Source organism: Gossypium hirsutum, chromosome A07 (genome assembly GCF_007990345.1).
Source record: "Gossypium hirsutum isolate 1008001.06 chromosome A07, Gossypium_hirsutum_v2.1, whole genome shotgun sequence".
NCBI classification, from domain to species: domain Eukaryota; kingdom Viridiplantae; phylum Streptophyta; class Magnoliopsida; order Malvales; family Malvaceae; genus Gossypium; species Gossypium hirsutum.
In genome coordinates this window covers 16362924-16435012 of record NC_053430.1, presented here as the reverse complement: position 1 = coordinate 16435012, position 72089 = coordinate 16362924, and the positions used below count along the sequence as shown (strand labels likewise).

The 72089-nt window shown below is 33.0% G+C and overlaps 3 protein-coding genes and 3 long non-coding RNA genes across 11 annotated transcripts; 3 read left to right on the top strand and 3 right to left on the bottom strand.

The window, feature by feature from the left end:
- The first annotated feature begins 5643 nt into the window (after window positions 1–5643).
- LOC107942938 (exocyst complex component EXO70H1) lies at window positions 5644–8237 on the top strand. The gene has a single exon (XM_016876675.2). The coding sequence runs from the start codon at window positions 6186–6188 to the stop codon at window positions 8016–8018; it is 1833 nt and encodes a 610-aa protein (XP_016732164.2). The 5' UTR covers window positions 5644–6185; the 3' UTR covers window positions 8019–8237.
- A 3453-nt stretch (window positions 8238–11690) lies between these two features.
- On the bottom strand, window positions 11691–12397 carry LOC107942936 (uncharacterized). Its single transcript, XR_005930402.1, has 2 exons — window positions 12210–12397; window positions 11691–11932 (listed from the first exon to the last, which is right to left on the bottom strand). It is a non-coding gene; the product is annotated as an uncharacterized lncRNA (long non-coding RNA).
- A 19702-nt stretch (window positions 12398–32099) lies between these two features.
- LOC107942937 (uncharacterized) lies at window positions 32100–32670 on the bottom strand. Its single transcript, XR_001695942.2, has 2 exons — window positions 32519–32670; window positions 32100–32389 (listed from the first exon to the last, which is right to left on the bottom strand). It is a non-coding gene; the product is annotated as an uncharacterized lncRNA (long non-coding RNA).
- A 5826-nt stretch (window positions 32671–38496) lies between these two features.
- Window positions 38497–40498, top strand: LOC107932934 (3-ketoacyl-CoA synthase 12). The gene has a single exon (XM_041117662.1). It carries the CDS (start codon window positions 38772–38774, stop codon window positions 40170–40172), a length of 1401 nt encoding a protein of 466 aa, XP_040973596.1. The 5' UTR covers window positions 38497–38771; the 3' UTR covers window positions 40173–40498.
- Window positions 40499–42386: 1888 nt separating this feature from the next.
- LOC107932919 (ribosome biogenesis protein WDR12 homolog) lies at window positions 42387–50936 on the bottom strand. Of its 5 annotated transcripts, none has more exons than XM_041117658.1 (6): window positions 50724–50936; window positions 44471–44577; window positions 43442–43585; window positions 43143–43239; window positions 42861–43007; window positions 42387–42779 (listed from the first exon to the last, which is right to left on the bottom strand). In XM_041117658.1, exons 2-6 carry the CDS (start codon window positions 44471–44473, stop codon window positions 42574–42576), a joined length of 597 nt encoding a protein of 198 aa, XP_040973592.1. In that variant the 5' UTR covers window positions 44474–44577; window positions 50724–50936; the 3' UTR covers window positions 42387–42573. The 5 variants fall into 5 exon arrangements, with proteins under 5 accessions (XP_040973592.1, XP_040973591.1, XP_040973594.1 ...); XM_041117657.1 differs by lacking the exon at window positions 50724–50936 and adding an exon at window positions 45198–45286; XM_041117660.1 differs by lacking the exon at window positions 50724–50936 and adding an exon at window positions 44718–44820.
- On the top strand, window positions 45397–48213 carry LOC121232170 (uncharacterized). Of its 2 annotated transcripts, XR_005930401.1 has the most exons (3): window positions 45397–45511; window positions 46223–46296; window positions 47880–48213. It is a non-coding gene; the product is annotated as an uncharacterized lncRNA (long non-coding RNA). The 2 variants fall into 2 exon arrangements; XR_005930400.1 differs by having other exon boundaries at window positions 46223–48213.
- Window positions 50937–72089: the final 21153 nt, after the last annotated feature.

The window sequence follows — 72089 nt, the reverse complement described above, 5'->3', positions numbered from 1 at the left end:
TTTCCTAACTTCACATTTAACTTATACTCACTAAATTAATAATATTTCCTACTCATTTGTCGGATTTAATGATCTCGAATCACTGTTCCGACACCACTGAAAATTAGGTTGTTACAGTTACTGTTATTGTTCCGGCTTCGGCCGATGAGGCACTATGTGCCGTACTGGTGTGTTGGTTGGATTCGTGTATCCGTCTGAGTCCGAGTCATGTTAATAGGGGTAAATAAAGGTATAAAATAACTGATTATTACTGAATAATTGACTGTTACCGGATAATTGACTGTTACTGGATATTAGACTGTTACTGAATAACTGAATATTACTGAATAATTGATCATTACTGAATAACTGATTGTCACTGAATGAATGACTGCTACTGAATAACTTAATTGTTACTGAATATCTGATTTTACTGAATAATTGACTGTTACTGGATAACCGATCAATTGATCGATACTAAATAACTGGTTATTATTAAATAATTGATTGTTACCGAATAACTGACTATTACTGAATAAATAATTGTTGTGAGAGTTAATGAACATTACTAATTGATTAATTACTATTGAAAAATAATAAATGATTTTGAATTTAAAGTAGACCAAAACATTGGTTGGAAAGTGAATGTTTGAATTCTCATTGAGTTTGAATAGTTCAATATATATAAATTAATATGTTTTATAATTGTTTAAGTGTTTAGATTATAGAAATACCACTGAGTGTATACTCAGCGTACGGTTTGTTTTCGTGCGCAGGTTAAGTTAAGGCTAGACTATTGAATCAGCATCCCAGGCCGATCCCGAATTCAATGAGGTAAAGTATGTTGAGTATTGGTAATGGCATGTACCTAGGATGTTTTATGAGAGTCATTTAGGTTGTAGAAGTATTGATGAAATGAGTAAATTATGGTTGTCAACGGTATGTAGTATGAATTTTGAAATTTACTAAAAACTCGTAGTGATTCTAAATTAGTCCCGAATTGAATTCACTGTTCATATTGGACCGCGAGGGCCCATTAAAGGGACGACATCTTAAAATTACGATGTGTGTGAATATTTATTTTAATTAATGACCGGAATTGGACTGTACTGACTGGTAATGTCTCATAACCCTATTTCGGAGATGATATAGGGTTAGGGGACGTTACATATTTGCCTCAATAATTCCCAAATTCTGACCACAAAGAACAAAATAACTTTTGATAAACAATTCATAGAAGTTTCATGCAAGTTATCTAAGGACTAGTTTAGCATTGTTTTTGAGAAATACTTTTGAAAAGTTTGGTTTAAAGTTTAAGTGTTTAGTATTCCTATCAAAAAGTGCTTTTGAGAAATAAAATGTTTATTTTAGACATAGTGTTATAAAGTAACAAATAAGCATTTAAATAATATTTAAATTAGTTAATATTGTGATATTTTAATAAGAATATAGAAAACTATTTACTATAATTTTTTGTTAATATTTTAATATATGAAAAATAAATTTTAAATATTTTTTAAACAATTAACTAGAGAAGAGAAAATATCATGTTTTGGAGGAGTGAAAATATAATTAAGCTGTCAAAAATTAAAAATTTCCTTCAAAAGTTACTTTGCTTCAAAACTGCTTTTCATGTCACCACTAAACAAAACCTACATCAAATTTTCAAGCTCGGGTAGGCCCAAAAAAGGGGCTTACTTTTTTGACTAAGTCCAACCTAATTTAAAGAAGGTAAAACCGGTCTCAGCCCAACTTGCCCATATTTGACTTTTTTTAGATTAGTTTTTTATTTAAAAATAAACTTTTTTTTAAAATATAATACACTAAATGTACTAAAAAGCATTAATATAAAATTTTTCTAACACATTAAAAAATATTTACATTAAAAAACACTACCATAAATATAATAAATATTTTATTATATTAAAGCGCACGAATAAATATGATAAATGTTTCATTGTATTAAATATAATTTTTAAAATTTTATATTTTAGGTTGGATTATTTAGTTGGGTAAATTTTTTTTTAGGTTTTGGGTAATATATTTAATTGTTGTTAGGTTAGTGATTTAATATAAATATATATAATTATTATTTAACAAATATAATTAATATAACTAATTTTATAATATAACATATTTGGGAGAGCTTGAATCAAAGAATTTTATCCAAGACTAGACCTAGGTAAAAAATAAATCTTATATTTTACCTAAATCTATTTTTCGAACCTAATATCTTTATTCAAACTGTCTTATTCTTTGTATAAATCTAAATAAATAGCCTACTCATGGGTAAATCTATTTCGGTCTAAGAATTATTTAAACAATTCTCCCTAATGGTATTGGGAATTAGAAAAAGCTCGAGGTAATTGGGTCAAATGTCAAATTCGTACACTTTGAGATCAGTTTGGTGTGTGTTAGAAGAAGAACGCATTGGATTTGCTGGTTGGCGCCCACCATTCATGAATTTTTAAAATCTTTAGTCTCATAATTTATGTGGTTTCCCCACTAAGAATGTGGTCTGTTTGGTGGCTTAGAACGTAATTTTTAAAAAATTTAATTTATTTATTATATTTTTGATTTAGCTATATCAATTCAATTATTAATATTTAAAATATTTTTTATTAAATTTAAGTTTATTATTTTGTTATTTTTTATTACATAGTCATCAAATAAGTATCATTTTTATCCGTAAACATTATAATTCCTTTTAGTTTGTTTAAATTTATACTAATCACGTTGATTTAGTAATAGTTCGATTGATATAAATATTATTATTAATGTAAAAAAAATATAAATTCGAATGTATTGAAGCGTATTTCATTTTATTTATATATTAGAGGGAAACTATAATTAAATTTAGATATTATACTATAATAAAATTAAAAAAAAAAAAAGGAATTGTACTAAATAGAAAATTGGGGGAAAGAAAGCAGAGGCCTGAAAAGGCGTAAAATATATTACAATGGTTGAAAGTAAAAAAACAGAAGGTGATGAGTTATATGGGAAGAAATGTTAGTGGAAACATGACATGTAAAGGTAAAGCATTTGTTAATAATTTATGTTTTGACCATCTTCTCCTGCTTTCTTTTCATGCACGTACTACTTCATTTGTTTTTCAACTCTAGCATATATGCTTTAATCATTTCTAGGAAAAGGTCTATATGTATATATATATATATATATTAATTGCTATAACAAGCTATACTATATCATTTCAGTGATAGTTTGTTATAATAACATCGTTAGATATAAAATAAAAAATAATTAATATAACTTTAAATTTAAAATTAAAAAAATGAGTAAAAATTCTTATAAAAATAAGTAAAAATATTTCGTTCTTCTTGTTAAAAATAAATTATAAGAGTTTCAAGTTGTCTACTTTAGAAAATAAAATGGTTAATGTATAGTTTGTTCCTTGAATTTGTCCAAAAGTACTTAGTTGGTACTTAAACTTATATTTCGTCACCTAAGTTACTACCTCCACACTAACATCGTTAGTTTATGTTAATGTGGCACTGATGACTAATTTTTTGGTGACACGTGATAGCCTCTCAATATACCATGTGATAAAAATAAATTAAAAAATTAAAAAAAAAACTTAAAAATATAAAAATATATATATATTCCGTTCACATTAAAAATGAACCTAGACAAAAATTTAACTCTTCATTTATTTAATTTTAAAGATTTTTAAAATTTTATTAATTTATGTTCATTATATGAAATAATGAAAAATTGTTATGTGTCACTATTAAATTGACTATAAGTGCTAGATCAATAAAAATTAATAGTATTAATTTAGAAGTACCTGACAAAGGGCTTCAACTAAACATAAAAAAAAAATTAAATAGCAACTATAATATTTTTGAAAGATAGATATTAAGAAAGCAATGAGGTGGGAAGTGGGAATTGGGAATGACATATTTTGTGATGTAATAGAAAAGGTAAAAATATTATAGACTGCTTTTACGCCCACTTGGCCGACCATTCCTTTTCTTCTAGTAATAACTTTTATTTGGAATGTAGAACATCAATACATATGAAGCAACCTTCCTTCCCTCCGTTTTTATTTACTTCAGACTTCGTCTTGTTGAATTCGTTGTAAGTAAATAAAATATTAATAAGTCTGCTCAAAAAATATACATAATATGTTATAAGTTAATATAAATTATAAATATGTTAAAATTTAAATACGAAAAAGAAAATGTAAATACATTTGAAACTCCATTACTTAAAAACGATTCATGCTTCCAGAATAATGAGGAATCAGAGAGTTCCTGAATTCCGACAATTAAAGGACAAGCGAAGTTTCCAAAGGTAAAAAATTTCATGAATGCCAATATATTCTCCTAATCCAAATCTTAGAAAACCAGGGACAAGCATGAGCTGCTTCATATTCAAACATTCCTCAATCCCCTTTGATTTTATTATTATATTCAAGCACCTGACAAGTTGGTTTTTTTTTTTTTTGCACCAAAATGGCTGCAAAACCAGACGCAGAAAAGCTTTATCGCAGCCATCACCATTCATTTTGTTGTTGAATGCATTAGAAACAAGGGAAGATCTGGCTGCTGGAGGAATTCCATGACTTGTTCCCACATTGCACACTAACTACAATCATTATTTTTATTAATAATATTGTTTTTAAATATTACAAATATATTGTTTACTAAAATAAAACAGTTTTTTTTTTTAAATATTCTAAGTTTTATGATCTAATCTTTAAACAATGTCTTATAAAGGTTCAAATATTCATTCTTTAAAGAGTGCAATATACTTTATTATTGCATCCAACACATAGTACTAAATATAACACTTTAGGATGAACATTAAACAAATTTAATTTCCTAATCATATTATTAATGTAACATACCAAATTTAAAAATAAATTATATTATATTCTAATTGATACATACAAACAGTTTATGCATTGTTAATGAATTAAATGATGACACATTAAATAATTTTTTTTAAAAAAAGACATAAAAATTTATTTGACCTTCAAAAAAAAAACAAGTTATTTTAGTTCTTTATTTTATTTTCACATCTTTTAGTCCTTAAACTTACGTTGTTTGTTAAATCACCCAAGAATAGATAAAAAAAGTTAATGCTTATTAACTTTGTTGAGTGTATGCCATATTAGCAATTAATTAAAAATTTAAAAAAATAATTAATTTCTAACGTGGCATCCACATGTATGCCACATTAGCAATGTTAACACAACGTAAGTTTTTCTATTTATTTGGAGTGATTTGACAAATAACATAAATTTAAGAAGTAAAAAAGACAAAAAATTAAATGAATGACTAAAATAGCTTCTTTTATAAAAAATCCACTTATATTAATTTCAAATCTCCTATGTTATAATTTGATTTTTTGACAAAGAATAATATTTGACATTAGTGGAATTTTTAGACTCCACAATAAAGGTTAAAGAGTTACAATTATCCTATAAAAATATAATAAAATATTTAAAAAATAAATAATTTAAAAAAAAGACACATGATAAATTTTTAAAGCTGTATATGGAATAATATAACATGTGTGGATAATGCATATAATTGTACAGTAAACTTAGAAGACATTATCAAAACCAACAACTACAAAACTTAAACATCAACCATAAAAGTAAAATAAAAAAGTATGATAGATATTTTTCCTGCAAGAATTAAAGTTGGGTTATGTTAATTGAAAAAATTCCGAAATTGGTGTGGCTTGAAATTGACAAAACAAAAAAGAGGGGCTGTCCTACATTGCGAAACGATAATGCCAAATACTTTTCACAGTTTCGAGATGTAGAACTCAATATGATCCGATTGAACTCATGGTAATTTCTTGTATTGAAAGAAAAGAAGATACGCTGTTTGGCTCATCTCCTTTCTTTGATTACCGGTCACTATCAGCTCCTCAACCAAATACTCATTAAAATACAAAAAGAAACAGTTTGATTCGTATACCGCGTGGACTCCATTACGCATAACAACAGTGTTCTTATTTTAAGTTACCTTCCGACCACTCGCTCTGAACCGCTTTTTAACTCGTATCCTCACACTTTCCTGCGTCCCTATTTCTATAAATATACGCACCTCTCTTTCATTCCTTTAACATATTTCTTGTTTCTTTGTCTTAATTTTTGCCAATCTCCCTGCTTTCAACAATTACTTGTTTGTATTGTCTAAAAAAAAAAAAAGAAAAGAACCAAGGGAATGAGGACCATCTTCTCCAAATCTCCATCTCCTCCTACCCATCACCATACTTTCACCGAGTCATTAATTGAAGAAAATATTGAAGCTGCTGAACTTAGCATCACTAAATGGGATTCCTTACATGGCGACGACCATGTCTCCTACTGTAACATTGCTTCTGTTTTCTCCGAAAACAATCGTGATGAAGCCAAACAGTATCTGAGTTCCATTAAGGGTTTGCAGAAAGCTATGCGATACTTGGCTTCGCTTGAATCCACTTCCGATAAACTTGTGCGAGCCCAAACGCTGATGCAAACCGCCATGAAACGCCTCGAGAGGGAGTTTTACCAGATTTTGAAGTCCAACCGGAATTACCTTGACCCAGAGTCTGTTTCCAATCACTCATCTTCTAGACCATCGGTTTCCAGGTCGAGCTTTTCAGATTCAGAAGAAGATGAGTCTGAGAACGATTCCATCCCGGAAGTGGAGAGAGGCTCGTCGGCTGTTATTGCGGATTTAAGAGCCATTGCGGAAGCCATGATATCAGCTGGGTACGCTAAGGAGTGTTTCAAAATTTACAGAACTATTCGGAAATCGATCGTCGATGAAGCTCTATATAATCTCGGAGTTGAAAGGAACTTGGGTTTTCAGCAGATTCAGAAGATGGAGTGGGAAACTTTGGAGGTTAAAATTAAGTATTGGCTGAACGCTGTTAAAGGGGCGGTTAAAACTGTGTTTTATGGAGAGAGATTACTCTGTGATCAAGTGTTTGCAATTTCGTCTTCCATCAGGGAATCTTGTTTCACTGATGTTTCAAAGGAAGGAGCTTTGGCTCTGTTTGGATTCCCAGAAAATGTAGCCAAGTGCAAGAAAACTCCCGAGAAAATGTTCCGTATCTTGGATTTATATGAGGCGGTTTCCGACCTTTGGCCCGAGATTGAATCAATCTTCAGCTTCGAATCCACCTCGACCGTCCGCTCGACCGCCGTTAACTCCTTAATCAGGCTCAGCGATGCCGTTAGAACGATGTTAACGGACTTTGAAATGGCAATTCAAAAGCATTCATCCAAAACTACGGTTCCCGGCGGTGGAATCCACCCTCTTACACGCTATGTCATGAACTACATCTCTTTTCTCGCCGATTACAGCGGCGTTCTCTCCGACATCGTCGCCGATTGGCCGTTGCAGATTTCATCACCGTTACCAGAGTCTTACTTCGGAAGCCCCGACAAGGAGGAGAGCATTTCCTCGCCGATCTCAGTCCGGTTAGCTTGGCTTATTCTCGTCATGCTATGCAAACTAGACGGTAAAGCCGAGATGTACAAAGACGTGGCGCTTTCTTATTTGTTCTTAGCAAACAATCTCCAATACGTCGTCAACAAAGTCCGACAATCGAACCTGAAGCTCCTCCTCGGCGACAACTGGGTGACGAAGCACGAACAGAAAGTAAGGAAGTACGCGGCGAATTATGAGAGGATGGGATGGAGTAAAGTGTTTGCCTCTCTGCCGGAAAATCCAACGGCGGAGATTCCGGTTGATCAAGTGATAGAGCATTTCAGAAAATTCAACTCCGCTTTCGAAGAAGCTTACAAGAAGCAAACTTCTTGGGTCGTAACCGACCCGAAACTCCGAGATGAGATAAAGCTCTCGTTGGCCAGACGGATCGGCCCCATCTACAAGGAGTTTTTCGATAAGTACGGCGGAGTGCAGCTGATGAAAGAAATGTGGGCCGAATCACTTGTCAGATATACCCCTGATGATTTGGGAAATTACTGCTCCGATTTGCTCTTTGGGAGCGGAAGTTCAGGGAGTATTTCGTCAAGTTCAAGCCAAGGTGGTGGTTACAGTCGTTGAACCGATATTTTTTCTCCTTTTTTGTGGGAGCCTGGAAAAAATCGCCGACAACGTGAGGAAATTTAGGGTTTTGTTTTTCTAAATAAAAATTTTATTTGTGGATAAATATTAGTAAAGAAGCGTGCAGTTATCTGACAGACACGTGTATAGAATTTAGCCGTTTTTATGATATATGGCACCTAAGTAAATCACTTGTACAATATAAAATTCTTTGATTTATTCTTTGATTTGTCTATTATTATTATTATTATTATTATTATTTGGATTTGTTAATTCATATTTTAAGATATGCCATTGTGAAATGCGATTTTTTTACAAAAATAATATAAAAAATAATTAATTTTGAAAATGGTTGAATGAAATAATAATTTACAAAAATAGGCTGTATGATATATCTACCGCACCACCCTTTCCCCCAACCATTAGTCAATTTTATATTTTAAAAAATAAAGAATTTTTTTGAAATTGTTACCGTGTCAGGTGACACCGATATGTATTTTTTTTAAAAAAATATCTAAGAAAATACAGATATATAAGAGAACAAAAAAATATCAATAGTGTTGTTGATCTGTCAGGCGGCATCAGTGAAAGTAAAAGAAAAAACTAATTGTGTTAGTAAAAAAAAGAATGAAAAAGAAAAAAAAAAGCTGGAAAAACAGAAAAGAAAGAAAGACTGTGATCATCTGGTCACGTCGACGGCTAGTCATCCGACCGATGCAAATCACATGCTCCCCTTCTTTTCTACTTTTCCAGCTCCCCCTCCCTCATTTTTAGACTTTTCTTTTTGTTTCCTATCAATTTTGTATATAAATAAGGGTTTGGTCCCTTTATCCCTTAAGGGGAAAGAAGTATAAACATAAAGACTATTAATATAGTGAAATTTCCTTTCTGCTATAGTAAAAATATACAACTTAATTCTTGTCTTCCTTAAAAAAAAATTTCTATCTTTGCTTTTGATTGAATTTGACTCTATTGAGGGAGATCAACTTCTATGGGAGAAGTCTCCGAAGTGTTGTCCGTTGGGTAGTCTATACAGCCCCCAACAATCGTAGGAATTAACTTGGGACCTGAGTTTTGTCTCCCAACTCCGCGAAGAGCCCCGAGGGTTCACAGAGTGGGAGCGCCTCAATTGGTGGAGAGAATACGTACTTGAAAAGGCTAGTTATGCCTTAGTTGGTGGTTCGATTCACATTGCGCTCGACTTCATTGATTAATTATCTACGTGTCTTTCAAGTACATATTTTCTCTACCAACCAAGATCCTTCTACTCTGTGAATTCTTAAGGATCTTCAGAGAGTTGAGAAACAAAACTATGACGATCTCGAGTCTGAGATAATAACTTTATTTGTTGAGAGTCTAACCACTACCTAAAAACGATACTTTAAAGACTTTTATCAAACGAGTCGACCCTCAACAAGCTGCATATAAAAGATAGAGTTGAAGATTAAGGTAGAGAGGTGGAACTATAGGTTGAATTATCCGTGGAAGGCGTAATCTACCAGGACACGACACCGTACGTTTGAAGATGATAATGTATGTATAGACGGACAAGACACATAGCAGTTTGCAGTCAAAGATGAAAGGCTTAAGAGACATACAAAACTGAATCACCTCATGTACATTTTAAAATTATTAATTAAGTTGAATATTATAAGAATAAAAATAGTTAGGATAAAATGGTTTAAAAATATTAAAATCTTGGTAGAAGCCCATAAACACCGATATAAGTTGATGAATAGTTAAAATTTTTAATAACAACAAAACCGAAACTACTGAATATTAGTTTAAAATTGAAAGCCAAGAATGATGATTCAAATTTCAAGAAAGTTCCAAAGTAGAAAGCATAACTGATGGGCCATGTATGAAAGGAACCCTAAACTGCTTCACTTTACTGAATTCAAAATGAGCAATGAGTGGATATATTATAGACTTGCTCATTGAACACCATCTACTTTTGACCTAACTTTTTAACCATAAACAATTCAATATGTGCAAATAAATTTCTTAAATAGAGCAAGCCTCCATTGCTTTGCTTTAATTTTATAGTTTTATTTTTTTTTAAAAAAAATCTTTGTTTGAAATTTAAGATTTTGAATTAATTCAAATTTAGATTAAATAGATATAAAATCAAAAAAATCTATGAAGACAAGGTTTTAGGAAGAAACGTTGAGATGGTTGCACACGTAGATATCAGGACTTTGAAATCTACGGCGACTTTAAAGCTAAGCTTCTTCATGACTCATGCTACATCCTCCTTCATCGAGAATTTTAAACTTATGCCCGAATTTCCAAAATGCACATCAGAACTCATTATGTGGATCCATACTATATAAGGATATTTTGGAAATTTTAAGGCATGTATCTCATCTACGACACGGAGGTTTATGCAACGAAAGAACCAAACTATGTCCGCTAGAATAAGCCAAGTTTGCAACAGTATTAGGTGGGATGCCTTGGTTGGAATCAAAATCATCATCTTCTTGAACATTGGCATCATCCAATACATCGTTGACGTAAGGATTACTAAATTCAGAATTATTGACATTACTGTATGCAGCATCAACTGACATATTTTCCACGTCCAGCTCAACAACATTTTCATTAAGGTCGAATGCGGGATTTTTGAACATCATCAAATATCATCGTGCAAAGTTGTATACGTACGGATCATCTAATAGGTCATTAAGATCAAAATCCAACCAACAAAGTAAAGATCGTTTCCTTTGAGACACTGATGGCACTTGCTTGAAGATCGTTTCCTTTGAGACACTGATGGCACTTGCTTGTTGGGCTCCTACAATTCATATTTTTAACCCATTGGTGGGGATATATTTTAAGGTAGTTTGGATGGACTAGGAATCTTCGGTTACTACGTTCCTCTGCCCAACATCGTCCTACTCCACATATAATTCTACTACATGATTTTTGGTGCTGCAATGAACTGCTATCATTGTCTCGACATCTTCATCATGAATAAGCTCAAACTGGCTAAATATGACTAGATTTAATGATGTTGAAAATTTAAAGGAGATTTTAGACACTGTCCTCCCTTAATGTGCTACAATTTTACTGCTAGTCTTCAATTTTAACTTATCAAGATTAATGCTTTGTTTAAATCCCCGACTAATTTTGTAACAACCTGATTTTAACTGGTATCGAAAAATATAATTTTTAAATCAGAATTTCATAAATTTAATAAGTGAAATTATTAATAGAATAATTGATGTGTCCAGTACAAATATATGTTATTGGATGGTCAAATAATTAAATCGAAAAAATTGTTAATTATAGTACAATGACTAAATTATAAAAATACAGTCGCTATTAAATTTTAGTTTAGAAAATACAAGAGGACTTATATAACAATTTAATCAAGGATCAAATGGCTACTTGGCCTTTATTGGTTCATGAAGTGGTAAAATATGATCTTATACATTCATTATACTTAGTTGAATAACATTAATTGCTAATCTTTTGAAGGTTAATTAAGTTTAATTACCATAATTCAATGTTTAATTGCTTATATATATATTCTAGTGGATGGAAAGAGCAGAAATATTTCATCATCTTCTCCAAGTGTGTGAGTGTGTCGTACCAAATTAAGAAAAAAAATATGAAAAACTTAGTGTAAACGGGCCAATTTGCTCGGGTCTACATTAAAGCCCAAATAAATAAACAAAAAATCTAAATTGTAACAGTCTATTAAATGCCCAGTTTACAGGTCCAATACACCAAGCCTAATGATAAAACCAGCCCAAATACAAATAGGCCCAATGCCCAAAAGCCAAAACCAAGGCAGAAACCCTAGCCTATGCTTGCGCCGCAGCTAGCCTCCAGCGCTCCAGCAGCCTTAGCCACGCCCGCGCCTTCGTACGCCTCACTCCAAGGGCCAGCGCATGCCTCGTACTCCGTACCTGCAAACGAACGAGACAAACACAACAACAGCAAAAAAAAAGAAAGAGAAAAATTTTATTTATTTTATTCTTTTTTCTGTTTCGGCTATAAAAGCCAAGAACACAGCGATTGTAAGGTCTTTTTTTTTTTACACACAAGCAATAGAAAGCAACCAAATAGAAAAAGGTGATTTTTACTCAACTTTCTTGAAGCTTTTGCATTTCCGGGGTTCATTTTTCCTTCGATCCATTCATCATTATAATAGAAAGCAAAGAAAGAGAGAAAAAGAGGCTATACCGTGCGATTTGGCCGTCGACCCACTCTTGCTTCGTCGAAATCGAAGCTAAAGGGGGGTTTTGAGGCCAAAGAGCAGTAAGTCGAAGCCAGAAGGGCGAGACGCCATTCTTGATGGCGGTTTGGTGCTTGAGAAGGGAGGACCTAGGGTTCAGCTGAAGGAAAAGGGGGGGAGGGGCTAGGGTTAATGTAACTGAAAAGCCAAATTGAAGCCCTTTTAAAGGACTGAATACGGCGTCGTTTAGAGCTTGATTCAGTGGCTCCAAAAACGGCGTCGTTTCATGGCATGACTCGCGTGCGTGACCCGACCCGGGAAGGATCCGCGTGTTTCCCATCAATGGGAAATTTGTCCATTTGGTCCTTCCCCCTTTGCACGATCGTTCAATCGCATACCATTTGTTTTATTTATTCTTTTAATGTAGCCCTGTAATTTACGCTTGTTTACAAATGGATCCGCGCCTGAGCACTGCGTTTTGAGAGCTGGGTTATTTCCAGCTTGAGTCCCCACACATTTGCGCGCATCGCATATTAGTCCTTTTTATTGTTATTGTTTTATTTTCAAATTATCCCTCTCATTTAAATTCAATTTTAATTCAGTCTTTTACTAGTATAGCCTATTATTTTGCAATATATTTAACGTTTGTACATGTGTTGATTCATTTTAATATTTGTACAATTATTTTGGATATTTTTGATCTTATTATTCTCACATTGTGCATCCTATTTTTTAAATATTTTATGCATCTTTGCATACACACTATTCTCATTAAAATTTTAATTTATAATAACCATTATTTTGAAGTTAACAATATTCTTATTTATTTTTTGACAAGAACATCGTTTTAAAATTCTTTTTACATTAAACTATTTTAATACCTTATTATTAAAGTTTTGTTTAAATATTTTTATATATTGATACATAAATTATTTTAATAGAGTTTTCTATTTAAAATATTTCTTGATTCGTGATTCACTTAACATTTTTATGTATATATGACAATATTTTGAGAATTTCATTTTTAAGTTTATAAAATTATTATTTTTAAACGTTTCTCGATATTACATTATCTTAGTACCTTATTTAGTATTTCTTTTAAGTGTTCTTTTTGTATAATGGTACATATATAATTCATAAGCTAACTTAATTTTGTATGCATCATTCATTTCATGCCTTTTTTACAAATAATTATTCCTAAATATATTTATATATATGTTTGGTACGTATATCTTATCATGTATTCCACCATTTTTTTCATATTTTTAAGTAAACATGTACCTTGTCAATTTTTAAATGAATTTGTGTTTAAAATATTTTGCATATGATTTAATTTAAACTTTATTTCTATAATATCTGTTTCAATAATTATATATCCCTAGTTTATATGCAAATTTGTTAACCTATATATTATCTGTTCATTTATTCGTCATTATTTTAAAATCGTTTTATAGCATATTGGCTTCTAATTGCTATTTTGTTTCTTTTTTTTACATCTTGCATTGATTATTTTCTATCATGCTATGTATATTATTGTGGCATATTATTGTGTGTATTGTTTTGGTTGTGTTGTATTGTTATATTATTATTTTCGTCATTGTATTATTATATCAATTATTTCCCATGCATGATCGTAATCGGGTTATATTTTTTAGGTTAGTTATACTTAATTATTAGTTTGTTAATCGATTGTATCTCATGTGTGTATATTGTCCCATATCATTGTTTTCCACTTGGTTTACGAAATTTGGTTTTATAAGCTCCAAATCTTTAAGATTAATTTCGTTTTATTTCAAGTCGCATTGATGCGTTTTAAGCTATTTTTATAATTATTCATTTAAAAATTATTTAAAACAAAGGTAATACTCGGTGTTTGGCAATTCGGGAATCGTGCCCTATCGTACTGGGTTGCGATTTCTCGTTTGTTCAAAATAACCGAATATTCCTTTAGAATTTCACTCATGTTCTCTAAACTCTAAAATAAGGCAATGTCCGATGTCTAGAAATTCAAGGAGTCGTGCCCTACTGTGCTGGGTTTCGATTTTCTCGTTGGACTAAATAATTGGGCATCATTTTGCGGTTTTCAACATATAAACTTTTGGAAGTTGAAATTTATCGTGTTTTCGAGGGTATAAAGGATTGTGGCCTATCGTGCTGGATGTGATGCTGTATTCCTTTGAAACGAGATAATTTTGACAACCAACTTGGGCTATTCAAATGTTTATAAAAGGAACCACATTTCAAAAAACATTTTTAAATCTTAGACATAAAGATAGTATTCAATCGATTTGGCACCAATTTTGGGCGTAATGAGGGTGCTAATCCTTCCCCATGCGTAACTGACTCCCGAACCCGTTTTCTCATATTTTCGTAAGACCAAAGCCGTTGTTTTAGTAAAAAGAAATATTTTATAACCAAATTTCTAGGTGATTCGATCACACCTAAACAAAAAGATTGGTGGCGACTCCACGTTTTATTTTCAAAAAGTCGATTCCCCGTTTTTCTTTAAATTTGAAAGATGGTTTCGATAGCTTGACGACTCCACTAGGGACCAAACAAGAGAGTCTATCCATAAAATCAATTATTTGTTGTCCTTTGTCGAAGTATTGAAAATTTACTTTGAAAATCATGATTGCATTTGTTTGTATGATTGTCATGATTCAGGTCCTGTAGAATAATATCGCATTTCATTGCATGACCGCTGTGGTCACACCTTCTAAGTGAGAGTAAGAAACTATGCTTTCATGAGGTCTTCACCTCCGCATGGGCAAGTGGATTGCTTCCAGGGTACATCCATACCTATGATTTTGTGAGATTTTCATCTCCGCATGGTCATAGGGAAATGTATCCCCCTGAACCGAACTCGATCTATATGAGGCTATAATGGGTGAGGATTGAGGAATCTGCTGGTTCAAGTACCTTATCTCTAGAACTGAACCACATATACCGAACCTTAGGAGCTATCATTGGGTGGAGCCGCATCAAGCCTTAGTATTTACCCGTATATGTGTTGTAATTATCGTTTATGTACCTACATTTTATCACTATTATTTGATGCTAACCTGTGTTTTGTTTTGATTGTGTTTTGCATGACATTGCATACTAAAGGAGGTGTTGATTCGTATTTGATTACTAAGTTAGAAAGTTTGACATGGAGAATGAATTTCTTAATAAAGTTGTGGATAACGCAGCCGTTCGCGCATGGTCAGAAAAGTTACAATCAAAGAGAGGGGATAGCTTAGCAGAAGGATATACGTCAGAGTTGCAGGAATTCACTCGCGTCAATGTAGCACAGAATGAGTTGCAAGAGTTGAGAGATATAAGGGCTCGTTGGAATGAAAGGACCAAACAGTTGTTCTATCAAAGCTATGGTGATATATCTTACTTGCTAGATATTAAGGTGGACAAGTACCTGTTTCGAGTTATGGTTCAGTTTTGGAATTCTGCTTACAAGTGTTTCACTTTTGGGGAAGTAGATTTAATACCTACCATAGAGGAATATACTACCCTGCTCAGGTGTCCAAAAGTTCAAGTTAGAAAAACTTATGCCAGGGTTTTTAGGGATGAGCGAGCCTTGGGTCACTGCTCGGATTCAACAAAAAGGAGATAGTAAATGTATCTCTTGGGAGAATTTGCGAGATTTGGTTTTAACGCATCCAGATGAAAGAAAGAGGGTTGATATCTTCGCCTTAAGCATCTATGGATTGGTAATTCTTCCTAAGGCTTTAAGGCACGTAGACGAGGCAGTCATTGACCTATTCGATCGTCTTGAGAAGGGAATCACACCTGTACCAGCAATATTGGCCGAGACGTTCAGATCCTTGAGCACGTGTCGGAAGATGAACGAGGGGCGGTTTATTGGATGTGCACAACTGTTGATGATATGGTTTCATTGGCACTTTTGGAAGGTAGACAAGGTTTCTTATTAGGTCTTTTCCGAAGGTTATTCCCTGTTAAAAGAGGAGGCAGCCATACAAAGGAGAGAGGATATCTCAGAGGAGAAGTGGATAGAAATCCTCTAAAACCTCAAGGAGGGGGATATAGAGTAGGGAGCTTATTGGATGGTTCCTGACGAGATCATGTATCGATGTGGAAGCTTTGATTGGGTGCCGTTGTTAGGAATTTGGGGAGCTATTGGATATATTTCGTTGCTTACATTAAGACAGTATAAATCAAGGTAGTTTGTACCTGCGACATACGGGCTTGCTCAGTGTGAATTCTCCTTTAAAGGTAACCATTATAAGAAGAAGGTTCGGAAACTGTCTGATGCTTAGAAGCAAACTCGTTGGATGAAGGGGTTGGTTGTTGGTTCCATTGTGACGCCCGAGTATGATGGATGGTTTAGGAAGATGGTTAATGATAATGTTCCTAGACTAAGTTTGGGAGATACTCGACTTATGGTGGAACAATTACAAATCGCCCCATCAGAATTGGAAATTATAAAACAAGACTTTGAAAAGAAGAGTTCTGAGTTTGGGAAAAAGATCGAACAATTGGAGGAAGAGATGATGCATCTGAGATTAGAGGTTGATGTTCAAATGTTAGAGGCTGAGAAGTGGAGAAAAGGGAAAAGTAAGGACGAAGAAGATCTAGACAGCTTAAAGACTGATTAAAAGAAGCTACGCCTATCTGTGAGGACTGCGGGGTTAGGTAAAACTTCCGAACAATGGCACCATGAAATTCAAGCGGAAAAGACCAAAGCCGACCGATGGGAAAGGAAATTCCGAGAAGCTCAAGCACGAAATGAATATTTAGAGAAGAGTCTATCAGAAAGCAGAAATGAACGAGGTGAATTAAGGGCTAGAGTGGCAGAACTCGAGAAGTCTTTTCATCAGTATCGAAACTGCAATACCGTAATAGAGTTGAGGGCAAGTTTGAGCAAGGTAGAAGAAACGAAAGGACAAGTAGAAGAATTAGAAGCGTCACTACAAAACTGTGAGATGCGGATTCAGTTTTCGAGGCAAATGAGAAGCATTGGAAGGAGCAGCTTCACCACGCGCAAGACCAAATCAGAAACAAGGATTACCTTATGAGGGAAGCCATAACCCAGATTCGGGAGGTAGCTGATTACTTACAAGCTTTAGCGGTACAAGCGGATGCACTGAGCATAAAGTATGAGTTGGAGTCAGATCGCGGGCAAGAGCTAGCCTCGTTGCTTAGGAAAATTAAGACTTTGAGCATTAGAGCGAAGTTTTATTTGTAACTCAGCTTTATGTAAAAGAATTTTATTTTCTAGTGAAGTTTTCTAAAGGGAATTGAATCAAAATTGATGCCTCATTTGCATTCATGCATTTGCATTACATCACATCATTATGCATTAAAAGTCATAAAAGGTTTCTAATTAATTAAAAATCATTTCAGTAATCTGGAAATCAACGAAAACCAACCAAGTACGCACCTCTATGGTACAAGGAAAAAGTCAATGGATAAAAGACTTGAGAAATTTGAACAAATGCAAAAGGACATGCAGGAACAAATGCAGTCACAGATGCAAGAGCAGCTAGCTAAGATTCAACGAGAGATGAAAGAGCAAATGATGGAATCCCAAAGAGAGATGATGAGTCAATTGTCCCAATTGCTGATGGGAAGAATGGATAAAGGAAAGGGTCCCATGGACAATGTTGGGGAAACTAATGAAGACCCTCAATACCCTCCTGGCTTCACTCCGACACATGTACCGATACAACCTGAGATTAATCTACAAAGACCATCTGTTACGATCATGGTTCAGTAGATTCAGGTCGGACCTTCGATACCGATGAATTTTCAAGTCAGCTCAGGCTTTAACCTGTTAATAACCCAAATTATCCGTTTGTTCCCGATTTGAATGAAGTCGCAGAAGAAGAGAAGACAAGGATGGAATCATAGAAACAATTGGGAGAACGGTGTAAATGGCTGGAGGAAAAATGCCCCGATAGTCATCACGGGATTGATGCTAAGGACCTGAGTTTGGTCCCAGACTTGGTCCTTCCCCTCAAATTCAAAATGTCTGAATTTGAGAAGTACAATGGAACGAGCTGCCCCGAAGCTCATATCACTATGTTTTGCAGGCGAATGACGGGATACGTCAACAACGTCCAGCTATTAATTCACTGCTTTCAGGACAGCCTGGTTGGAGCAGCATCTAAATAGTATAACCAATTGAGCCGTGCTAAAATTAACTCGTGGAAAGACCTAGCTCAAGCCTTTATGAAACAGTATAGTCATGTGACGGACATGACCCCCGACAGGATCACTCTCCAGAATATGGAGAAGAAATCAAATGAAAGTTTCAGACAGTATGCGCAAAGATGGAGAGAAGTTGCCATACAAGTTTAGCCGCTGCTTCTAGAAAAGGAAACCACGATGCTCTTTATCAACACTTTGAAGGCCCCTTTTATCACTCATATGTTGGGAAGTGCCACTAAAAGCTTCTCAGACATAGTGATGACGGGTGAAATGATTGAAAACGCTGTGAGGAGCGGTAAAATAGAAGCAGGAGAAAGTACCAAAAGGTCAGCCCCGAGGAAAAGAGATAACGAAGTGAACAACACGAGTACATTCAATAAGGGCCAATCCAAGTCACTCATTGTAAATCAACCAAGAACGGTGACCACCAATCAACATAGTACTGTGAGACAAGAATCCAATACGAGGGAGAATACAGAAAGACCACAGTTCACGCCTATACCCATGACATATAGGGAGCTGTACCAGAACCTATTCAACACTCATGTAGTGTCCCCTTTTTACCTGAAGCCACTGCAACCTCCGTTTCCTAAATGGCATGACATAAATGCCCAATGTGAATACCATGCGGGAATCACTGGGCATTCGACCAAAAATTGCACCGCCTTCAAGAAGCTGGTCGAAAGACTTATCAAAATGGGGATTGTAAGATTTGATGACCCAACCGTACCTAATGTAGCAGGAAACCCGCTCCCCAATCATACCGACCAAGGAGTAAACGGGATAAGTGAAGGCGGAAGCAAGAAGATCAAGTATGAGGTTGCAGAAGTCAGGACCCCATTAAGACGAGTGTGGAAGGAGATGGTCAAGAGATGAAGGATCGTGTTGAATTCGAGAGAAGAATCTGAAAAAGAGAGGAACTACTGTGAGTTTCACAACCAGGTGGGGCATGAAATTCAAGAGTGTGTGGAGTTCAGGGCCCTCGTACAGGACATGATAAACAATAAGGAAATGGAGTTTTATGAAGAAACCAAAAACCCCGTAGAGGGAGATATATGTACATCAGAGGGAAAATCGACGGCACAGAACCAAACAGTTAACTACCTCGTGGTCATCATATCGCGACCCAAAAATAATGAAGCAGGAGTGCAAATGCCACCGAGAGTTATAATCCAAAGACCTACAGTCTTCCCGTATAAAAACAGTAAGAGGGTCCCATGGAATTACAACTGTAACGTGACGATCCCAGGAAAAGAGAACCTGGTTGACGCTTCAAAAGAGGACCAATATAAGGGCTCCTATACACATAACGAGAGACGTTACGATACAGCAAGCGAGAAGGCACAGCCCGTAAAAGGAAAAGCCCTAGTGGTCGAAGAGATGAAGGAAAAAGCGACCAAATCTGAACTTCCTATTAATGAGCCAATTAACGAGGAGGAGGCTAAGGAGTTTTTAAAATTCTTAAAGCACAGCGAGTACAGTGTGGTGGAACAGCTACGTAAACAACCAGCTCGTATCTTTGTGCTGGCCTTACTCCTAAGTTCGGAAGTCCATCGCAGCGCGCTGATGAAGGTCTTGAATGAAACATATGTTGCTAATGATATCTTCGTCAACAAGCTAGACCGCTTAGTTAGCAACATAAGTACCGATAACTTTATTTTCTTCAAAGACGACGAGATACCACCCGGTGGCAGGGGGTCGACTAAAGCTTTACACATCACCACGCGCTGTAAAGGGTATACGCTGCCAGGCGCACTGATTGACAATGGGTCAGCCTTGAACGTTCTACCATTGTTTATACTAAACAGATTACCTATAGACAATTCTCACATGAAAGAGTGCCAGAACATAGTGAAAGCATTTGATGGTACGGAGAGAAGGGTGATAGAAAGAATTGAGGTACCTCTTCTGATCGGGCCAAACACATATGAGGTGGATTTCCTAGTGATGGATATCAAGCCCTCATACAACTGCTTATTGGGGAGACCCTGGATACATTCAGCTGGGGCAGTGCCTTCCTCGTTACATCAAAAGTTGAAGTTAGTGTCAGATGGGTGATTGATAACGATAAATGCTGAAGAGGATATCACTGCAGCTGTAAGTAATGATGCACCCTATTTGGAGACAGATGACGAAGCAATCGAATGCTCATTTTGGTCTTTGGAATTGGTTAATGCGACATTCATTATGGAAGGAAGTAAGATTTTGACGCCAAAATTATCCAGAACTATAAGGATGAGTCTACAGTTGACGGTTGGGAAATGAGCTCTACTCGGAAGAGGACTTGGGAGACATCTTCAAGGAAGGGTTGAAACGCCAGTATTGAAGGACAAGAGAGACCACTTTGTCTTGGGATTTAAGGTAGACGTGAGATAACAGAAAAAAGAGTTGGAAAAGAAACAAGAAAGAATGAGAGCACGGTTAACAGGGGGGAAATCAAATTGGAGCCGATGATATTCCCCCATATATCGAAAACTTTTATGTCCGGGGGAATCATTCATCCCGAGAGAGGCACTCCCAGAAAGGAAGCCATAGAAGAAAGGTTGGAAAGCTTAGACATCAACGCCACATACGAAGAAGAGGTTGGAGGAGAAAATTTGTCGGGCATTTGCCCCTGCATACTTGGAAGTGTTCTGGATAACTAGACTGCGGAAGAGATTCCTGTAGTTTTTAGAGCTGACTCAGAGTAATGTCCAAAACACACTTATTGCTCTAGGCCTAGGAGTAATAAGAACTTTTGTGAAATAGGCTTATGTTCAAAAACGTGATTTTAATGAAATACGTAGTTTGAGCAGATATTCTTTTATTCTTTCAATTTCATTCATAATCATATTATACAAATGATTACTTTCAGATTCTTTTTCGAAAATTCTTCTAAATATTCTTTCATTCTTCATTCATAATCATACCATACAGATAAGTATTCTTAAATTCTTTTGGTTCTTTGTATTTTTTTATCCTCATAACGAGTCCCCAGATATCAATGATATTAGTGACACTACTAGCGCTCAGAGTCTCCTTTTGAGCGAGATATGTGTATGGAGGATTCTCAAGATTTCGAAGATGACCAAGGCTATAACCTATCTCTTGATTTGTTGAGGATGATAGAATAAGACGAGAAACAAATCCTACTTCACAAAGTATCAGTAGAAATTGTGAGCTTAGGAAAGGGGCAAGAGGTGAAGATTAGAACTTGTATCACCATGGAGATGAAGCGAGACCTTATCGAATTACTTCAAGAATTCAAAGATATCTTCGCATGGTCATACCAAGACATGCCTGGGTTGGACACTGATATCGTGGTGCAGCGACTCCCCATAAAGGAAGAATGTAAGCTAGTTCAGCAAAAACTCCGAAGAATGAGACCCGACGTTTTGCTAAAAATAAAAGAAGCTAGAAAGCAGTTTGATGCTGGATTTTTAAAGGTGGTAAAATACTCAGAGTGGGTACCCAACATTGTTCTCATTCCAAAGAAGGATGGAAAAGTACGAATGTGTGTAGACTATAGAGATTTGAACAAAGCCAGCTCGAAAGATAATTTCCCACTACCTCATATTAACACCTTAGTGGATAACACGGCAGGACACTCACTGTTTTCATTCATGGACGATTTCTCTAGATATAACCAGATCAAGATGCATTCTGAAGACATGGAGAAGACCACATTTGTAACCATGTGGGGCACGTTCTACTACAAGGTGATGCCGTTTGGACTGAAAAATACGGGTGCAACATATCAAAGGGCCATGGTAACCCTTTTTCACAACATGATGCACAAAGAAATCGAAGTTTATGTCGATGATATGATTGCAAAGTCCCGAACAGAGAAGGATGACATACAAGTCCTGAGGAAGTTGTTCTTAAGGTTGAGGAAGTTTCAGCTAAAACTCAATCCAGCCAAATGTACCTTCGGAGCTAAGTCTGGAAAGCTTCTCGGATTCGTGGTTAGTGAGAAAGGGATTGAGATTGATCTAGACAAAGTCAAAGCCATACAAGAGCTATCTCCGCCGTGTATCCAAAAAGAGGTTCGAGGCTTTCTAGGAAGATTAAATTACATCGCTCGGTTCATTTCACAACTAACTGAGAAATGTGACCCTGTTTTCCTCCTCATCAAGAAACACAACCCAGGTGAATGGAATGAAGAATGCCAAAAAGCTTTCGACAAGGTCAAACACTACTTATCCAACGCTCCGATGCTGACGCTACCGAACCCCAATAAGTTATTGATACTGTATTTAGCAGTATTTGGGAATTCTATGGGATGCGTACTGGGTCAGCATGATGAGTTAGGAAGGAAAGAAAAGGCTATTTACTATCTTAGTAAAAAGTTCACTGAATGTGAGACAAGGTACCCACCGACAGAAAAGTTGTGTTGCGCCCTAGTTTGGACAACCCGAAGGTTGAGGCAGTATATGTTGTATCACACTACTTGGCTCATCTAAAAACTGGACCCTTTAAAGTACATTATAGAGTCAACAGCTTTGAATGGAAGGATGGCCCGATAGCAAATTCTACTCTCCAAATTCGACATAGTCTATATGAATCAGAAAGCAGTAAAAGAGAGTGCAATAGTAGATTTTCTGACCAGTAGAGTTTTAGAAGACTATGAGCGCTTGAACTTCGATTTCCTGAATGAAGACCTGATGTGTGTTGCTACCAATGAAGAAGGTGATCTGGAAGAACTTCCTTGGAAACTAAACTTCGATGGGGCGTCAAATGCTGTGGGTAATGGAATCGGGGCAATCTTGGTATCCCCAAACGGAGATCATTATCCATTTACTAGTAAATTGGATTTTGATTGTACGAATAACATGACAGAATATGAAGCGTGTATCATGGGTATCTGTGCAGCCATAGAACGCAAAATTAAAGTGCTAGAGGTGTATGGAGATTCTGCGCTAGTGATTTATCAACTCAAGGGAGAATAGGAGACCAGAGATCCCAAGTTGATTGATTATCGAAAACTGGTCCTTGAATTAGTTAAAGAGTTCGATGACATTACCTTCTGCTACCTTTCACGGGACGAGAATAAGATGGCCGATGCTTTGGCCACCTTAGCTTCCATGATCAAGGTGAATAAACAAGAAGATGTCAAACCCACCCGGATGAGCATTTATGAAACTCCGGCCCACTGTTACAATATTGAAGAAGATGAAAAAAAAAGATGATCACCCTTAGTATCACGATATATTGCAATACGTAAATAATCGTGAATACCTGGATGAGGTAAGCGAGAATGACAAAAGAAAACTGAGAAGATTGGCCATTGACTATGTCTTAGATGGGGAGATCCTATACAAAAGAAGAAAGGATCAAGCGCTATTGAGATGCGTAGACGCTGTAGAGGCTAAAAAAATCTTGGATGAAGTCCATGAGGGCGTCTGTGGGACGCACGCTAATGGCTTTACAATGGCTAGGCAAATTATGAGATTCGGGTATTATTGGTCCACTATGGAAGGAGACTGCGTCAATTACGCCAAGAGATGTCATAAATGCCAGATCTATGGAGACAAAATTCATGTGCCTCCTTCACCGTTGTATGTCATGACTTCCCTCATGGCCTTTCTTTATGTGGGGTATAGATGTGATTAGACCAATATCACCGAAAGCTTCCAATGGGCATCGGTTCATCTTTGTGGTTATCGATTACTTCGCCAAATGGGTAGAAGCCGCTTCATATGCCAATGTTACAAAGTCGGCAGTGAGTAAATTCCTAAAAAAAGAAATCATATATCGATATGGAATGTCAGAGAGGATCATATCTGACAATGCATTAAACTTGAACAATAGTACGATAGTAGAAGTCTACAGTCAATTCAAGATCAGACACCACAACTCGTCACCATATCGCCCGAAAATGAATGGGGCGGTGAAAGCGACCAATAAAAACATTAAGAAGATTGTGGGGAAGATGACTGAGACCTACAAAGATTGGCATGAGAAGTTACCATTTGCCCTCTTAGCTTATCGAACATCAGTCAGGACTTCTACTGGGGTAACGCCTTTCTCTTTGGTCTACGGAATGGAAGCGGTCTTGCCAATCGAAGTCGAAATCCTATCCCTTCGAGTATTTTCGGAGTTAAAGTTAGATGAAGCAGCGTGGATCCAGTCTCGATACGATCAATTGAACTTGATTGGAGAAAAGAGGCTAAGAGTTATTCTTCATAGTCAGATGTACCAAAAACGAATGATACGAGTCTATGATAAAAAGGTTCGCCCGAGGGAATTCCATGAGGGGGACCTAGTCTTGAAAAAGATCCTTCCTATACAGAAGGATTTTAGAGGAAAAAAGGATGCGTAATTGGGAGGGGCCTTACGTGGTGAAGAAAGCTTTCTCCGGAGGAGCATTAATTATAGTCGAAATGGATGGGAAAAACTTGCCTAATCCTATGAATTCAGATTCCGTCAAAAAGTATTTTACCTAAAGAGGGAGAGGCCAATGTGAAAACCCGTAAAGGGCACTTTGATACCTAAAAAAAAAAAGGGAGAGGCCAATGTGAAAACTCACAAAGGGCACTTTGAGATCAAAGGGGTTTTTGAGTTGAAAACCCGAAAACGGGTAGCTCAAATTTTGAATATGGGGCATGTAGTAGTCTTTTCTTCCCAAAATTAACAAGAGGGAAGAATTGTACATCTTGGAGCATCAACGAAATACGCAGGATCTCCTGAACACATATTTAGCTCGAAATGGCCTTTGAGAAGTTGGAATAGTGAAGCTCGTGCTGCGATATCTGGGGCACCTTTTTCTCATCTTATTTTGTACCCTAACAGATCTGCTATCCTGTTTAATTTATTCACTTTGAGTTTTGCTCAATAAAATTCCATCTTGTCCATTATGAGAATCTCTTTCGAACATTTTTGTTGAAATCACGATTTTTGAATTTATAATATTCACACAAAAGAAGTTATACATATTACTCTGGAAAGTCTCTAAATAGTACAAGGACTTAAAACAGGGCCATTAGTCAGGACTAACCAGGTTCAAAAGTTGGAAGCATTTGAAAAAGAATAGTCCAAATTGTGACTATTTCTTCAAATCTTCTGTCAAAGATTCCGGCTAAACAAGAAGACATGGTGGCATATCAATGATAGAACCCTGACGAACTATGAGCAGTGATACCTTAAGCCTTTAAAAAGGAATCATTTTCACAACATTTCTGCATTCATAATCATTCATCTAGTTAAGAGCATTTGACTCATTTTTGATCATGGCATCCTAATTATTTGGCATGAGCATAGATACATGAAACCAATTCTACAGATCATGTCCCTAGAGAATGGTGTAGCAACATCAGTGAATTCACAGATCTTGTCTCCTTGAAGTTGCAATGGAGCAAATCAAAGACAGTGAGCCTTAGCCCCCTAAGTAGTAGGGTAACAGGCCGAAAGCAGCAGATCTTATCTCCTTGAAGTTGCAGTAGATCGGATCGGAGTCACAATCCTTATCTCTCTAAAGTTGCAGTAGAGCAATATAAAATACACGAACCATGTCTCCCTAAAGTTGCAGTGGAGCAGATCGAAGAAGCAAGCCTTAACCCCCTAAGTAGTAGGTAACAAGCTGAAGATTGCGGATCTTGTCTCCTTGAAGTTGCAGTGGAACAGATCAAAGAAAGTAAGCCTTAACCCCCTAAGTAGTAGGGTAACAGGCTGAAGATTGCAGATCTTGTCTCCCTGAAGTTGCAGTGGAACAAATCAAAGAAAGCAAGCCTTAACCCCTTAAGTGGTAGGGTAACAGGCTGTAATTTGCAAGTCTTATCTCTCTGAAGTTGCAGTGGAGTAGTTGCAGTAGAGCAAATTAAAAGCTACAAGGCTAGTCTCTCTAGAGTTACAGCAGAGCAGATAGGAGCAATAATTCCTATATCCCTAAAGTTACAGAGGACCGGAACAAGGCTACCTTGAAGAGAAAAACACCAAAGAAGCCATGATTCTGCGAAACCAGGCAAAGTTGGCCCTCTTTGAAGTCTTTGCTCTATTCTCGTTACACGACAATGAGCAAAGAGGGACAGTTGTAAACGGGCCAATTTGCTCGGGTCTACATTAAAGCCAAAATAAAATAAACAAAAAATCTAAATGTTAACAGTCCATTAAATGTCCAGTTTACAGTCCAATACACCAAGCTCAATGATAAAACCGGCCCAAATACAAATAGGCCCAATACCCAAAAGCCAAAACCAAAGCAGAAACCCTAGCCTATGCTTGCGCCGCAGCTAGCCTCCAGTGCCTCCGTACGCTCCAGCGCTCCAGCAGCCTCAGCCACGTCCGCGCATCCGTACGCCTCACGCCAAGGGCCAACGTATGCCCCGTACTCCGTACCTGCAAACGAACGAGACAAACACAACAGCAGCAAAAAAAGAAAGAGAAAAATTGTATTTATTTTATTCTTTTTTCTATTTCGGCTATAAAAGCCAAGGACACAGCGATTGTAAGGTCTTTTTTTTTACACACAAGCAATACAAATCAACCAAATAGAAAAAAAAGGTGATTTTTGCTAAACTTTCTTGAAGCTTTTGCATTTCTAGGGTTCATTTTTCCTTCGATCCATTCATCATTATAATAGAAAGCAAAGAAAGAGAGGAAAAGAGGCTATACCGTGCGATTTGGCCGCCGATCCACTCTTGCTTCGTCGAAATCGAAGCTAAAGGGGGGTTTTGAGGCCAAAGAGCAGTAAATCGAAGCCAGAAGCGTGAGACGCCGTTCTTGATGGCGGTTTGGTACTTGAGAAGGGAGGACCTAGGGTTCGGCTGAAGGAAAAGGGGGGGGAGGGGCTAGGGTTAATGTGGCTGAAAAGCCAAATTGAAGCCTTTTTAAAGGACTGAATACAGCGTTGTTTTGAGCCTGATTCAGTGGCTCCAAAAACGGCGTCGTTTCATGGCATGACCCGCGTGCGTGACCCGACCCGGGAAGGATCTGCGTGTTTCCCATCAATGGGAAATTTGTCCATTTGGTCCTTCCCCCTTTGCGCGATCGTTCAATCGCATACCATTTGTTTTATTTATTCTTTTAATATAGCCCCGTAATTTACGCTTGTTTACAAATGGATCCGCGCCTGAGCACTGCGTTTTGGGAGCTGGGTTATTTCCAGCTTGAGTCCCCACGCATTTGCGCGCATCGCATATTGGTCCTTTTTATTGTTATTGTTTTATTTTCAAATTATCCCTCTTATTTAAATTCAATTTTAATTCAGTCTTTTACTAGTATAGCCTATTATTTTGCAATATATTTAACGTTTGTACATGTGTTGATTCATTTTAATATTTGTACAATTATTTTGAATATTTTTTATCTTATTATTCTCACATTGTGCATCCTATTTTTTAAAATATTTTATGCATCTTTGCATACACACTATTCTCATTAAAATTTTAATTTATAATAACCATTATTTTGAAGTTAACAATATTCTTATTTATTTTTTGACAAGAACATCGTTTTAAAATTATTTTTACATTAAACTATTTTAATACCTTATTATTAAAGTTTTGTTTAAATATTTTTATATATTGATACATAAATTATTTTGATAGAGTTTTCTATTTAAAATATTTCTTGATTTGTGATTCACTTAACATTTTTATGTATATATGACAATATTTTGAGAATTTCATTTTTACGTTTATAAAATTATTATTTTTAAACGTTTCTCGATATTACATTATCTTAGTACCTTATTTAGTATTTCTTTTAAGTGTTCTTTTTGTATAATGGTACATATATAATTCATAAGCTAACTTAATTTTGTATGCATCATTCATTTCATGTCTTTTTTACAAATAATTATTCCTAAATATATTTATATATATATATGTTTGGTACGTATATCTTATCATGTATTCCACCATTTTTTTCATATTTTTAAGTTAACATGTACCTTGTCAATTTTTAAATGAATTTGTGTTTAAAATATTTTGCATATGATTTAATTTAAACTTTATTTCTATAATATCTATTTCAATAATTATATATCCCTAGTTTTGTGCAAATTTGTTAACCTATATATTATGTGTGCATTTATTCGTCATTATTTTAAAATCGTTTTATAGCACATTGGCTTCTAATTGCTATTTTGTTTCTTTTTTTTTTTACATCTTGCATTGATTATTTTCTATCATGCTATGTATATTATTGTGGCATATTATTGTGTGTATTGTTTTGGTTGTGTTGTATTGTTATATTATTATTTTCGTCATTGTATTATTATATCAATTATTTCCCATGCATGATCGTAATCGGGTTATATTTTTAGGTTAGTTATACTTAATTATTAGTTTGTTAATCGATTGTATCTCATATGTGTATATTGTCCCATATCATTGTTTTCCACTTGGTTTACGAAATTTGGTTTTATAAGCTCCAAATCTTTAAGATTAATTTCGTTTTATTTCAAGTCGCATTGATGCGTTTTAAGCTATTTTTATAATTATTCATTTAAAAATTCTTTAAAACAAAGGTAATACTCGGTGTTTGGCAATTCGGGAATCGTGCCCTATCGTCTTGGGTTGCGATTTCTCCTTTGTTCAAAATAACCGAATATTCCTTTAGAATTTCACTCATGTTCTCCAAACTTTAAAATAAGGCAATGTCTGATGTCTAGAAATTCGAGGAGTCGTGCCCTACTGTGCTGGGTTTCGATTTTCTCGTTGGACTAAATAATTGGGCACATTTTGCGGTTTTCAACATATAAACTTTTGGAAGTTGAAATTTATCGTGTTTTCGAGGGTATAAAGGATTGTAGCCTATCGTGCTAGATGTGATGCTGTATTCCTTTGAAACGAGATAATTTTGACAATCAACTTGGGCTATTCAAATGTTTATAAAAGGAACCACATTTCAAAAAACATTTTTAAATCTTAGACATAAGGTTAGTATTTAATCGATTTGGTACCAATTTTGGGCGTAGTGAGGGTGTTAATCCTTCCTCATACGTAACCGACTCCCGAACCCGTTTTCTCATATTTTCGTAAGACCAAAGTCGTTGTTTTAGTAAAAAGAAATATTTTATAACCAAATTTCTAGGTGATCCGATCATACCTAAACAAAAAGATTGGTGGCGACTCCACGTTTTATTTTCAAAAAGTCGATTCCCAGTTTTTCTTTAAATTTGAAAGATGGTTTTGACACTTAGGTTTTCCTTCATCACATTGGGCCATCAAATACAATAGCTAATGATTAGGTTAAATTGTTGAGGGTTAAAGCGAAGGCAAGCAATGAATAATAAAATCGATTTGTACTTTTATAATTCAATTACTTGTTCGTAGCCTACAAAGTCTTTATAATCAAATATAAAGAACCTGCTGAGGTAAGTGTATCTTTTCTCAAATTATGAAATGATGAATTTGATGTCGTGATTGTTGAAATCAACCTTGACTGCTTGAATTGTGACATGTGTGTGTAAATATATGCTTAATACATATGTATATATGTTATATTGAGATCTTGAAATCATGTTAAATCGTGTTATAATGGTGATAATAATGATGATCATGTCTCATTAAATGATGTTAGATGTAGTTTGGGCATAGTTGGCATGTCATAAGATCATTGATACAGTGATTTACTAGTTCCAATTCCCTGAGGGTCATAGGTAAATACTAAAAGTCATCATTGTTGGGCAACCTGAGATGGCAAGATAAAATAGTTTGGGCAAATACTAAAAGCCATCATTGTCGAGCAACCTAGGATGATAGAATAAAATAGTCTCAATGCCTAGAGGGTCATGGGCCTACTCGTTATATAAATTCGAGTGTTTACCTTAATGCCTATTGTTGATTAAGAGGGATCGAAAAGAATAAGTAACAAAATGGACATTGAATGACACATTGAATTATGGAGTACACCATGATATAAAATTATGGAATATTGAAATAAGTATTGAATGAGAAAGTTTGGGAATTATATGATTATTGATCTTTTGATGAAGTAAAGTGAAGAAGTTAATGTCATATTTATCTATTTGCTTCAATTTAATCTTGTTATATTGAATTTGAATTATATTAGCACCGCTGGGTATTTAATACACAATGTATGGTTATGTTTGTTTCCGTGCGTAAGTTTCAAACGAGAGTTGACATAGTTTTGAAGTGGTCAAATATTCAACTCAACAACTTAGCTAGAGATATGTCTGGTTATCTCTTTTGTAAGTACATATGATTTTGGGTCTTATGGTATGTACCTAGGGTATTTATGGTTGATATTAAGTGTGCATTTTTGGCATGTTTAGCAACTTTGCCTATATGGTCTACAAAGTTGAATTTCATTGTTTGATTAGTAGCTAATTATGTTATTTCACATGAGTTTGAACATGATAATTTGTGGTTTAGGTATCGATGTATGAAATACTATGATTTGGTGATTATTTTATTTTGTTTAAATTTGTCATTTTAAAGGTTTTACATTAAGGTAAGGGGCAGGGATGTTAAGGTACAATTTGGTATAATTTGGTATGTTTTGAATGTTTGAGATTGAGCAATTTAGGTCATTTTATCATCTAGTCTTAAGGCCTCAAGAATGAGTTAATAATATTTGGGTTGTTAAAAATAGCTTAGGTTTTGAGACTCCACTTTTAAATCTCAAGATAGTTGGATGTATGTCTCGAGACATGGAAACATCAAACCTAAAATAAGATTAGCCATGTTCCAAGACTTGAGATAGGAACCCCTTGTCTTGAAACATCAAAACATCGAAGTAAAAATAGGAAAATAGGGAAGGCATGTCTCGAGGCTAAAACTTAGCCTAGAGACAATATGTCCTTGTCTCGAGACGTGCATTTGAATGTCTCGAGGCATAACATAGAAATTATGAAAATTGAGTTTGGATTTGTGTCCTAACTCTGAAATTGACCTTATAAATTAATGGAATATTAGAATCAATGAGAATTTAAATGCTTGCATATGAGTTCAATAGTTAAGTGCATTGAATGTATTTGTGTTATAATAGTTTGAGTTGTTTCGACAACTGATATCACACATTTGAATTTGATGATTGAGTTGAATATGGAGTGACACATTTAGTGATATTAGAACTAGAATTTAAATGATATTTTTGAGTCCAGAGGTACTTACTTATTGTAGCCCCTGTATATTTAGATTACCAACTATAAAAACTTCTCCTCTCGTTTATCAATTTAACATAGATATCCAGTAGAGTATTTGCTTAATCAACAAAAAAGAATGAATAACATGGGAAATATTTCTATTCAAAATCAATTCAATCAAATCAAGTAATTTACATCAATACAGGACACGAATGCTTAACACCAAGTAGGCCTACTGGGTGGCTGTGAGTGGGCCAAGTTGACCAGCTAGTTTCTATAGGTAGGCCTCAGCTTGCGGGTCCAACGTAATGGTTCAATAGTGTCCAAGTTGACTAGGTTGTGCAAGGTAGTGGAATTGGGCTTAGAAGGCTCAAATCAGACATGGGCTCTGTTTTCAAGCACAACTCAAAATTCCAACATGGTAGTAATACAAAAATTAAAATAATGAAATCTAATATGAACCTCCAACATGATGTTTTAAAAATTCATAGATTTACATCTCTATACTGCAAACCCTTTTATTTATCCTAAACTTTGTTCTCGAAATATATGTTGTGATTGAATATAGTTAAAAAGAAATGTGTGCAACTTGAATATAGTTAGTTGAATGTTGACACTGTTTTAATGAGAGATTTCAGTACTACCATTAAAAAAGAAAACCCAAAGGAATATCAAAGAAGAAGCAAAACACAAAAAGTTATGAATCACAATAAATTTATTGCTTGAGAATGACGAATCAAGATACATGAAAATTATGAATCACAATAAATTCATTCCAAGAGTAGTTTTGGAGGTCGATAACACAGCTATAGTGCAGCTACCGACTAGCTGGAAAGAGGCAACATCATAATGCTATAGTTCGAGCGTTGAACGGAATGCTACAACGGGACTGGGAGGTAAGAAGGGTACAACACAAACTCAGAGAAGGCAACATGAATGGGAACGGGACTGCAGGTGCATCACTTGCCACCAGTTGAAGTAATAGACCTGCTGCAGGCGGATGCAAATAGATGCTATTTCTTAGTTACCAAGAAAAGAAAAAAGGGGAAACAAAACATTTATAGCTCAACTAAAACTATGGGATATTTAATTTCACATGTAGTTTGCTGCTATCCTTACCCTATTTGGAATCACACACATCATGCCATGAACCTCAATTATCAGTTTTTGTGTTGCAACACAAAAGTTAACCTACAAGGGTTGAGAAAACAGCAACTCCACGCTTATTATGTACGAAATGGTTATCAAAATGTACAATTCAACACCTTCATAAGTCAAATTAGGATGTTTTGATGTAATTCATCCTAAATTTATTTGTACTTATTTCATTCCATACAAAATAATTATTTGACTTTTTGTGCATAATATATATAAATAATATCATCTATGGATCGGATAAGTATAACATGGATAATATGCTCTAACAGTTCTTCATTTAAAAAATAATATTTTCATCTTTAAAAAACATATTGGATAAATGCAAATTGTATTATATATATACATATATGTATGCAACATTTAATATATATTGTCTCATGCAAAGTACTCTCTTTATCAAGACGGCAAGTGCATGGTTGGACTTTGTTATAGTCAGCAAAACAATAGTATGACATTAAATTCATTAATAATTAACTAAATTTAACAGGTAAATAATAATTTAGCACTAAATATATATTTTTTAATGCAGCTAGCGCTGGATATATCCTGCAGTAATTGTTGATTATAGTCTTAATCCGCCTTCCTTTTTCAAAGATTAGTTAGATTTGTGTTAGTTGGTTGGTTAAAATTTGTCTATAGTCATTGTACCTTTTCAAAAATTAGAAATTTAGTTATTCTACTGTGTTAACATTATTATTATTATTATTTGTTAAATTTGTTGCTGTCATATTTTGAAATAATAATAAAAAATTACATACTTGGCAATCATATAATTAAAAAAAGATGTTGTAATTAATAAAAAAGAATTAACAGTATTAATAGTTGAATCTGAATTTTAAAATTTAAAAAAGTAGAGAGATTAAATTTCTTAAAATATAAATACAGGGACTGAATTTCTAATTTTTAAAAAATACATGCATTATAGGCATATTTTAACCTATTTGTTTCGGATCCAATTATGTTAGATTTAAATGCATCATCTATATTATCTTATTTACATTTAGAAAATTCAACAAAATTTATTAATATTTTATAATGCAAAAAATCCTTACAAACAAAGACATTAATTTCATAATAGACCTTAGACGAATCAACCCAGAAATAACATATTTCTCGCAGGTGAACATTTAACTAGTAGTAATAATTTCTCCCCTTATCTTTGTATTTACTGTAGTATGTTGTCTATCTATTATAGTATATAGTGGGCAAATATGTAATTAAAAATTTTAATTGTTAATATATACTATTTTTTCAATAATAAAAAAGATGAAACAGTTCTATTTTCTTTACATGTACGTAAGCAGATCAATTATTGTTCTGTTCCTTTGATAAGTTTGTTATTCATAGGATCGTCCAACCTGCTCAGATCAAGCCTTGGAGCCCAGTTCGAGCTTGTGCTAGAATTCAAGTTTTTTTTTTTTTAACTGGAATATTCAATTAACATCACGCATGAATAGCAAGCCAAAAATTTCTTTTTATTTTATTTTAGAAAGGGATATATCATAGAACAAAATCAAAATTTTTGTAGAAACATAAAGAACATAATAGAAGAAACTCAAGGTGATTTTGGGTTTGGGTGGTTTAAAATGATCTAGGGCTTTGATTTTTGTGAAGAAAAAAGATTAAGGAAAATATACATAATGATAGGTGATGCCAAGGGGGAAAAACTTTTTGGGGTGTTCTACACTCGAGCTGAATGCATAGATTTAGGACTTTGGATGGGTTTATAGGAAAAACTAATAAGAAAAATTGTAAGAGAGGTGGAGATAAACCTGATTATGGAAGAGTGGAGATAAACCTGATTATAGAAGATTTATTATTGGTATTAATATCATGGAAGAGTAAAAAGCAAAATGTTGTATATCGATTTAATGCATAATCAAAATACAGGTTATGGTAGAATTTATGTGTGAAATCATGTATATATGACATCTGTTCATTGAAGTTGGGCTGGAACATTCATCACCAACAACGATTTTGTGTGATAATCAAACAACTATCCATATTGCTTTAAGTACAATTTATCATGAAAGAACCAAACACATCAAAGTTGGTTATTACTTTTTTTGAGAAATTTTTTTAGATAAGTTAATCTCCACGGATTATATGAAGACAACATAATAACTTGCTGATTTGTTAATAAAGACACATAATGAGAACCAAGTTGATTATGTATAACAAATTAGGCATGATTGATATATATACTCCTTAAGGGAGTATTAATAGTATGTAAATACTAGTAATTAGGGATTAGATTTTTATTATTTCCTTATTCAAACTTATACTACTTTGTATATATATATCATTGTAAATAGATAGAGAAGAGCTATTATCAAACAACAATTATTTTGACTCATAAATATTTTGAAGAGCTATTATTCCTAAAGAAAAATTAAGTGAAACAATTCTGTTATTAGATTTGACCATGAGTCGAGTTAGGATAGGTTTGGGTCGGGATGAAGCAAAATTTATGCTCATTTTCTAAGTTCAAGTTTAGTCTAGCCCGAAAAATGGGCCTAATATTTTCCCCAAGCCCAACCCTAATTAAAAATGCTAAACTCGAGTCCGACCAGACTCGATCGTATTAATTTTTTTAGATTATTTTTTTTATATAAAAATAAATTTTAAAAAATATAATATATCAAATACACTAAACATTACAATAAATGTTTCCCAATAAATTGAAAATAAATTAAAAAAAGTCTTTATACTTAAATTACACTAAGATAATTGTAACTTAGCAAGCAAATGCCTCTAAAATAGTAGCAAAATTAATAACAAAACAAGAGTTATAAAATATCCAAACGATAACAACAAAATAGTAGCAATATAATAGCAAAATGATAACAAAACAACAACAAAACAACAACAAAAACAAAAACAAAAGGTTTAGGCTAATCTGGGCTGAGCCTGAGCCAAAAATCTTATCCAATGCTTGATCTGCTTATAAAACGAGTATTGTTTTTTGTCCAAACCTATTTTTTAGGTCTATGTTTCCAAATCTTTCCACATTTTGAGTAAGCCTTCAAGTCCGAATAAATGATCCGACCTATAATTAAGTCTAATTGCTATCTGTTCCGAATATAAGTCTATTTATGTTTAAAAAGAGAAAGAGGGAAATGTGGGTAAAGATGCAATTGGCCAACATGCATGAAGAATTAAATGGATAAACATGTATAAGAATTTTCTTTTATTGTAGTTGTTTAGATTAGATAGATAATGCATTGAGAGGGGATAAATTATTTGAAACCTTCATCAATGCGTCGTCCATGCTAGGTGTATAAGGGATCCATGGGCCCAAACATCAATCGGTGGTTGCCACTTATTATTCTTCATTTTTATCATCACTGCCATATGGAATTTGGAAGCTTTAATTAGCCGATAAAAGTGATGGAATGCTTTGAAGTCATCTATACATATTTCCTAAGTTCATCTCCTCTTTCTTCCTACCTCTCTATGATTAACATTATATATTTTTGTAAATTAAATCTGGTAAAAAAATCCAAATCCAAACAAGGAGTATATGATAGGTAGAGGATGTATTATAGAGTATGAAAATTGACCTTTATCACAAAGCTGTGTGATAATTAAATAGGCAGTTGACTAAATTAAGAGGCGTCTAATATCATTTGTATTAATTCCTTCACCTAACAATTGGACTGTCATCCCTATTTAATGCCACCCCAAAAATGTACTGCTCACTGGTTGGCTAAAATATTGAAACTCTATCATGTGGAATATTGAAGTTTAGATGTTCATTATATTTCCAAATAAACCAGACATACATATATACTTCAAAACCTATTAGATTTCATGTAAAAAGAGTTGACTTGTAGAAGTTGTTTGTTTTCATTTTTAAAGAGTGAAGGCTTTCATCCCTAGCTTGACTTCTAGGCCTAGAAGGAGATTTCTTAATCATTTATATTTTAATCTATTTAGTTGCTTGGTTACGCAGCCTACATAGAAAGTAATGCAAACGAAATCCACTCTAAACTCTTCAATACTTCAACTGAATTAATGAAATTATTATATCCAACCTTTTATTATTATTTTATACTTTAATCTATATCTTTAACTTTCATTGCTAAAACTTGTAATTTACATTATTACCATTTCAAATGTGGATTAAAGAAATAAAATCATATACAAATATTTTTTTAAAAAAAAATTATTAAATAATTTAAATAATTGGTCAAGGTTAAAATAAATTAAAATCTTGTGTACCTAAAATCAAAATTTTAGGAGAGTGATTTATTTTATTTTTAAAGTAAATTAAATTAACTATATAACTTTTATAATATATGACTTTTGTATTTGAAATTTTGGTTATTTGGTAATTTTCCAATTAAGGTTATATTTGATTAACTAAAAAAAAATTAAATGCTGAAAAAAATATAAGTGTTGAAGATTTTATGTTTTATTTTCACCCTATATAATAGTTTTCCTTCTATAACAGCAACAATTATAAATTATAAGTTACCTTCTTTACTAAATTAGTTTTATATAACAATATGTTATCTCAAATTTTAGTGAAATTAAATCTATTATTAAGTGAAATAAAAATTATAAATTTTAGTTAAAATTTTATTTCCATAAAATATTTAAATTTTACATAAAAATCTATTAATATTATTTTTAAATAAAAATAATCTTTAATAAATTGAATTATATCAATAATTTTATGAAATATATAATCTAAATCTCACTAATTAATAAAGTTTGTAAAAAAAAATCACACATTAATATTTTAAATTAAATGCTACTATAAGTGTCCAACAATCGTCTCTCAATAATTAGGGATGGCAATGGGGCTGGATGAGGGTGTATATTACTTAATTCATTATCGCTCCACAGTTGACACGCTCTACTCTACCACTTGCTTCGCTCGCTATGGATATATAATCCTGAAAACCATTATCATCTCCATGGATGTTGGAAGCATCCATCCCCACCCCACCTTACTCTACTTCAATTTAATTTTTACTACTTATCTTTAATTTTTTTTAATCTTTTTAAAGTTAAGTAATTATTTAAATATAATTCTTCAAAAAAATATTTAAACATAAAATATATGATTTTTTCTATATTACGTTATTACATTTTTTCCCATTTAATACTTTATATATACAGTGATAAAATGGTAATTTATATAGTGGAGCAGGTCCATCCAAGGTAAGCAATTACCATAACCGTTCCATACCCACTATCTAAAAGAAAAAAATCCACCCAGCCCCACATTCACTTTTCAAACAAAAAGAATCCAAATGGAGTGGATCAGTTTGGAATCTATTTGCCAGTTTGGGCTTTGTCATCCCTAATCTATAATTACCAAAAGATTGAGAGAGAGTCAGATTAATACAATATTCTCGACCATTTCTTTCATGCCTGTTTTAAGATTCATGTTCGGGGTTAGTGACTAATTCTAATAACAATATTGTTTCTAAAATTTGAATTTCCGTTACTTCTTAAGTGTACAATGTATCTTACCATACCCAACGGTAATTGATTTTAGTAATTCATATCAAATATGTAACAAGTCTTAATGACCGTGGAAAACCTACCATTCCAACAAGAGCTGATGTTCTTCTCAAATTTAATGATATTTTACTAAATTATCAACCTCTCTTTTCCATTGATTCAATGCTGAACTCTTTTGTTATTTTTACTGCACTTCCCGATAAATCTTTGGTCGTAATTCCATAGATTAATTACTTTGAGTGCTGGTATAATATTGCAGAAAATTTTCTATATATGTCCATTTGTAGCTGCCACCCTCAGCCTTCTTAAATGTGGATAGCATTATTGGGTAAGCTGCTAACCGTGAACTATAATGGCGTCTCTAATAGCATTCCGTGAAATTAACGAAAGAAAATCAATTAGAAAATTGCACTGTTAGTCTATGGAGTTTTTAAGTCATTAAAGAAACGTTGACGAGGGCTTGCAATTTGACCCCCCCTCCCCCATTCAGCTCTTTGGTCTTGTTCTCTGACATGCAAAGCTTTGTTCAAGTTTTGTAATATAGATCGATTGGAAATTATACACAAATTCAGTTGGTGGGGAGTTGAGTGATGTGATGGCAATGTGCTTTTAAGCAAATTCACATGTCCAACTCATTGGCTCTCTTCTCCTTTATAAGGCTTTCATCTCATCTCCCCCATCTCAACCCACAAACAACTCCTCTCCTTCTTTGTTCTTTTTTTTTTTAATTCCTTTGATGGAGTTGTTTTCTTTCTTACTCTTGCTTCCAATCTTACTTGTTCTCTTAAAAATTTGGAAGTGGGTTAACGACAAGAGAGACCAAGAATGTTACATTTTAGACTACCAATGTTACAAACCAGCCGATGATAGAATGGTCGGGACTGAGTTCTGTGGGGAGGTGATAAAAAGGAACAAGAACCTTGGACTCAACGAGTACAAGTTCCTGCTGAAAGCCATTGTCAGCTCCGGCATTGGTGAGAAAACCTACGCCCCAAGAATCATGTTCTCCGGCAGAGAAGAGACCCCAACATTGGCCGATGGAATCCTGGAAATGGAAGAGTTTTTTCAAGACAGCATAGGGAAGCTGTTGTCGAGGGCAGGTGTTTCCCCTCATGAAATCGATCTCCTCGTTGTCAACGTCTCCATGATAACAGCACCACCTTGTTTGTCTTCTAGGATCATAAACCACTACAAGATGAGGCAAGACATCAAGTGTTTCAACTTAACGGGAATGGGGTGTAGTGCGAGTTTGATTTCTCTTGATATTGTTCGGAACGTGTTCAAATCATACAAGAACAAGTATGCTTTGTTAGTAACATCAGAGTCTTTGAGTCCAAATTGGTATGCAGGCAATGATAGATCTATGATTCTTGCCAACTGTTTGTTCCGTTCGGGTGGGTGTGCCATTCTTTTGACAAACAACAAGTCCTTGAAGCATCAAGCAATGTTCAAGTTGAAATGCTTGGTGAGGACACATCATGGAGCCAGAGACGAGTCGTACAATTGTTGCATCCAAAGGGAAGATGAGATAGGAAGGGTGGGATTTTATCTAGGGAAAAACCTCCCTAAAGCTGCCACCCGTTCTTTTGTTGACAATTTGAGGGTGATAACCCCCAAGATCCTGCCTGTTACCGAACTAGTTCGGTTCATGGTAGTGTCACTGGTTAAGAAATGGAACCGCCGTGGTTCAACCAAGGGAACCGCGACTCAGGGACCTATTAAAGCTGGGGTTAACTTCAAGAGTGGGGTGGACCATTTCTGCATCCACACAGGAGGGAAAGCAGTGATTGATGGGATAGGGTTCAGCCTTGATCTCACTGAATATGACCTTGAACCCGCAAGGATGACCCTGCATCGATTTGGGAACACATCAGCAAGCAGTCTTTGGTATGTTTTAGCCTATATGGAAGCGAAAAAGAGGTTGAAGAAAGGGGACAAAGTGTTGATGATAAGCTTTGGGGCTGGTTTTAAGTGCAACAGTTGTTTGTGGGAGATTGTGAGGGATTTAGAGGATGGAAATGTTTGGAAAGATGAAATTCAGAATTACCCACCAAAAACATTGGCTAATCCATACATGGAGAAGTATGGGTGGATCCAGGATGAAGATCCAAGCAACTTCAAAATCCCAGAAGACTAAACTCCACCAAGGTAAAATAAAAAAAAAAAAAAAGACATCATCAACAACATAAAAACAAAATAGGATTAATTTGAGTGCCATTTTTTTCTCCCTTAATCCCTTTAATTACATTCACTGTCTTTGATTATTAAATTAAGTTTCTTTTATACTATCAAGTTCTTAGATTGTTAAATCCCATGGTGGATTCATAACCAATAAGGTGGGCAGCTTCTAATGATTTGAAAAGTTTGCCATATCCTATATTGGAGCTTGGGGTTTTCTTTTTTTAGTTGTTACGTTTTTACTTTTGGATTTCGAGAGAAATAGAAAAGAATTTGGCTTATAGTTTATAAAAATAATATTTATATAAATATTAATGCAATTAGGATCGATTATGTTACAAAGATGGAGGGTTTCTACTTTATATAAAACAAACTTATTTATTATTTAAAGAAATTGCATTAAACATAAAATTAAGGCTAAATTAGGAAAGTTATGCATTAATTATATTGTCTAATATTAGCGAATTGACATTTCATTCTTTTTTTCCTAGCGAGAAAAAGACTTGTGTCTTGAAAGTCTCCCATACACATGCTGAAGCCTTTCTTTTTAATATGTTTGATCCCTAAACATTTAAGATCATCCATCAGAGAAGAGGGTCCACTATGGATGATAACACTAAATAAGTATAACACCAGATTTACTGGACTATTATTATAATTAATTCATCTCACTATATGCCTCATAAAATAGAAAGTAAAAAAAAAATCGTGATATTAATTATTATCACTTGATCATATGTAAACCGAAATCTCGTACGAAATGTGAGAGGACTTGGGTAAAAATATAGGCTCAAAAAATGGGTTTGGACAAAAAAAAGGCCCCCAAGCCTCGGGTAAGGCAATTTTGGCCCGAACCCAGCCCTAATTTACTAAAGGACAAAAAAAATCTATTTTTTTAAAAAAATATTATTTTCTTGTTGTTTTCTCCCTATTTTGCTACTATTTTACTATTATGTTGCTACTATTTTGTTGCTATTAGTGTATATTATATAAACCTTATTTTATTATTAATTTTGTTATTATTTTAAAGATATTTGTTAACTTTTTTATTATTTTAGAGACATTTGCTTATTAATTTGCATCTATCTTAGTGTTATTTAAGTATACATATTTTTTTAAAATTTATTTTCAATTTTTTGGGAAATATTTATTTTGATTTTTTAGTATTTTTGATGTATTTTATATATTTTAAAATTATATAAAAATAATATAAAAATTAATATGGGCGGGCCGGGTCAGGCTTGGGCAAAATTTTAGGCCCATTTTCGGGCCGAGCTCGGGCCTAGCAAACGAGCCTAAATTTTTAGTTGAGCTCGGCCCAGCTCAGCCCATGCACACCTCTAACACTACAGCAAAATAGGTTTTTAGCGGCGTTTTTTAGGCCTATAGCGGCACTGCTAAAACTATTTGCGGTGCTTGTAAAACACCACTATAGAACATGACCTTTAGCGGCTTTTTTTCACAAACGCCGCTATAGAACATGACCTTTAGTGGCACTTTTTCTAGAGACGCCGCTAAAGAACATGACCTTTAATGGCGCTTTTCATACAAACGCCGCTATAGAACAGACCTTTAGTGGCACTTTTTCCACAAACGCCACTATAGAACAGACCTTTAGCAGCGCTTTTCTCACAAACGTCGCTAAAGAACATGACCTTTAAAAAAATATTTTAATTAAATAATATTTATTTCTATATACTTTTAAGGATAAATAAAAAATATTAATTAAATTAAATTTTCTATTAAAATTTTAACTTTAAAACTAAATATAAAAATTAATGAATTAAATTTAGAATTTAAAATAATAAATTAATAACAAAATTAAAATCCAAAAGTTAGAACTCAAGTTATCTTAAATATTAAAATAAAAATAAAAATAAAAATTTAGAATCAAAACTAAAATAAATAATAAAATTTAGATTAAATATAAAGATATCAATAAAATAAGATATTATAATGAAGTTACTTAAATGAAATAAGGATTTAAATCATAACCATGTAAAATATAAGATTTGAATATCCATTCCCATGTGAAATATCAACATTGAATATTTAAATTGATTAAACTGCTAATGAATATTCTCTTTTCTAAGTCAAAATTACAATTCGTTTTTTTCTTCTTTCAACTCAAATAAAAATAAAATGTTGAAAACAAAACAATTAAATAAAAAAATAAAATAATAAGTTGACACGAGATTATTATTAAGTATATGCAAATATGCAAGTAGATGATTACAAAATTGGGTGTAGTTTGATCAACTAATTAGTTGATCCTAGTGCAGGTTCTATCTATAATTTGCTTAACTAACATACAAACATAAGGTACTCTAATACTTTTTTGCACATAAAATATCTGAAACTCACACCTGAATTCGAATCCAAAGCACATACGGTGTCAACTTCACGTTGATCAATACCATTCTTATTTGCTGCTGCAATACCTCCCACAAGCATTCGTAGAGGTAGGAGCCAGTCATTGTGTGCCTTCTGCAAATTGTTCTTGGACCGCAATCTAGTGTGGTTGGTTTTTCTTGTTCCATTTGCCACCAGTCAAAACATAAAAGAGCTATTGCCACACAAAAAGTAATCATCAAAATGATATTCAAAAAAACAATATACAGTTAAATTGTGAGAATGTAGAGAATACAAAACGATATCGCAGTTCTTAGTTCCCACAACATTACTTTCCTATCATAAGATGAAGAAAGTAAATGAAGAGGAGACATATTGTGCCACTTGCAAGCTGAAATCCAAGAACTATGTGAAGAGAACTGAAACATAGGTGCCGATGTTCCTTAAAAAATAGAAAAAAAGTTTCAAGTGAGATGGAGTTTCAGTGGTTTCATGTGTCTACACATGCAACAAGTAGGAGAAAAAGAAGCGAAAAGAAAAAAATATAATATCATACATGAAATTATGAACGACAGACCTAGTTTACGAGGATCCCATATTCTAAGAACTGGATCAGAACCACCAGCTGCGATGAGAGCCAATCCTTCACCTCCTATATCAATGCAGTTGAGGGCCTTGCCACAGAATTGTACATGAAAACAAAAGAGGGATCGGGTCAGGGAAGTAAAGTAATTGAAAGCAACCTAAGAAATAATATCCTTTTACCCTTTTTTCTCAGATGAACAAAAATGGTACATCTAAACATAGAACACAAGTGCATGCAAATGAAACAAAAAATGGATATAGAAGGAGAAAAAAAGAGACAAATAGACATACTATATCAGACAAATCTTTGCCTGTTTCGACATCCCATTTTTTGACAGAGTGATCCCATGATGCCAAATAAATTGTATCATGCTGAGGCCAAACCACAGAGGAGATGCACTGTGTATGGCCCACAAGTGTAGAGACAGCCTCTCCCTGCACAAAACATGAAGGATGTAAAAGAAAAGCCAATGCTTATAAATAAATGCCCAAGATTCTTTAGAATAAAATTGTTATGTCATAAATGCTTAATATTGATGACTAAAATGTTATAGATGGCTCCTTTTAATAATCATTTAATTATTCTTTCATTAAAGAAGTACTTCATGAAGTGGAAGGATATGAAACGGAGTCATAAAGCCCAAAGACCCTAAAGAAAATGGAACAATTGGAGGAACAGGTACAAATACCATCAGCTACAAATACCAACAAGCACTAAATTAGGAAGAAAAAAAAGAATCTTGGTTTAGGGTTTGTAAACTTATACCTAATCCTAGAAAAAGTTGCTTGCAAAGATTCAAAGATACTAACGGATACGACTTCTTGGCAAAAGGAAGCAAAAGAGAAGACATAGGTGCCTTGAACAAAGACAGAACCTTCATAAATAAGTATGTTCATATTTTTTGTCCCTTATATTTAATCTCAAAATTCATTTGTTTTAAAATTTTATTTTTATATTTAATTATTAAATTGTTATTTTGCCACTCAAATTTATCCAATTCTATGTTAAGAAAGAATCTGGAATGAATCCAATTTTCCCTATCTTTGATTCCTTATCTATATTTAAGGTTTGCAAACACAAGTAGAGAACCGATGCCTTGGCTGTCTAACAACATGAACTTGGAAACATGTATTTTAAAAATTATATAAAAGCAAATAAAAAGAACCACCAAGCAGTAGAGAATTGAACATCAACACTTAAAAGCTTCTAGACAGGCAGCACCAAAGATATAATAAGCCGAGATATTTAATTCATTGTGAAATGGGTATTAGTATAACGATAACTACTTCCATAAGCAAAATAAATGACTAACTACTTACCATCTTTCAATGTTTGTACATAGTTGAAGTCAGGCGATTCTGTCAGAAGTTCAGCTTTCACACGTGGTTCAACATAAATGTTTAATTTTTTCTTTTCTTTCAACCATCTGGATGAAAGGTTTAGAGTGAGATTAAAAAAATATGCAATAGAAGAAAATTTCTTTTGCCCTTTTAAGGAATATTTACATGCAACATTGTAAAGACAATATACAATATAAAGTCAAAGAAGAAAATTTAATTATATTACCTTTTGTGGTGAAAATACATTATTCAAATCCCCATCCCCCACCCAAATGAAATTTTAACTTGGTCCTCTTAAAAGAGTTTCTTTTTATTGGCTACTGAAAAAAAGACAAAAGTTTAGCATAAGTGACAAGTTTTGTAATTTATTAATATTTTTAGAATTAATAATTACAGTTAAATTAAGAATTTACCTTTTTTTTAATTAGTCAAATAATTTCTTTCTATACTAATAAATATTGTTCAAAGAATTTTCAATGTTAATTGTCTAAGAAACTTCTTTTTAATTTTTCTTCATCATCTTTTAGTTTGTTTTTTCAATAAATCTTCATAATTTTTTCTTGAATTTTTAAAAGAACTTTGTAATTTTATCAGGGCCTTTATGTACACATAAAGTAGATTGAAATTTGTTTATCTTTTACTAGTTAAAGAAGTATATAGTATAATTTTGTTTCATTTTGAGTATAATATATATTTTTACACTTACATCATGTTTGGTTGGATGGAATTGCTATTCCATTCCTGCCTTATTCCGCGCGCTATAGTGATTCATATGTTTGGTTCACCGTTTAGATGATTCTGCAGCTTAGCTATTATAGCCACATTCCTTCACGTCCTGTAATAGGTATTCAGCACTGAGTGCTCTGAATTGCTATTCAACACACACGCCGAATACATTTTCAGATTTTGGGACCAAAATAGCCTGCTTTCTTCTCCCAAAAATCTGCTCCAGATTTCTTCCAACCTTTTTCCCCAAATCAAGCATCCATCCATCCGCCTTTCATCTTTATCTCCTCAAAGGTACGTTTTCTTTTTTTACTTCAAGCTCCGATTCTATTTCTCCTTCCTCATAACTGCTCCAGATTTCTTGTCTGCATTTCAAAGTTGAGACCTTTGTTTAGTTTTCTTTTGGGCTGTAGCATGTCAAATTCTCTTTTCTTTTGTTCCTGAATTAGGATTTTTGTGTAAGGCGGCTAGGGTTTTCATCCAAATTATCTTCTGGGTACTTTTTACTATTCGCTAAGCATTGAGCATTCATTATCTTCATTTTCAATTTTTTCATTTTGGATTCTTTTTTATACTAGTAAGTTTTTGTTGTTTAGTATTTTTATTACACATACCGATCTCATTTTTTTTCTTTTTTAATCGGATTGTTATATTCATTGAATTCAATCTGGTTTTATTATTTTTGTCAAGAAAAATAAGTTTTGGATTTTGATACAATTTTTGGATTACTTCAATAATTTGATTGTTATCCATTTGAGATTTTGTTGTCTTGCATCTTTGTTAGGTTTAATTGATAGCACTGATCCAATACGCTTTGGCAGTTGATTTTTGGTAGATTAATTGAAAGTTAATAGTCTTGGGATAGAGTTGGATTCAATTATATAGATTCTGCTCCTATGAGTTCTTGAACTTAAGCCTATAGCATGTCTTCGTTAGTTTTGTTATATACATATTTTTTTGTATTTCCAATTCATGACTAGTCAAAGCTTGTTATTTGTTTGACAGGAAAGTATTGCGAAAGAATTTCAGATCCCTTGGAAGAAGGTTGCAAGCTTCGCCCCATTGCTAGTAGAGGGCAGGTATTATTTCAATTTCGTTGTTTTGTTTTAGGTGCTTTAAAGATTGTATTTTTGATTTCTTTGTTTCTCAGATTCTTAATTTTGTCGTTTTTGTCTATGTAAATGTGTTAGTTTCTTCTGATAGTTTTGTGTTATCTTCAACTCCAAGCAGATTTCATCAATTGAATCGCTCTTCATAATCATCTCTATTTATTTGAGTTTGACTGTTTCTTTAGAAAGGATGAATAAATTAGTAATAGTTGAGGATTCTGGGCTTTGATTAATTTATTTATTTCTACTCTATTGATGAGAAGTTGTTTATCCATTTATGGGGTTCTGATTTCTAATGTGTAAAATATAAAAAAGTGAAAACTTTTTGCTCAGTTTAACAATAAGAAAAAAAGGGTATTCTTTGTTTTCTTAGGGATAATGTGAATAAGAGCTGTAAGACGCCTTAGGTATTCTTTGTTTTCTTAGGGATAATCTGAAACTAATGTTAGGATTAGGATAAGGATTATAGGTAACCAACTTCGAAGAATATGCCTAAAAAAGGTCTGAATTTCGAAGGTTTCGAAAGCTATTTAAGCTAAGCTTTAACTACACCTATTAGATGAACATATTCCTCTGCTCTTTCTGGTTCATCTTAATATAAAGACTTGCCTCAACAATTCTATACAATTTTGCTTGTTGGGGGATGTCATTTTCTATGGAAGTATATCAGATTGTGAGGTGAGACATCTTCAATTCTGCAGCCTCATGTAATTCTTATACGATCATCAGATTTAGATGGCAAATTTGACTGAGTATCCAATGTATTGATTGTCAATTTAGGAATGATTTTAATATGGCATATAGGGGTTGGCTGTATAATATGCACAATGCAGTTTATTTGATACACTTTTGTGATGGTAACTAGCTCCTTAAATCCAAATTTGGTGGTGTTTAAAGCCCTAATCACAAAAACAAGACATGGTTGAGGCCTGTGGGTTACGCACACCACTACCTTTTTAATTCCTTGCTTCTGAATTTTTTATGTGTGTGAGTGTTTGTAGGATACGGATACATGAACGATGTATATATTGGAATTTTTTTGGATATTTCTGGCAATAAAAAACAAAAAAAGAATCTTTTAGGACAGTGTCTAGGTTACTTAGCTTATGACAAATAGCTAAAAATTGCAGGAAAGTATATTTATTTGTTAGCAAACCTACTGCCTGGTTTAGTGCTGGCTTTATTCCCTTACTAGAAGTTTGTTGCCAAGAAAAGAATAGTATCCTGTCTTTCAGGTTTTGCCGTAAAAAGTTGTTTTAATAGGTTCCTATTCTACTGTGGGGACATTGATGGAGAATTTAAGTTTATCTCAGTAAACGGGTGAAATAGACTTGGTAAAACCTGCACAAAAATAAATGGATTTTCTCACAATAGAAGGAAATATAAATAAATAAATAACGTGCATTGCAAATGACTGTATGTAGTAAACTTCTGTCTGACCGACCTTTTGTCTCACTGACAAAACCAACATTTATATACTCTTCATATCTCATCTACCAAAAGTGTTATTCTAATGTTTGTATTTGTATTGTATGGTTGGTTTCCATGAATAGTTATTGTTTGAGACACAGTAGAACTGCAGTCATGAGACGGTAAAGGATCATGCTTGGTTAGGTTATTGGAGGAAATACGTTTTGAGGGAAAGCTTTATTCCAAGCAGAAAGGAATGTGTAAATCATATGTAAGAACATGATATGCTTAACATGATTATGTACAGATTATTGTGGGAATTGCAGTCTCTATGTTCTATATCCGCAATCACAGATGAAATGAGTATTTGATCCTCATCATCTGCAGAGCACTGTTGTATATAGATTGTAGGGTAGTTGCCAACTTGTAAAGTGATTCGACATTTTAATAGAAAGTGTGCAGTAGATTAATTTTGAATATAGTGATTTTACGTTTTTAATTTTAATTTATTAAATATAAACCAACCATTGTTCAACTTGTTGAATATAATTGAAATATATTTACTTATTTTGATAATTCAAATATTATAATATCTATAATACTAATTAAGTGCGAATTAATCTACAATTATAGTTCTTTCCTTATCGAGCAAAGGGAATAATTAAAAGCATAGTGAAAGTGCGATTCAACATAGAAAAGAAGTGTAATTCGACTTGACAAGGGGGATATATAATCTTGCAAAATTCTAGATCATCCAACGCAAATGCTCATTTTCTTTAGTTTACTTTCTGCTGTGCGATTGGAATGGGTCAGAAGATTTCTTGCTGACCATTAAAAATCATGGTTGTGTTGATATTTTGGTAACTTTTTGTGTTTGTAATATTTGGATGGTATAATGACATGATAGAATGTCATTACAATGATGTAACTTTTCGATGTTGTAAAATTTTAAAACATATGGATCATGATATATAAACTAATGAAATCATGTAACTTTTTGTTAATATATGAATATTATGCTTGGATGTGAAATATAATTCTCAAGTTATTTATTATTTTTTTAACAATGAGTTATTTATTACTTCTAATATTTAATTTTTTTATTGTAGAATAATTAAATTAATTGTTTCAGTAATGATATTTTAACACATTAAATATGTATTGCAGTTTAAAAATAATAAAGTAGATTATAAATATTTTTATCGTATTATATATTTTGATTTTTTAATTCATATAATAATAATTATATTAAGAATGTTATTAAATTATATTTAATAATAATTGTGTTAAAATATGGTTAAACTATTTTTTATTTTTATTAAATTATTTTCAATAATAATCTTATTAAAATTTAATAACAATAAAAATAATCATCTACCTTAAAAAAAATTCTGCTAAGGGTATTCTGGTCATTTTAGTTTTTTTTCTTATGCTATTACAATATCATTCCATTCAACCAAACATAAGAATACTATTACAGTTCTATTCTATTCCATTCAACCAAACAGTTGAATTACTTATTACAGCTCTTTTCCATTATAGCTCTATTTCATTATAGCTCTATTCAATTACAGCTCTATTCAATTACAGCCCTATTCCACTACAGCCAACTAAACGTACTGTTAGTGTTTTAATTCAATCCTCAAAACATAAATCCTAGCTTTGCCCTGTATGCAACCTTAAAGAAAAATGGTTCACAATAAAGCTATATCTAATTAAGGAGGTTTGTTCATAAGTTCTTGTTGGATATGGAAGTGAGAGTCTGAATAAATTTATTTCTCGAATAATAATGATAGAAATTTAAGCAAGTATCCTATAACTTACAACAAATATTTCAAAGAAACTAAAACTGTTTTAGCTTTAAAAGTAGTAAATCCCTCTAAGACCACATCAACATTCAACAATGGCTCTTAAATCATAAGATACAGCATCACATAAATAAGAAAGAAAGGTCCCAGCGATAAACCATAGGACATGGATGAATCATACAGATGAGGCATGGAGAAGAGGAATGAAGTAGTGCATTAAAAGGCATTTATATTATGACCAAAAAGCAGGAGCAAGTTCTTTGTTTTTTTTCCCCTGGTATAATTAGCCTTAAAGCAAGTGAAACACATTAAAATATGCATGATTTTGTATGTCTCAAAGAGTTTTGCGGAGATTGGCAAAGGCAAAAAGACTTAAAGCGATTTGCATGAAACTTGCACTCAGAATTTCACAATGTAAAGGTAATTATCATTCTCAATATTTGCACCTGACCATTTGTGCACAAAAAATTTGAACAGAAACTGAATTTGATTTTGTCAAAATCAGCACAGTCTACAGGTCAGATTCTCACTTTAGAGAACTTTGGAAAGAAAAAGGGTTTACTAGATGACAGATAGGAGGCACATAATAAACAAACAATATCCAAACTAAATTTTAAGGGAAGATACTAAAGGGAAAAAAAAGGGCAGATATTAGTGTGTTGCTTATAAATTTGCAGCAAAAAAAGCTCCCTAACTGGATAGATGAAGGAATACTTGTTTACTGTTGTGTTCTACTGTCGTAATATTCCCATTTTCAAAAGAGACAATGTCATGTTTGTGCTGATCACCATTCTCACCCTTGCACCACCATGAAAGTTTAAATGATGCCTGTCGTACCAAACATAGTTTTGAATTATGCGGTCTGAGCGTTTATGCTAAAAATGATTTCACATTGGTGAATTGGATAATCTCTCCTCCTTAGACTTGAAATTATGCATTTGCTTACCCATGGGAAGCAATATGAAAAAGCTGAACCCTAAAATATACAAAACATTAAGGGAAAGCCTAGATAATGTTGTTGTCCAAACCAAACAAATAACATAACAAACATCCAGAAAGAGGAAAGATTTAAGAAAAAGATAAAACAAAGGACAGATGCCAAGTGAACAAGGAAATAGAAAAGGTATACTAAGCTAGAAGGTTGTTGGTTCAAAATAAAAGGATAATAACAAACCAGACCTTTCTCATCATCTTACTTCAATCTACATTGGAACTCGAGTCTAATCCTGTGTCACGAAGAACCTCATGAGAGCAAATCCCATGCTTCATACAGCATTTATGAACATTTATTAAATGATTTTCTATGTCATGGAAAAAAGAGTAATGAGAAAAGGTTGGGGAAAAAAAGCAGAGGAAAAAAGGTTGGGCGACAAATTTTGGGAGAAATTTAGGGATTTCATATGAGGAAAAAGGGGAAATGAATAAGGTTCATCAAGTTTATTAGTTGGGTAAAAAAGGAGGGGAGCAAAACGACGACGTTTTGCCTAAAAGAAATCAACCTTTGCGGCTTTTATCCACTAGCGCTGCTAAATCCCTACATATTGTGGCGTTTAACCAAAAAATGCCACTAAAAAACCTACAAAAAGGCGCCGTTTTGATTAAAACAAAATAACATTTTGCGGCGTTTTTCACCTAGCACCGCTAAAGCCCGACCTATTGCGGCGTTTTAACAAAAAAGCCACTAAAAAATCAAATAAAACGGCGTCATTTTGATTAAAACAGAATAACTTTTTACGTGTTTTTCACTAGCACCGCTAAAGCCCACATATTGCGGTGTTTCACCAAAAACGTCACTAAGAAATCCAATAGAATGGCGCCGTTTTTATTAAAACAAAATGATTTTTGCTAAATATTTAAAGAATATTTTTATTAAAAAATTATTTTGTCTGCTAAAAATTATTAGTTAAGTGATTTTATAAAACATTTATTATTACTATTTTTTGTAAATTGGGTTTTTATAAAAAAAAACCAAGTACTCTCAAAATAAATATCGTATATTTTAATAAGAAAACAAATGATTAAATGGCTGTAATTAATTATTAAGTTAGAATTATCCAATGTAAGCAATCAATCCCTCACATATCAATTTTCTATTAAAGATTGAGCCGTTAATCATGATTTTATATTATTCTTTGCCAATCTAATCTCCATTTTATTAGAGATATTTCTTCCTAACTAAAATATAACTATTTTGCTAGATGCTCGATGTGGAATGTTTTAGTTTTTGTATTTCATTTTTATTTGTTATAATTTGGTCCTATCCAAAACAGATAGTTACCTATCAATATTAATCTGTTACTTTTTTATTTATTTATCAATTTTTTTTAAAATCTAATATTTAAATATATCAAATGATTTAGATTAAATATTTTTAAGTATAAGAGCATTAATTGATTGTATAAAATTTCATCATTTAACAAATTTGATCATAATTTTAATATATTAAAGTAATATTATCTCTTTTACAATTATATAATAAATTATTTAATATATAAATTTAAAAACACTAATTAATCTAAACCCTAAACTCCTAACCCTTATCCCCTAACCTGTAAATCATAAAGCATAACCCTTAAACCTTTAACCCCAAACCCCAAACCCCTAAACCTTAAACCCCAACACTTAAACCATAAACCATAATCCATAATCCATAATCCATAAACCTTAAAATAGTAACTCCTAAACCTTAAATCCTAAACTATATACCCTAAACCATAAACCTTAAACTATAACCCTAAACCATAAACCCTAAACTATAATGATAATCAATTCAATATTTAAAAATTAATACTATCCCTTTTACGATTATATAAGAAATTATTTAATATATAAATTAAAAAACAATCAGTCATATACCCAAAAAAATTAAAATTATTTTAAATAATAATATTTTGATTTTTTTCATTTTTAACAAATATTTTTCTGTGTTTTTACTTTCAAATTTTTTTTACGTGTCATTATTTTTTTCTGAAGAATTTAAATATTCAATTAAAAATAAATTGTATTTTAATTAATATAAATAAACCAGTTAAATAATAAATAGATAAATAACATGTTTTTTGCGGCGTTTTTGATAAAGTGCCGCTAAAACTCAATCTATAGCGGTGTTTTTCAAAAAGTGTCACTAATGCCACAAAAGCTCGTCTTACTGAAATTTTTTGCAGCGTTTTTCAAAAAGTGCAGCTAATACTCGATCTATAGTGGCGTTTTTCAAAAAGCACCGCTAATGCCACTAAAGCTCAGCATAAAACCACCGCGTTGTGCTTAATTTTTAATGCTCGATCTATAGTGGCGTTTTTCAAAAAGTGCTGCTAATTCTCGATTTATACCGGTATTTTTCAAAAAACGCCACTAATGCTCGATCTATAGCGGCGTTTTTCAAAAAGCACCGCTAATGCTCGATCTATAGCGGCGTTTTTTATCCAAATGACGCCAAAAACGCCGCTAAAAACCTATTTGCTGTAGTGTAATCATGTGCTAACACTGAAAGAGGCTTATAGATCTCCAGAAAACCTTGAAAAACGTTATGGTCTTCTTATTCTCTTAATTTTTAAGATTCTTTAACCAAAATTGCTTGGAATTTTGATATCAATCAAATTTCAATTCCTCAAAGGATATCTTAGAAGGTAAAATCATTTGTCATGTTAAATATATTGCATAAATATAATTTTAGTCTCTAATGTTTATTTATTTATTTATTTTGGTTTTTATTTTTTTTTTGTTTCATTTTGGCCCTCAATCTTTAAAATTTAGTCAGATTACTTGTTTTTTGACAGAAAAACTAATTGAATTGTTAAAATTTTAATGGCATTGACATAGCAGCTCACGTGACATTTTTTTATACTTCAATGCTAACATGGATAAATTTTCTAAATGTTTTTACGATCCTTTTTTGTATTTTTTTTATTTTTATTATTATTTTTTAACCTCGCCAATGTCGTTAAAAATTTAGCATTTCAATCAAATTTTCCATAAATTTTAAAGGTTGAGGGCCAAAATAACCCAAAAAAATAAGGGTCAAAATGAAAATGATTAAACATTAGAGGCTAAATTTATCTTTATGCCTAAATATAAAGGCCCAATTGTTAAAAAAAATTTCAAAAAAACTTTGATACCTTTTTTAAAGAATAGAATATCTTTCTACAACTTTCTTTCCTTTTTCTCCTTCAAAGGTGTATTCTTAATTCCCAAATGATGGAAAACCTTGCCAATGTCGATAAAAATTTTGCATTTCAATCAAATTTTCTGTAAATTTTAAAAATTGAGGGCCAAAATGACCTAAAAATATAAGGGCCAAAATGAAAAAATGATTAAACATTAGGGGCTAATTTAATCTTTATACCTAAATATAAAGCTCCAATTGTTACTTTTTTTTCTAAAAAAACTCTAATACTTTTTTTTAAAGAATAGAATATCTTTCTACAACTTTCTTTCCTTTTTCCCTTTAAAAGTGTATTTTTAATTTCCTAATGATGGAAAACCTTGGAAAAATTAAGATTAATTTTAGAGAACTGGAAAAAATTATGGCCTTATGGATTCTTAAATCTTAATATAATACATTTTTATTTGTTATTAGTGTTCGACTAGGGATATAAATGAATAGAGCGTTCAATGAACAATTTGATACTTATTCGTTTGTTAGGCTAAATAAATGAGCATTAGTAAAATTTTGAGGCTCGTTTATTAATAAAAAACAAACCACTTATTTGGTTCTTTTATATTCATGAACAAATTCATTTGATAAATCATTTAAAGCTCGTTTATTGTTTAATTATTATATAATCGATTACTATTTGTGTGTTTATTCTATTTATTATAATTCTTAAAACTTATGATGAGGCAAGTTTGAGCAGTGGCTCACGTAGTGCCTCAAGCAGTGGCCTCTACAACCATCATTGCACAGGATATTTCTATAACTTGCTATAGTGGATGTCGGTAATCTCTTGGAACAAAATTCTTATACTATGATTGTTGTTGATATCTTAGACGTATGATAGCCTATATTTGAAGATTAATCCACTTGAAGCAACATATATTGAATATTGGATTGAATCAGATCCCCTTTAATAAGGAGATTGAATCGGAATACCTTGAAGACTTATCTCTTACATCTCCAAATTATCTTGGACTTTATTATTATATTGTATATGTTATTTTAGTTGCATTTGTATATGGGAAGGTTGATTGTAATTGATCTACTATGTTAGCAAGTCGAAATCACTATATAATGAGGAGGCTTGCATATGATATGTACTAAGAGTTTTAGCACCTATCCATTCATTAAGAGACTTGTAATTGAGAGTGCATTAAAAACATAAACACGTTTATTGATTGGTTTATACCCAAAGTTTTCAGGGGAAAACTTAAATGAGAGATATCTATATCTTTATGTACAAGGGTGAGTTGCTAAATCGGGCTATGTTAGAACTTAAATCACTTGTACAAGCTTGAAAGATAGTGGATTATCTCTCTAGGCAAGGCCTTGTAGATGTAGGGAAATCGAACTATGGACGGATAGTGTGTATGTGCTCCTAGCTAGTACGTTCCATTTATAACCATCACCAAAATAACCAAAACATCTACCAAAATTATGGACAGATAGTGTGTATATGCTGTAACTAGGTTCTAATTGTTAGAGCTTTCTAATGATGTACAAGAAAAGAAAAACAACTAACATAAGCAACTAATGCTTAGTAAGCTCGTATAAATATTAAACTTAAACTTACCAAACAGGCTCAATTTATATAATTTATGCATAATTCCATTGGCATGCTCATGTGATTATTCATTTCCTAATTACAACACAAATCTCACAAGTTAGTGAGTTCAATAATGGAACATAAAATCTATCCATTTCATGAAACATATATTTGGAACATATCCGCATACATTACGTTCATCACACCTCTAATATGTAACATTCATATATTTCAAGAATATTTCAAGAATTTATACAACCCTTTCCATTTCATTCATTAAGGTTACATAGCATATCCTATAACTATAATTATTCGATTAAGCTTTCTTTACCCGTTGAACCAAATGAAACAACGTCGGATACACGGGAACCATGCTCACACAAAGTGGGTCTGTATCTGTAATTGTAACCGTATCTTTAATGCTTATACGAGTTGTGAAATGGGTCTGCTCTCACGAGCTATGAAGAATCTGCAAAAAATGCAGGACTTCAGCCATCGGTAGGACATCCAAGACTAGCACCCGAAACTGTATAACCCCTAATGGCATGTCATTTATATCTTAAGTATTCACTAAGTTCAAACGGGACACATTACATAGTCAAATTCTTTATCTTCATTCTATTATACCTTGTTAAATATACATCCATGCAACTCATATTTCAAACATAATCATCAATTTGATTAACATTATAATCTAATCCAATTTACTAGCTAACATTTTTCAATAAACTAAAGTTATATAAAGCACAACATTAATCAACAATTCAACCAAAATAATAATTAACCAACTTAATCAATATTCAAACTTACTGTAACCAAAATAGTTACAAGTGCAGAGTCACCAACTAATCCGTTGCTTTAACTTTTTCACAATTCAAGTCCTATTTATTCGTTTCTTGATCTAGATAATAATTTTCATTCAATTAAATAATTCGTACAGATCAAGTAATCAAATTGATACTTATAGGCCCTTTCATTATCAATTTACAAAATTACCCTAACATTTTACCCTTTATGCAATTTAGTCCCTAAACCCAAAACCTGCAAATTAACCACTTTTAATCACCATTCATGGTAGTCGAACTTCCTAGGGACTCTCTACAGCCCATGTTTATCATGTTTTTACAAAAATTCCATGAAGCTTTACTATTTTAACAATTAAATTATTAAAAAAACACTTAACAAAATGATCCTATTAAGCTCTCAATGTCTTGAATCTATCAAATAGGTTTACAAAGACACTTAAATAATTCATGGTAGGTCCCTAAAATTTTAAAAATTTCACAAATTAACCCCAGAGCTAGCTAGATTAAGCTAAATTTATCTCAAAAGAATAAAAATATTAAAAACAGAATAAAAAAATCACTTACATGCATGAAGAAGAGTTGACCAAAGCTTTCTAAAATCTCTAATGGAGGATTCAACTATGGGAAATATGAAGGAATAAGATGATAGCTCATTTCCTATTTGTTTTTCTCATATAAATTACCGATTTACCATTTCATCCTTATTACATTAACTTAAATTTCAACAAACCTTGTCCATAATTGTCCACTATCTAATTATATGGTTTATTTACCCTTTAAGTCCACTAATTTACATTCCATAGGTATTTAACCAATTTATCAACAGTAACTAACTTTTTAGATTTTACGATTTAATCCTTTTTACGTAATAAACTATTTAAACATTGAAATTTCTTAACCAAACTTTATTAGGACTCTAATAAATACTCGTAAATATTAAAAGGAAAAGAAAAGGGAGGTGTGGGGTTTGAACCTAATCTTTCTAGGATAGGATGTTAACACTTAACCATTCAATCTATGATTTATTTTTTTATTTATTTTAGTCACTTAATTGTATATATTTATTTCGAGCTCAACTTACATATTCTTTATTAGCTTACACATTTATTCAATTTTTTTTCTTATTAACTTATTTAACTTTATAGTTTTTAACACATTCCTATGCTAGTTTATATATGATAATTAATACTCATAGTCAAGTCTCATTGTTAATATTTTAATTCATTTTACCCTTTTTCCAATTAGGTCCTAACTCAATTAAAACACACTATTTTCAAATTAATCCTTATAATCAAGTTTCAATTTAGATTAATTAATATAATAATACCTTATTATATTATTTTAATACTTTAATTAATTATTTATGACCCTAATTTCGATTTCTATTTCAAACTCTCAATTTATAAACGCTCAAAGATAACCTTAAAAATCGAGGTGTGACCACTTTCGGTTTTCACAAACCAAATTCTTCTAACCCAATTTTTGTGGTGTGACACTTATTATACTTGACTACTAGCAGACTGTCTTTATGCTTCAGTGTAGGTATTTATGTCAGATCCCAATCAAATCCCAAAAAGTATCATGTCAATGCAATTAAAAGGATAATGAAATATGCCAATGAGGTTATTCACTTGGGAATTTGGCCTCGAAAGATGGCATAATGGGTCTTGTGGGATACAGTGATGTTGACTAGGTAGGTAATGTATATGGTTGCTGTAATTGCCCAATTTTACCCGGGCTTTTAATAAAATTAAGCAATCCAAGTTTTTACAATAGGTCGAAAAACGAAATGGCCCAGACTAAAAACAACCCAAATTCCTAATGGCCCTTGACCCAAAAAACAAAAAAAAACCCTAATGGCCCAATAAGCCCACTACCTAAACATTTTCAGCCAGAGAAAGAACCCTAATGCCCTAGACGCGCAGTAGTCCCTTCTACCACGGCCGTCTGACATCTCTGCCACCTGCAAAGAGGAAGCAACACGCAATCCTGCAAAATGAAAAGAAAAAGTAAAAGCAGGCAACACAAAATAGTAGCAAACTGTAGCAAAAAAATATATATTGTATCAATTTTGGTTATAAAAAGCCACACCAAGTCGATGTAAGGAGGAGATTGGAAAAAAGAATATTTCACAGAGAAAAAAATTAAATACAAAAAAGTTTAAAGGTTATTTCTTTATATTTTTCTTCTTAAATCCTTCTTTTTTTTTAACATACGAAATAAAAATAAAAATAAAAAGGGAAGAAGGGCTCACTTGAGTTTTTCCATCGTCGGCCACCGAGGAGTCCTCAACCATTTCGGCATTCTTTGGCCATTTTCTGGAAAAATTAACCCTAGATCCGGAGTCTATAGGTCAAGAGAAAAAAAAGGGGGGAATTTTGGGCTCTTCGACCACTGTGGACAGCGGCGCCGTCACCGACGACCAGTGACCGCCACGGTGGTTCGGTGAATGGAGCCATGGCCTAAAGGAGATGACTTGAGAGAGAGTTTGCTTTGTGTTTGAAGAAGAAGAGAGAAAAATGATTTTTTAAAAAAAATTAACTTAAATAAAGGAAGTAAAACGGCTTCGTTTCACTTAGGCCATTTAAGGCCAACCCGTCTGACCCGACCAGCTCCAGCCTAGGATCTGCGAGTTTTTAATCGGAAGGCTAATTGCGCCTTTAGCCCTTTCGCTTTTTTATTGTTTTGCAATTAAGTTTCTTTCGTCTTTAATTTTGGCCCTATAATTTATTTCGATTTCAAATTGGTCCATCTTGATGCTGTCCGTTTTGGATGGGAAGGGAAAGTTGCGCTTTTGATCCCTCCTTGTTATTCGCGCATTTCAATTCGGTCATTTGCCTTATTTTTATTCCAGATTTGCCCCAAATTTCTTTTTAAGTTCAATTTTAGTCCTCTTTGGTTATTTTAGCTACTTTATTATTAAATTAATTAATTTTTATTATTATTATTACTAGTATTATTTTTTTACTATTATTATTTTTTACTATTACTATTTATTATCATTATTATTATTATTACTAGTATTATTTTTTTTACTATTATTATTATTATTACTATTATTATTATTTTTTTATTACTATTATCATTATTATTACTATTATTTTTTACTATTATTATTTATTATCATTATTATTATTACTATTATTATATTTTTAATATTATTATTATTTATTATTGTTGTTGTTGTTATTATTATTATTATTATCATTATCTTTTTAATTTGTCTTATTTAATACCTTATTTATTTGCTTATTTTTTTATTTTAAAGTTTTTATTTGTTTATTTATTTACCTTTTTTAGTATTTTTTTACTAATTATTTTTCTTTATATTGGCTCATTTGTTTTATTCATGGTATTTTATTTTCATCTTATATATTGTCATTCATATTAACGCATTTATTATTATCTTACGTATATTAACATCATAATTTATTTTTACATTTTACTACCAATTCGTGTTACATTTTACCTGATACGTTAAAAATGTTGTTTAAAAAAGCAATATTTCGTATGTTGAAATTTGAAAAGTCGTTTCCTAACTTACGGGGTTTTGATTTTCTCGATAAATCCAAACCAAATGAACGTTTTAAAATTTTTTAATATTTTGGGGAAATAAGAAAAGATCGTGTTCTAACTTACAGAATATAATTTCTTTCTAAAACCTAGATAGTCAAATTTCTTTCAAAATGAATAAAATTTTCGGGGTTTATTCTCATTTCGAGGATTTAAGACATTATGTTCTAACTTACGGGATGTAATTTTTTTCTCGATTAACGTGAAATATGCCCTTTTCTCAAAAGATTTTCAGTTAAATAACTTTTTAAAGGATTGTATTTTAAATCTCTTCAAAGTTCTCAATTTTCGACACTAAGACATTAATTAATGGACTAGGTGCCAATTTTGGGTGTATCGAGGGTGCTAACCCTTCCTCATGCGTAATCGACTCCCGAACCTGTATTTTGGATTTTGTAGACCAAAAATCATTGTTTTAATAAAAATTAAACTTTTGTTAAAACGATTGAATTACCAGGTGATCCGATCACACCTAAATAAAAAGGATTGGTGGCGACTCTCATTTTTCATTTTCAAAATCAAAGTCAACCTTGTTTTTTTTGAAAAAATAGTTTCGACAATCGCGAAAACACTTATGGAAGATGTTTTTACTTGGAATTGAATATTGTATCTTGGTACAGTAAGAAACAAAATTTCTTTGTCAAAAGTAGAAGTAGACTAGAATCTTCTAAGGAGTTGTTGTGCTAAACTTCTTTAGATGGAGTAGATGAGGGAAGATTTTAGAGTGGTTTTACCATTAGCCACTACCTACTGTGGCAATTCAAATGCCATCAGTATCTTAATGAATCTTATAATGTACACAATGGAAAAACACATTGATATCAAGCATCGTTTCATTAGTGAATTAGAGAATGACATTGTTGAGCTAAGGTATGTGCCTATAAAGAATAAATTAACTGATTTATTCATCAAATCTTTAGATTTAAGTAGATTTGAAGCCCTAAGAAGTGTTGTTGGACTGTGTCGAGTATAATACTTGGCATAAGTATTAGTTGGCACCCAAACACTCATCTTGACATTGTTTTGATTATTTTTGGTTATTGAATAATTTTTGGAAATTTTAGCATGAAATCTTTTTATATTTTGAGGAAAATTTTCAAGATTTTCTCTCTCCTTATTTTGGGGAGAAACACAATAAATGCTACAGTTATCTTTTTAAGATTTAAATACCTAAGTTGAATTGTAGTTGGTTTCTACATCTACTTACCAGTCCTTCTGAATTCTAAAGAATCATTCCTTCTTAAGGTTTAAATACCTAAGTTTTGTTGTTTGAACAATAGCTTGTGTTAAGTACATGCAAGTGACTCCATTGTCTCTTTCAATGAGGAACATGCATATGTTATGGAAGTGCTAGTACTAGTGCCCATTGGGGCAATCTTTGAGGTAGCCACTACAAGCATCTCTTTTTGTTTCAATCGACGAATGATTCAACATTTTTGAGGTTGAGATAACAACACAAGACAAAGTGATTTCACAACTTAAAGCTCAAATTAGAATGGTTCAAAAAATCAAGGATCATGCAATAGCATTAAGGAATGATTTTCAATTCAAATCTTGTCCTTGATTCTTTTGACTTTTTTTTTATAAAGAAGAGGGATAATGGTATGTGGTGCTGGTGATGGTTGGGTTATGATCTCATAATATTTTTATGATGTTATTGTTTATTTTCTTTGCGGACTTCTTATTTTGGTTTAGTGAATATTTTTGATGAACTTTCAATAGTTTCTATGAATATTTTTTGTACAAACTTTTTTAATCTACTTGGTTAATGGTTGATTTACTTAGTTATGTTATGAGTTAAGTTTAATTTATTAACGGGGATGTACTAAAGGGAATCTTTTGTTGTAATGCTTTTAAAGTTTCCTTGTTGTTTAGTTTTGTTCAAAAACAAATTGCTAAAGGGGGATAATCATTGAGGCAAGTTTAAGAAGTGGCTCACGTAATGCCACAAGCAATTGCTACTGCAGTCATCACTACGCAGGATATTTTCATAACTTACCATATTGGATGTTGGCAACCTTTTGAACAAAATTCATGGGCTATGATTGCTACTAATATCTTAGATGTATGATGGCCCTTCTTTAAAGATAAATCCATTTAAAGTAACATATCATGAAGGTTGTATTTAGATCGAATCAAGCAATCGAATCGCTTCTAATAAGGAGATTGGATCTAGACACCTTGAAGACTTATCTCTTACATCTCCATATTATCTTAGACATCAATATATTGTATATGTTGTTTTAGTTGCATTTTTATACGGGGAGATTAATTGTAATTGATCTAGTATGTTAATAAGTCGAAATCACTATATAATAAGGAAACTTTTCTAGATTATGTACAAAGAGCTTTAACATCTATTGATAATACTCTAGAATGACATATTTTTATGTGATAATTGCATGTTTGTTATGAGTATGGCCTTACTAATTTGAGCTATTTATGGTCTTTTATCTTTTAGGGACTAAATTGGAAGACATCAGAGCAAAAGTGCAAAAGAAGAGATTTTATAACACAAGACTCTATTTAATGTTTAATTATATTAGGATAATTATTAAGGATAATTATTTAGATTTAATTTTAGGATTTATTTTCATTTATCTTTAATTATCTTTATTTATTTGTATTTATCTTTTAGAATTTAATTAGGAATAGGCTAGATTTCTTAGTACTATAAATAGGGATGGAGTGAAACAAATTGCACTCATTTTTTCTCTAAACACTCTCTCCCTATAAAGTTTAGCCCTTTTCATATTTTTCAATAAAAATTCTCTTTCCATTATATTTATTTGTTTTTCCTCAAAAAACATGAGCCACTAAATCTATTTACCCAAAGGTTCTCAAAAAAATCCCCAAAAGAGTTCTTGAGGCTTAGAATCCGTACTTAGCCTTCTCGATGAATATTCATCATTTCTCTGCATTATGGGGCTGACGCTTCTGTCCATATCCCTTAAAAAGTGATATTTTCAACATATGTAAAGGCCACCACTTTGTGTGTTTTGGGAAGGTTGCACAGTCGGTTCATCAACTTATTGCATCAGAGGTTAGCGAGCCTAAGAGACAAAATGGTGTGGGATTTGCCATTGAGAAGTGATGATCTAGCATAAGATGATCTCACAAAAGCGATTGTTGGCTAGAGTCAGGTTTTGCTAAATTGTAAGCCTAAATTTTTGGAGCTGGTGGTCATAGGAGTCCTCTTCCACTATAATTGGCTTATTCTGTTTGAGAAGGAGCACCTAAAAGCGAGGATTGAACCCAAGGTGGATCAAGACAACCGGAGGTTGGAATCTCTCCATAAGAACACATTTTCCTCAACTCTATTTATTTCTATTATTTTTATTTTTATTTTCAAAATTCCAATAAAACCTTTTAATTCTGTTTTATTTTCCATATCAAAGCTTTTAATTCTGTTTTTTTTCAGGTACGTAAATTTTCTTGAGCACAATTCTGACCAGGATTTCGAGGTATAAGCAATTGTGCAAATCCGGTCCCTGAGGATTTGACCCTACTTCCCTTATATTATTATTTTTATTATTTTTAATTATTTTTAATATTTTATAAGGATGGGATATTTTTGGTGCTCTCAATGACCGCATCAAATTTTGGCGCCGTTGCTAGGGATCAGTAACGTACTAATCTTGTTCTTTGTTTCTTATGACCAAATCTGCTCCAGGTACTTTTGTGTTTGATTCGAAAATAGAGAAGACTGTGAGAGCCAATCGCAAGGAGACAAAGTTACGGAAAAAGTAGTCAGGAGTGGTTGGGACTCAGAGTAACCTACCACCAAAAATCGAAATCGACGACAAAGTAGAGTCTAGGGTTAACGAAAACCCTACTCAAACATTTGAAAGTGAAAAAGTAGAAGTCAATTCCCCAGAAGAAGTGTTTAACACTAGGATTAACGAAAACCCAAATCTAGCACATCAACTAATGGCTCAAATGATTCAGCAACTGGCCGAAGCTCCGGCAGAACAACCGCCATTATGCATCGTGTATCCTACTATGGATACTTATTTTGAACTGAAGTCAGGTTTAATCCAGTTACTACCAACTTTTCGTGGGTTGCAAAACGAAAACCCCCACAAATATCTGAAAGAGTTTCATATGGTTTGTCTTAGTTTGAAACCTTAGGGGGTAACTGAGGATCAAATTAAATTGCGTGCTTTCCCTTTTCCTTTAGCAGATTCTGCTAGGGAAATGCTATTTTATTTACCTCTTGGGTCTATTACAAGGGCTGATCTATCTTGTTTATTTCTCAATAGGTTTTTTCTAGCATTACGAGCAGTTGAGTTAAGAAGGGAGATCGTTAAGATAACGCAAAAAGAAGTGGAGTCTCTTTACGACTATTGAGAACGATTTAAAAAGTTGTGTGTAAGTTGCCCACAACATGGTATTACTCATGATTTTGTTGGTGAATATATTTAATTTTATGTTTATGAACATGGTCATCTAATATTTGTAAAAAGAACCATTTAATCTAAATGAACTGTAATAGCCTAAATTTTCAGTGGTGTCGGAACAGTGATTTGAGATCACTAAATCCGACAAATGAGTAGAAAATATTAATAATTTAGTGAATATAAGTTAAATGTGAAGTTAGGAAAATTTTTGAAATAGCGAATAGTGTACTAGAAATAAATATTTTAAAAAAATTAGAATCGGAAACGAGATATCGAGAGTTTGAAAATTTTAAAACGAGCCATAAATATTTTTATAAATATTTATGGAGTGTTAATAAGTTAGTATTAAAGTTTCGTCAAGAAATTTTAAAGTTTTGATAGTTAATTGAATAAAAAGGACTAAATTGTAACAAATATAAAATTATGGAAATGATTAAATAACTTAAATGATAAAAGAAAGAGGGTTTAAAAGAAAGAGGGTCTATTTCGGCTGGGCGACAAGGGCATGAAATCAGCAGGAAAATTGATGAATTAAGGGCGAAATTAGAATATTACAAAATTTACTTAATAAAGCTAGGACTAAAGTGGAATTATCTAGATTTCTCATTATTTTTCTGCATTCTCATCAGCAAAAACACCATAGAAGGGTTTTATTAAGCTAGTTTTTCATATTTTTACTGCAAGTAATTTCAATTCTTGATTATTTCTTGAAATGTTTGTGTTTTTATGACTTTTACAACTAGGTCCACTTGTTGAATTCATTAGTTTTTGATTTTATGAAAGAAATTGGAAGTTTCTATGAATATTTGCTGGAATTATATGATGATTTAGCATGGAATTAGAGTTTTAAATTGTTTATATGCTGATTTTATTGAAAGAATTGAATAGAAAGTGAATGTTTGGGACTTAATGGTGAAAGAGTTTGAAGTTAGGGTTTTATGTAGACATTATGAATTTAAATAATTGTGAAATAACTTATAATGTCTAGGTAAAGCATTAATTGGGAAAAATTAACTTCATTGAGGGGTTAATTGATCAAGGACTGAATTGTATGAACTGTGAAATTTGGGGCAAAAATTGAAATTAACATTTGCACTAAAATAGTTTTGGACAACAGCAGTAGTCTAACTTTGAAAAATCACCAAAAATTTTAGAAATTTAATTATAGAATGAATAAAATATGAAATTAAAGCTTATCGAGTCTAGTTTCTTATAGAAGAAACGGTGTAAGCAACGGAATTGTAAATCATGATATATAATTATTTTGTAAGACAATATTAGAATGAATTCGGGTTCCCCTGTTCTGAATTTTAAAAATCATAAAAAATTGAATAAAAATAATTATGGGCTTAAATTTATATGTTTAGAATCCTGAATGAGTCTATTTTCAAGAGAAACAAATGGGAAAATCATTTGAATCCTGTACAAGGAGATAATTAGTTTTTAGTGAAGAAGGGGTGGAACTGTCAGACAGTAGAACAGGGGAGACTTCAATGAATAAACTGTATTAATTGGCCCAACCAAAAATCATGAAATTTTTATGGTAAGAATATATGTGAGTCTAGTTTCATGTAAAATTAGCGGATCTTAATTTTGAGTTCTGTAGCAAAAGACAAAAATAATTTAGTAACTATGACACGGATGGACAGCATTGGAATATACATATGTAAATAATGAAATTATAGATAATATTACTTATAAGCGGGTTGAAGATGAAGTCAATACTGATAAGTGAATGATTTTACAATGATAGATCGAGAACACGAAGCAAGTTGAGGAAAAGAAAAAGTAGCTGATTAGTCCCTAAACTTTCACAAATTTTGCAAATCGACCCAGGTAAGTTCATATGGTTGAAGTTTAATGATTATATTTTAATTTTATGAATTATATAATGTATGATGAAATATATTTATTGATGAATAGAGAATAAAATAACAACCTGAAAATCAAATAAATGATCAAATTGAGTGGAACGTCGAATTTGAGTACTTTTGATCAGTGACAAGTGATAAGTGGTAGCTTTAGCTACACTTATCTGATCAATGACAAGTGATAAGTGATAAGTGGTAGTTTTAGCTACACTTATCTGATCAATGACAAGTGATAAGTGATAAGTGGTAGTTTTAGCTACACTTATCTGATCAGTGACAAGTGATAAATGTGATCAGTGTAAGACCGTGACAGGACTATAACTTCAAAAAGTGATAAGTGATCATACGCAAGACCATAGTTATACTATGGCAAAGTGAAAGTGAAGTACTCAATTTTCCGTAACCGTCCCCTAATTTGGTTAAAGAATGATATGTGACAAATGGGCCCAAAAGAATTAAAGGAAATGGATAAGTGGTAGTAAGTTTATACAAGGGAACTCACCAATGACTGTGGTTGACAGGTGAACTTAATAATTGTGTATATTGTATAAGTGTATAAATATTTGGCAAGATTTATGTTTTATGCCTATGAACTTACTAAGCTTCTATAAGCTTACTTGAGTGTATTCAATGTCTCTTGTAGATTGACGTGGAAGTATACAGAGGATCGGATCAACACAGAGGATCACACTATCCAGATTATCTCCGGTAGCTTTTGTAAATTTCCTTTTTGATTTATATGGCATGTATAAGGTTTGATGATTATATAAATGCTAAGACTTGTTTAATGAATATACATTAAAGTAAAGAATGATGAATATGTTAAATAGTATGATTATAATAGAAGTATAATTTGGTATCAAATTGATTGAAATGAATTGGTTAGTTGGATTGGTCTCGGTTTTAAAATTTGCAGGGAAGGTTAGATATTTATAAAGGGTTATATTGAACAAAAAAAACTTTGGGATTTTGCGAAAAATTCCCTATGGTTTTGATTTAATTCTGATTTGGTCTCGAAGTATGTTTTGGGCTTTGGAGGCCCATCTAAAGGAAGTCAGGACATGTTTTAGTAAATGAATAGTATTTAACTCGTATTAACGAAAAAAATTAATTCGATAAACTTCGGTAATGCCTCGTACCCTATTTCGGCGACGAATACAGGTAAGGGGTGCTACATTTAGTGGTATCAGAGCCTGGTTTAGCCGGTTCTCAGAACATGTGTTATGTGTAAAGTGTTTAGAAATACATGTCATATAAATCTGTGATAGTGTGATGTGTATGATCCGATCTAATCTTTGCTATTTTTATAGATACTCTCCAATTATAAAGATGTCAGATAGACCTGAACGTACTGAACAGGAGGAAGATAACAGTAGAGTGCAGACTTCTGAATAAGGAACAAGTAGTGATATTCCAATTTCTATGATGCGAGAGCGAGAACTTAAAAATATGATTTATGGAGTTAGGAATCAGTGGTATAAAGAGATGATACAAGAAGGAAGTCAGGCTCAACCACCTCCTCCTTCTACTGCACCACCTGTGGTACATTCTGTTGCTCCTTCACCTCCTTCAATAATTGAAACTAGTAAATGTTCTCCGATTGAAAAGCTTAGGAAGTTTGGAGCTGAGGAATTTCGAGGGAGATCAGATGATGACCCTGTAAAAGCTGAGTATTGGCTACAGAGTTTGGTAAGAATTTTTAAGCAGATGGCTTGTTCTCCAGAGGATTATCTACGATGTGCTGTCTCATTGTTAAAAGAAGAAGCATATAACTGGTGGGAAACTGTAGAAGCTGTAGTACCTGTAGAGAAGCTTACTTGGGAATTTTTCCAGAACGAGTTTTAAAAAGAAATATGTGGGCAAAAGATATCTAGACAAGAAAAAGAGAGAATTTCTTGATCTATGGCAGGGAAATAGGTCAGTGGCTGAATACGAAAGAGAATTTGTCTACCTCAGCAAATATGCTCGAGACATTGTACCTACTGAAGAAGAAATGTGTATCAGATTTGAAGAAGGGTTAAATGATGATATTAGAATGATGATTGGGGGTAATGAAATACGGGAGTTCGTTGTTCTGTCAGACCGTGCTCAAAAGCTCGAAGAAGTATATAACAGAAAAATGCAGTGAGATCGAAAAAATAAAGAGTCATTTAAAAGAGGTGCTTCTAAGTTATTTTCAGATTTGCCAGTAAAGAAATCTAGAGAAGAAATTAGTCAAACTACATCAGTGCCGGGAAGATTGGGTAGAGGTAAATCAAGACAATCTGATTTCAGGGTATTTGATAGACCTGCAGCAAGTGTGAGTAGTGTTCAGAATACTCCCCAGCCTAAGTGTCAATATTGTGGAAGACATCATTTTAGTGAATGCAGGACTAAGATGAGGGCTTGTTATAAATGCGGGGCTAGTAATCATCTTATTCGAGATTGTCCCCAGCTGCGAAAAGATGAAGTGGATCAGAAAGAGATACAGAGAACCATTCCCCAAAGAAGTAGACGTTCGGGCCAGAGCAGTGCTACAGGGGCTACCTGTTCGGGTATGAGAGAACCAGTTAGTCAATCAAAGAACAGAGCACCAGCACGTACCTATGCCATTCGAGCAAGGGAAGAGGCCACGGCTTCTGATGTAATTGCTGGTATTTTCTATCTTTATGATGTTACTGTTTATGCATTAATAGACCTTGGGTCTATTCATTCATATATTTGCACTATGCTAGCATCTGAAAAGAAATTATCTATTGAGTCCACTAATTATGATATACAAGTTACTAATCCATTAGGTCAAAGTGTGATGGTTAATTTAATATGCCGTAATTGTCCACTGAAAGTGAAAGGCTGTGAATTCCCTGCTGATTTGATATTGTTACCCTTTCGGGAATTTGATATTATTCTGGGGATGGATTGGTTAACAAAACATGATGTTGTAGTGAACTGTCGAGAGAAACGAATTGATTTGAAAAATCAGACAGGAGAAATGATTTCAGTTAAGTTTAGAAATATGAAAGATAATGTCTGAATTATTTCAGCCTTTTCAGCTCAGAAGCTAGTACGAAAGGGTAATGAAGCATATTTAGCTTTTATTATTGATACTCGGGATTCTGAATCAAAGTTGAAACAGTTGCCAGTTGTTAATGAATTTGCTGATGTGTTTCCTGAGGAATTGCTGGGTTTACCGCTAGATCGTGAAGTTGAGTTTGTGATTGATGTGATCCCGGGAACAGCTCCAATATCCATAACACCATACAGAATGGCACCGATGGAATTAAAAGAGTTGAAGACTCAGTTGCAAGAATTGTTACATAAGGGGTTTATTAGACCGAGTACATCTCCTTGGGGTGCACCTGTTTTGTTTTTAAAAAAGAAAGATGGCTCGTTGAGATTGTGTATAGATTACAGATAGTTAAATAGGGTTACAATCAAGAACAAATCTCCTTTGCCCCGCATTGATGATTTGTTCGATCAGTTGAAAGGTGCTGCTGTGTTTTCAAAAATAGATCTTCGATCTGGGTATTATCAGCTGAAAGTTAAAGAATGTGACGTGCCAAAAATTGCCTTCAGAAATCGGTATGGTCATTACGAGTTTCTGGTAATGCCATTTGGTTTAACTAATGCTTCTGCTGCATTTATGGACTTGATGAATCGAATTTTTCAACCTTATTTGGATAGATTCGTGGTTCTATTTATTGATGATATACTGATCTATTCGAAGACTGAGCCTGATCATGCACAACACTTGATAAGTGTGTTACAGACCTTGAGAGAGAAACAGTTGTATGCAAAGTTCGGCAAGTGTGAATTTTGGCTACATGAGGTTGGATTTCTAGGTCATATTGTTTCAGCTGTAGAAATTCGAGTAGATTCAAGTAAAGTGTCAGCAGTGGTGAATTGGAAAACTCCAAAGAATGTAATAGAAGTGCAGAGTTTGCTGGGATTAGCGGGATATTACCACTGATTTGTTAAAAATTTTTCAATGATTGCTTTGCCGATGACTCGACTACTTCAGAAGAATGTTGAATTTGTATGGTCTGAAGAGTGCCAACAAAGTTTTAATCAGTTGAAGAAAATGTTGACAGAAGCTCCAGTGTTAACTCAGCCAGAATCAGGTATAGCATATGTTGTGTATAGTGATGCATCTTTAAATGGTTTGGGTTGTGTTTTAATGCAGTCAGGGAAAGTAGTGGCATATGCTTCTCAGCAATTAAAACCGCACGAGAGAAATTACCCTACCCATGATTTAGAGTTGGCTGCGATTGTGTTTGCTTTAAAAATCTGGAGACATTATTTATATGGGGAAAAATGTTATGTGTATACCGATCACAAAAGTCTGAAATATTTGATGACACAGAAAGAGCTTAACTTGAGACAGAGACAGTGGCTCGAACTATTGAAAGATTATGATCTTTTTATTGATTATCACCCGGGGAAATCTAATGTGGTTGTTGATGCACTTAGCCAAAAATTATCATTGTTTGCACTTCGAGCAATGAATGTTCATTTATCTGTTAATGAAGATGGTTCAATATTAGCAGAATTGAAAGCAAAATCTAATTCCTTCAACGAATCCGTGAATTACAAAGTGATGATCCGAAACTAGTGCTGAAACGACAAACGGTTTAGGATAATTTGAGTTCAGAATATAGCATTGATGATGGTGGTATGTTGCGTTATCATAATAGAATTTGAGTTCCGAATAATTCAGAATTGAAAAATGATATTCTTGCTGAAGCTCATAATAGTAAGTATTCTATTCATCCGGGTAGTACAAAAATGTTTTGCGATTTAAAAAGAATGTACTAGTGGCCTGGTATGAAGCGAGAGATTTGTGAATTTGTTGCAAAATGTCTAATCTGTTAGCAGGTGAAAGCAAAGCATCAAGTACCAACGGGTTTATTACAACCTATTATGATTCCTAAATGGAAGTGGGAACACATTACGATGGATTTTGTATCAGGATTGCCTGTGACTCCAAAAAAGAAAGATTCAATCTGGGTTATCGTTGATAGATTGACAAAGTCGGCACATTTTATTCCATTCAGATCAAATTTTTCATTGGAGAAGTTAGCGGAATTGTATATTTCTGAGATTGTGAAATTACATGGAGTTCTAGTATCTATTATTTCGGATCGGGATCCGAGATTTACTTCGAGATTTTGGAGTAAATTACAGAAGGCTTTAGGCACTAAATTAAATTTCAGCACAGCTTTTCATCCTCAGACAGACAGGCAGTCAGAGCGAGTGATTCAGATTTTAGAAGAGATGTTAAGGTGTTGTGTACTTGAGTTTGACGGCAGCTGGGAAAGGTATTTACCTTTAGCCAAATTTGCTTATAATAATAGTTATCAAACTAGTATTAAAATGGCACCATTTGAAGCTCTGTATGGAAGAAAGTGTAAAACTCCATTATATTGGTCTGAATTAAGTGAACCGAAACTAATGGGAGTGGACTTGATTCAGGAAACCGAAGAAAATGTTTGTATTATTTGAGATTGTTTAAAAGTTGCCTCCGATCGGCAAAAATCATATGCAGATTTAAAGAGAAAAGATATAGAGTTTAATGTGGGTGATCGTGTATTTTTGAAAGTGTCACCATAGAAAAATGTTTTGCGGTTCAGTAGAAAGGAAAACTCAGCCCACGATTTATCGGGCCGTATGAAATCATTGAAAGAATCGGTCCAGTAGCTTATAGATTGACTTTTCCCCCAGAGCTTGAAAAGATTCATAACGTGTTCATGTGTCAATGTTGAGACGGTACAGATCAGATCCATCACATGTAATTCCTCATATAGAAATAGAGCTCCAACCCGACATGACTTATTTAGAAGAACCAGTGAAAATTCTAGCTTGGGAAACTAAAGAGTTAAGGAACAAACGGGTACCGTTAGTAAAAGTGTTATGACATCGACATGGTATGGAGGAAGCAACCTGGGAAATAGAGGAATCAATTAAATCACAATATCCGAACCTATTTTCAGGTAACAAATTTCGAGGACGAAATTTCTTAAGAGGGGGAGAATTGTAATAGCCTAAATTTTCAGTGGTGTCAGAACAGTGATCTCGAATCACTAAATCTGACAAATGAGTAGAAAATATTAATAATTTAGTGAATATAAGTTAAATGTGAAGTTAGGAAAATTTTTGAAATAACGAGTAGTGTACTAGAAATAAATATTTAAAAAAAATTAGAATCGAAAACGAGATA

What these genes read in the sequence shown, in the direction of transcription:
- LOC107942938 (XM_016876675.2), top strand. Translation starts at nt 6,186, where the DNA reads ATGAGGACCATCTTCTCCAAATCTCCATCTCCTCCTACCCATCACCAT.
- LOC107932934 (XM_041117662.1), top strand. Translation starts at nt 38,772, where the DNA reads ATGGAGTTGTTTTCTTTCTTACTCTTGCTTCCAATCTTACTTGTTCTC.
- LOC107932919 (XM_041117658.1), bottom strand. An exon ending in ATGGGATCCTCGTAAACTAG is followed by an intron (nt 43,008 to 43,142) that starts GTCTGTCGTTCA and finishes CTATTTTTTAAG; the next exon opens with GAACATCGGCACCTATGTTT. An exon ending in AAGAACTGCGATATCGTTTT is followed by an intron (nt 42,780 to 42,860) that starts GTATTCTCTACA and finishes GTGTGGCAATAG; the next exon opens with CTCTTTTATGTTTTGACTGG.